Raw genomic sequence first — 72089 nt, 5'->3', positions numbered from 1 at the left:
GTTGCGGCTGGTGGAATTAGGGTTTTGGCTCCGTATCTGATCGTTTGGGGGTACGTAGGTATATATAGGAGGAAGGAGTACGTCGGCGGAGCAACAGGGGGCCCACGAGGGTGGAGGGCGCGCCGGGGGGGGGGGGGGGGGTAGGCGCGCCCCCTACCTCGTGGCCTCCTGTTTTGTTTCTTGACGTAGGGTCCAAGTCTCCCGGGTCTTGTTCGTTGAGAAAATCACGTTCCCGAAGGTTTCATTCCGTTTGGACTCCGTTTGATATTCCTTTTCTTCGAAACCCTAAAATAGGCAAAAAAACAACAATTCTGGGTTGGGCCTCCAGTTAGTAGCTTAGTCCCAAAAATAATATAAAAGTGGATAATAAAGCCCAATAATGTCCAAAACAGTACATGATATAGCATGGAGCAATCAAAAATTATAGATATGTTGGAGACGTAGCAAGCATCCCCAAGCTTAATTCCTGCTCGTCCTCGAGTAGGTAAATGATAAAAACAGAATTTTTGATGTGGAGTGCTACTTGGCATAATTTTAATGTAATTCTTCTTAATTGTGGTATGAATATTCAGATCTGAAAGATTCAAGACAAAAGTTCATATTGACATAAAAATAATAATACTTCGAGCATACTAACTAAGCAATTATGTCTTCTCAAAATAACATGGCCAAAGAAAGTTCATCCCTACAAAATCATATAGTTTATTCATGCTGCATTTTCGTCACACAAGAATGCTCTCATTATGCACAACCCCGATGACAAGCCAAGCAATTATTTCATACCTTAGCAATCTCAAACCTATAAACTTTCACGCAATATATGAGCGTGATCCATGGACATTGCACTATGGGTGGAATAGAATATGATGATGGGGGTTATGTGGAGAAGACAAAAAGGGAGAAAGTCTCACATCAACGAGGCTAATCAATGGGCTATGGAGATGCCCACCGATTGATGTTAATGCAAGGAGTAGGGATTGCCATGCAACGGATGCACTAGAGCTATAAATGTATGAAAGCTCAACAAAAGAAACTAAGTGGGTGTGCATCCAACTTGCTTGCTCACGAAGACCTAGGGCACTTGAGGAGGCCCATTGTTGGAATATACAAGCCAAGTTCTATAATGAAAATTCCCCGCTAGTATATAAAAGTGACAAAACAAAAGACTCTCTATCATGAAGGTTATGGTGCTACTTTGAAGCACAAGTGTGGCAAAGGATAGTAACATTGTCCCTTCTCTCTTTTTCTCTCATTTTTTTATTTGGGCCTTTCTCTTTTTTTATATGGCCTTTCTCTCTTTTTTCCTCACTTGGAACAATGCTCTAGAAAATGATGATCATCACACTTCTATTTATTTAAAACTCAATGATTACAACTCGATGCTAGAACAAAAGATGACTCTATATGAATGCCTCCAGCGGTGTACCGGGATATGCAATGAACCAAGAGTGACATGTATGAAAGAATTATGAACGGTGGCATTGCCACAAATACTATGTGAACTACATGATCATGCTAAGCAATATGACAATGATGAATGTGTCATGATAAACGGAATGGTGGAAAGTTGCATGGCAATATCTCGGAATGGCTATGGAAATGCCATAATAGGTAGGCATGGTGGCTGTTTTGAGGAAGATATAAGGAGGTTTATGTGTGAAAGAGCGTATCATATCACGGGGTTTGGATGCACCGGCGAAGTTTGCACCAACTCTCAATGTGAGAAAGGGCAATGCACGGTACCGAAGAGGCTAGCAATGATGGAAAGGTGAGAGTGCGTATAATCCATGGACTCAACTTTAGTCATAAAGAACTCACATACTTATTGCAAAAATCTACAAGTCATCAAAAACCTCGGCACTACGCGCATGCTCCTAGGGGGATAGATTGGTAGGAAAAGACCATCGCTCGTCCCCGACCGCCACTCATAAGGAAGACAATAAAAAAACCCCTCATGTTTCAAATTTGTTACATAACATTTACCATACGTGCATGCTACGGGACTAGCACGACTTTGATATTATTACCTCCATATCTCAAAACAATCATCAAGCATCAAACGTCTCTTAGTATTCAAAACACTCCTAGGAATTTTTTTACTAATCTTGAATACCTAGCATATTAGGATTATTTACGCAAATTACCATGCTATTTAAGACTCTCAAAATAATCTAAGTGAAGCATGAGAGATCAATAGTTTATATAAAACAAATCCACCACCGTGCTCTAAAAGATATAAGTGAAGTACTAGAGCAAAACTATATAACTCAAAAGATATAAGTGAAGCACATAGAGTATTCTAACAAATTCCAAATCATGTATGGCTCTCTAAAAAAGGTGTGTACAGCAAGGATAATTGTGGTAAACTAAAAAATAAAGACTCAAATAATACAAGACGCTCCAAGCAAAACACATATCATGTGGTGAATAAAAATATAGCTCCAAGTAAAGTTACCGATAGAAGTAGACAAAAAGAGGGGATGCCTTCCGGGGCATCCCCAAGCTTTGGCTTTTAGGTGTCCTTAGATTATCTTGGGGGTGCCATGGGCATCCCCAAGCTTAGGCTCTTTCCACTCCTTATTCCATAATCCATCAAATCTTTACCCAAAACTTGAAAACTTCACAACACAAAACTTAAAGTAGAAAATCTCGTGAGCTCCGTTAGCGAAAGAAACAGAAGACCACTTCAAGGTACTGTAATTAACTCATTCTTTATTTATATTGGTGTTAAAACTACTGTATTCCAACTTATCTATGGTTTATAAACTATTTTATTAGCCATAGATTCATCAAAATAAGCAAACAACACACGAAAAACAGAATCTGTCAAAAACAGAACAGTCTGTAGTAATCTGTAGCTAGCGCAAGATCTGGAACCCCAAAAATTCTAAAATAAATTTCTGGACGTGAGTAATTTATCTATTAATCATCTTTAGAAAGAATTAACTAAATATCACTTTCCAAATAAAAATGGCAGTAGTTCTCGTGAGCGCTAAAGTTTCTGTTTTTTACAGCAAGATTAACAAGACTTTCCCCAAGTCTTCCCAACGGTTCTGCTTGGCACAAACACTAATTAAACACAAAAAACACAACCTAAACAGATTCTAAATAAATTATTTATTACTAAGCAGGAGCAAAAATCAAGGAATAAAAATAAAATTGGGTTGCCTCCCAACAAGCGCTATCGTTCAACGCCCCTAGCTAGGCATAAAAAGCAAGGATAGATCTAGGTATTGCCATCTTTGGTAGGCAATCCATAAGTGGCTCTCATAATAGATTCATAAGGTAATTTAATTTTATTTCTAGGAAAGTGTTCCATGCCTTTCCTTAACCGAAATTGGAATCTAATATTTCCTTCCTTCATATCAATAATTGCGCCAATCGTTCTAAGGAAAGGTCTACCAAGAATAATAGGACATGAAGGATTACAATCTATGTCAAGAACAATAAAATCTACGGGCACATAATTCCTATTTGCAACAATAAGAACATCATTAATTCTTCCCATAGGTTTCTTAATAGTGGAATCCGCGAGGTGCAAGTTTAGAGAGCAATCATCAAAATCATGGAAACCTAACAAATCACACAAAGTCTTTGGAATCGTGGAAACACTAGCACCCAAATCACATAAAGAATATCATTCATGATCTTTAATTTTAATTTTAATAGTTGGTTCCCACTCATCATAAAGTTTTCTAGGAATAGAAACTTCTAACTCAAGTTTTTCTTCATAAGATTGCATCAAGGCATCAACGATATGTTTAGTGAACACTTTATTTTGACTATAAGCGTGAGGAGAATTTAGCACGGATTGCAACAAGGAAATACAATCAATCCAAAATAGTGGGTTTAGCAACATCTAGGGTTTTAATTTCTTCGATCCCACTTTCATCAATTTTAGCATCAAGATCTAAAAACTCCGAATTCTTGGAACGTCTTCTAGGTAAAGGTGGATCATATTCAGTCCCATCAATAACTTTTAGATCTTCATCTTTATTTTCATAGGAACTAGAGGAACATGCTCTTATAAAGGCATCTTTTTTTAGCACGCATCCTAGCGGTTCTTTCTTTGCACTCATCAGTGGAAATTCTCATGGCTTTGAGAGACTCATTGATATGATTCTTAGGTGGAATATATCTAAGTTTCAAAGAATCAACATCAAGAGAAATTCTATCAACGTTCCTAGCCAACTCATCAATCTTAAGCAATTTTTCTTCAATCAAAGCATTAAAATTCTTTTGCAACGTAATAAATTCTTTAATATTAGATTCAAAATCAGAGGGCATCTTATTATAATTTCCATAAGAATTGTTGTCGGAATTACCATAATTATTAGAGGGATTACTAGGATAAGGCCTAGGATTAAAATTTCCTTTCTACGCGTTGTTACCAAAATTGTTCCTACCAACAAAATTTACATCCATAGGTTCATTATTATTCTCAATCAAAGTAGACAAGGGCATATCATTAGGATCAGAAGAAACACTTTTACTAGCAAATAATTTCATAAGTTCATCCATCTTTCCACTCAAGACATTAATTTCTTCTATCGCATGCACCTTTTTATTAGTGGATCTTTCAGTATGCCTGTCGGTGTCAAAACCGGCGAATCTCAGGTAGGGGGTCCCGAACTGTGCGTCTAGGCCGGATGGTAACAGGAGGCAGGGGACACAATGTTTTACCCAGGTTCGGGCCCTCTTGATGGAGGTAAAACCCTACGTCCTGCTTGATTAAAATTGATGATATGGGTAGTACAAGAGTAGATCTACCACGAGATCAGAGAGGCTAAACCCTAGAAGCTTGCCTATGGTATGATTGTCTATTGTGGTTGTTGTGTCCTACAGACTAAAACCCTTCGGTTTATATAGACACCGGAGAGGGCTAGGGTTACACAAGGTCGGTTTCAAAGGAGGAGATATCCATATCCGTATTGCCTAGCTTGCCTTCCACGCCAAGTAGAGTCCCATCCGGGCACGAGACGAAGTCTTCAATCTTGTATCTTCATAGTCTAACAGTACGGCCAAAGGATATAGTCCGGCTGTCCGGAGACCCCGTAATCCAGGACTCCCTTAGTAGCCCCTGAACCAGGCTTCAATGACGATGAGTTCGGCGCGCAGTATTTTCTTCGGCATTGCCAGGCGGGTTCCTCCTCCGAATACACCACGGAAGAATTTGAATACAAGGATAGTGTCCGAACCTGCAAAATAAGTTCCACATACCACCATAGAGAGAATAATATTTTCGCAAATCTAATTTGCTAACTTGTTTTGGCAGCATGACATTATGTCATGGCCCGGTGATTTTTTGAACCGTTTTTCTTCAACCAGCTCCACACATAACGCGAGGCGGTTTCTTGACACGTCTTGTCAAAGCATAGATCGTGTTCCCCCAATTACGGGATTCTCATTAATACGGTCGTGGGTAACCCAACCGTGTCTAGGACTCCTAGATTATAGGCATGTCTCAAACGGCTACGGAGAGGACGCTTGATATTCACCCTCTTTATAAAGGGACAAGGTTTTCGCTTTTTCCCTCGTGCTCAATTGAACCCCTCCCCCACCTCGAGTTCTAACACCCAAAGCCCAGGTCAGGTGCTCCGGATCTTCAATCATGTCCGGATCCAGCCTTCAAGGCCGGTGGATGCCCTCCTCCGTCACGGAAGAGGATATCAAGAAGTTGAGGGAGGCCAGATACCTGACCGCCGAGGTTTCGCATCGGCTGCCTGCTCGAGGGCAGGTCGTCCCCACTCCTGAACCCAACGAGAACGTCGTGTTCGTCTCCCACTTCCTCCGAGGCCTAGGCCTCACTCTGGATCCCTTCGTCAGGGGTTTGATGTTCTATTACGGGCTAGATTTCCACGATCTAGCTCCGGACTCCTTTCTCCACATCTCGACATTCATTGTCGTGTGTGAGGCCTTCCTCCAAATTACCCCTCACTTCGGCCTGTGGCTCAAGACCTTTGAAGTGAAGCCGAAGATGATCGAGGGGCAACATGCAGCGTGCGGAGGCGCATCAATAGGCAAGATGGCAGGAGCTCCGTGGCCGAAAGGTTCCTTTCCAGAGGTGTCCGAATTATGGCAACGAGAGTGGTTTTACGTCACGGCTCCCAGAAGTGCCAAGTGGGCGGCTGCCCCCGCTTTCCGCTCGGGCCCCCACCACAACTGATGTCATGGATTAGCAGAGGTCTGAGCTGGGGTCTAGCCAAGGACGTGCCTATACTGCAAAGCCACATTCAAGATCTCTTCGAGGGAGATTTTAATTTGGTTGTGGTAATGCAAGTTATGCTGGTTCATCGAGTCCAGCCTTGCAAACACCGGCCCCTTCGCTTGTGGGAGTTCAACCCAGAAGGACCGCGTGCCATTCAAAGTTTCCTCGGCCTGACGCACGAGGAGATGTACAAGTCATTCTTCGGACCTCAAATAGAGTGTCCGGATACTACCGAGGACATGGGCCTGAGCAGTAACCGCGCCGCCGAACAAGTAAGAAATCCTCTAGCCGAACACACCGTCTTTTATTCATCATGAAGTTATTTCTGAGAGATCGCTCTTTGACCAGGACTGGCTAACAAAGGCGAAGATGATTCGGTGTTCGGCCCACCTCCCCGAGGGTTTGGAAAATCCGGTATTGGAAAAGATGCTCGAGCTCGCACCTTGCCCGGAGCCCTTGAAGGAAGATACAGGGGGGAATAATATGGGCGGAAGCGGGCCCCCATCGCTGCCAGTTCCAACCGAGGGAATGAGCGCCTCCATAAAGGAGGATAACCGGGGGAGGAAGAGGACTGCTTCCGAGGATCCGGAAGCCGAGGCCTCCAAACGGGAGAAGAAGTCTCCAACAGAGGGTCCTGCCTCGGGGGGTGCTCTTGCCGCACAAAGTCCGCAGGGGGATCAGCCCTCCAACGAGTCGTAAGTGATCCAAAAAATACTTTAATAGTGAAGGTATACTATCTTTCTTCTGAGAAAATAACCGCCGCATATATCTTGCAGTTCGGGTCTTAGCCCTTCTCAGCTGAGCTCGTCTTCGGGGGATCTTCTTTCGGAGATGATGGAGAGCGAAATGCCTCCCCCGGACTCCTCTGCTCAAGAAGCGGGCGACCCCGAAGTGTCGTCACGGAGGGCCTCTCCGGATCCGGTGAGGCCAGAAGATAATCCCATAGACCCCCGAAGTCCCCAGCGTCCGGCTCTCGAAGAGAGCAAACAAAAGAGTCCGACACCGTCTGGTATGCGGTCGGACGTTCTGAGGGAGCTGTTGGGGCGAGCGGCCATCTCAGAAGAACACCATACGCTGATGGGTACGGTGATGGAAAGAATTTCGTCCTCCGAAAGCGGATTACATGAAGCCTTTATAAGTCTACTAACATGCTTTGAGGTACGTGAGATAATATGTGATAGTACCGCACATGTTAGGTGTGCCCTGTGTAGATAGTAGCCCCTGAGACTCTGGTTGTCATCAAGAACGGCGGCGAACATAGGATCATAGTCCCAGGTAATAACCAGACTGCCTTTATGTGCAGGTGGTGGAAGCTCCGGTAGCTAGCCGGACTAGTGAGTTTGCCGAATTAAAACGGCAACTGAATGCGGCAGACGCCGACATCGAGCTTGTTAACAAGCGGCTTGACGAATCACAGGGTAAGTAATGTTTTCTGGTGAATGTCACACAATAAGAGCAGCATGATGCCAGTATCTTTAATATGTTGTGACTGCAGACGGAGCTGCCACCATGGAGACCCTTCGGGCGGAGCTCGCCCGAGCCAAGGAACAAGCGAGGGTTAGTATTGCGGCTGCTTTGAAGGCGGCCGAGGAGTTAAGAGCCAAGAAGGCCGCCCATTGCGAAAGCAAAGAAAAGATGGCCAAGATGGCCGTAGAATTAAAAGGCACTGCCGACCATTGCCAGTTCCTTGAAGAGGAGAATCGAGTGAAGGCAGCGGACCTTGAGAAGGCCACTATGGCGACCAAAGACAGTCGCTCTGCTATGAGGGCGAAGAAGGAGGAGCTGCGCGAAGCCGGGGATATTGCGGCTGGGAAGCCCTTTCTGCTGCGGAGGAAGTTCTGAGATCCGCGATATGCCCCTCTGGATCGGGTGTGGAGTTCGGCAGACACATATCTGGACTTGGCGGCGAGCGCTGTCGATGCGGTCGAATACTTCCAAGATCAATCAGGTCGTGAAGTGGACAAGCTATTCTGGTCGCAATTCAACATTCCAGAGCGTCCGCTTCCCTTGATTGATCAGCTAGCCGAATGGGCCAAACTTAATAGGTTGTCCGGACTCGCCATGAGGTCTGTTGTAGATCAGTTGTGGCCGGAGAAGCCGAAGCCGAACAGCTATTTCAGCTTAGTGCAACAGTTCCTTGGCGCGGTGCCGCGCATCAACGCAATGAAGAGGTCGGCATGCATAGAAGGCTCGCGGATGGCCTTTGCCCGTGTCAAGGCATACTGGGCGGAGATGGATGCTACCACTATTGCGGCGCAAGGTTCGGCCATAGGCCGAGTAGCTGTCGAGCACTATTTTGAAGAGGTTCTTGAGGGTGCTCGTTTGATAGAGTCCCAGTGCTCGAAGAATATTATGTTTGAATGACATGTATTCCCATTGTAAACACAATGTTTTTATGAAATATAGTAAGGCTGTATTTATACTTTTGCCGGAAAGTAATGTGATGCCTCCTGTGCAGCCGTTTATGTATATATGTATATAACCTGAAAGATTGCAGTCGTTGGCTTCAACCCCCACGCATATAATGCGGAGGTGCTCGCAAAAAATGCGTGTTCACACTTAACCCAACGTCTTGGTCCTATTAAGGAGGTGATAGCGCAACGAACGAGGCAACCAGACTGTAATGCTTTAACACTTTCACTTAGCCATAGGAGCTTGACAGTGGGGCTACTAGATAGCCCCTGGTGGCTTCACACTCTCTCGATCTCGGGGTGCGTACATGCCTGGCCGGAAAATGACCCTTCGTTAAGGCGGAGGAATTCTAACATTCCGATAGGTCATCGAGTGGTTGACCAGTCTCACGCTATATCATGACAGTCAGTTTTCGGCTTTCTCTACTGAGGTGCTCGTCCGGATGAACCAGGGCACAATCACAATAGTTCTCCTGGTGCTGCCTTAGCCGATAAAGCGAAACGTAAGGCACCAAAACACAGGAGCCGGGCAAACCCAACATTTGACCAAAGATAATGATTCGGAGCTGATGCATATAAGGCCAAACTCGCGACGCCGAACACTCCCTAAGGTATTCGGTCTTTATGGTATAAACCGGGCCTAAATAGTGCCCTTTGTAAGAAGCCCCTTGTGTCTAGGTACGTGCATTATTCTGACGTGGCAACATGCCAAGACGTCAGCATCCTTCTCAATTGTACTGAGAATTCGAGGGATGTGTATCAACAAGAGATAGTAAAAAAGGTTTACGCAGGGTCTTAATCTAAAAAGAATCCTTGGAGCGGGTCCCTGCTGCACGTCTGCGCCTGTGTCTCCGTTGTGCCGTATCCTGGACGGGTGTAGCACGATGATCATCTGTAAAAGAGAGGAACTTAGGTGAAAAAGTTGTCGTGCAAAAAGATAGTTTTTAAAGAAACCATGTATAACTAAAAATGAGTAGAAATTGCCACTTGTCTGCGCGCGTTGAGCCCCTTGTATTTGTAATAGGGGTGTGGCCATCAATCCGGTACAAATTACATATAGCAGCGTCGGACTCGTCTAACCGCGTCCATGGTCTTGACGACCTATCAAATTCTTTAGTTAGTGAGGCCGTTTTTAGTGTGCGGCTACCAAGGCAGTCGCATTCTCTTCGGTGCGCAAAGATCGCTTAATACTTCCGTTCACTGTAATGATGCCACGTGGACTGGGCATCTTGAGCGTGAGGGAAGCGTAATGCGGTATTGCATTAAAGCGAGCAAAAGCTTGGCGTCCAAGTAGTGCTTGATAACCGCATTGGAACGGAGCAATGTGGAAGGTTAAATGTTCGCTACGGGAGTTATCGGGGAAGCCGAATATAACCTTTAGTAGCAGGGAGTCCGTGCAGTGAGCCCCTGGGCCTGGCGTTACTCCTTTAAAGGTAGTGTTGCTATGGCAAATTTTCGTTCGGTCTATCCCCATTTCGAGGATTGTATCCTGGTATATCAGGTTTAAACTACTGCCACCGTCCATCAGGACTCGTGCAAAGTGGTATCCGTCAATTATTGGGTCTAATACCAGGGGAGCCCATCCTGCCCGCCGGATACTTGCTGAGTAATCACGATGTTGAAAGTGACCGGTTGAGACGACCAGTGGCAGGGTTTCGCGGTGATAGGCCCTTGGGCATATTTATCTGGGAGGGCCGCTTTGCTTCCCTTGATCACATGTAATACGTTGACTATTTTGACTTCTTATGGAAACTTCTTTTGTTCCCCAGTGTCTTGCTTGAGAGGCTCATCCTCATCTTCGCTTGGTGTATCCTCCCCCTTGTGTACGGCGTTGAGCTTGCCGGACTGCTTGAAGACTCAACATTCTCTATGGGTATGATTAGCGGGTTTACCAGGGGTGCTATGGATCTGACATACTTGGTCCAGAATTTTGTTCAGGCTGGACAGTTCATCTCTGGCGCCTTTAGAGGGCGTCTTTTGCTGACCTGGCCGAGAGCTTCGGAATCCGACATTTACCGCCGTGCTCTTCGGGCTGTCTTCTTTATTCCGACGCTTATTATTTTTCATGATTTCCCGTTTTCATCTCTAACTTCGGATGTGCTTGGGTCGCTGGTGCTACATCTGGCTAGCCAGCTGTCCTCACCCGCGCAAAAGCGGGTCATGAGGCTTGTTAATGCTGCCATTATTCTCGGCTTTTCTTGGCCGAGGTGTCTGGCAAGCCATTCGTCACGGACGCTATGCTTAAAAGCTGCCAAGGCTTCGGCGTCCGGACAGTCAACTATTTGGTTCTTCTTAGTAAGAAACCTGTTCCAAAGCTTTCGGGCTGACTCTCCGGGCTATTGAGTTATATGACTCAAATCGTCCGCATCCGGGGGTCGGACATAAGTCCCTTGAAAATTTGCCCGAAAAGCGTCTTCGAGCTCTTCCCAGCTTCCAATGGAGTTTTTGGGGAGGCTTTTAAGCCAGTGCCGAGCTGGCCCTTTGAGCTTGAAGGGTAAGTACTTGATGGCGTGGAGATCACCTCCTCGAGCCATATGGATATGGAGGATATAGTCCTCAATCCAGACCCCAGGGTCTGTTGTTCCGTCGTATGCCTATATGTTTACGGGTTTGAATCCCTCTGGAAATTCATGGTCCAGCACCTCATCGATGAAACATAGGGGGTGTGCGGCACCCCTGTATCTGGGTGTACCGCATTGTTCTGATGTTTGTTGTGTTACATCATATGCTGGGGAACGCTTGCGTGGTCCATAGATGGATCTGGTTGCACCGTCCTTTTGGTGCGAGCCCTCGTGTGGATCGCGTATTGGCTTGTGAGTGGCGTTGTTTGCCGCTCCATGTTGGCTGTGAGGTCGTCTATCCGGCCAGGTGGCCGTTTTGATTTTTGGTTGTGGGGGATCTAGGGCCTCCTCATCGAATTCGGGTAGCAACTTCCGCTTCGGGTAGCTCTTGGTGGGGCGATTACCACCATACTCCGCTGCTGTGTTGAGTACTTTACTCCATATGATTTGGAGTGTGTCCTGCACAGCCTTGAGCCTTTGCTTCTGCTTTTTCAGACTCCTCGCGGTGGCAACAAGCCTTTGACAGGCATTCTGCTGCTCCGGGTGCCTATCCGGCATTATGTCATCCAGACTATTATCTTTGACAGAATCGGTTTGTTCGGTTTGATTCTCTGTATTGCCGTGGTACAGCAGTGGTTCGCCCTGCTCCAACGCTGGGTCTGTATGATCGTTATTTCTGCCGAGGCGGGATTTGGGGCGGCGCTTACGCCGCCGCTTTGACTGCTTCTCGAGGGGACAAGCCTTCGTTGCGTCCTTCCGTTCCTCGTCGTCGTCTTCTTTTGGTGTGTCCACCATGTTGTTGGAAATATGCCCTAGAGGCAATAATAAATTAGTTATTATTACATTATATTTCATTGTTCATGATAATCGTTTATTATCCATGCTAGATAGGAAACTCAGATACATGTGTGGATACATAGACAACACCATGTCCCTAGTAAGCCTCTAGTTGACTAGCTCGTTGATCAATAGATGGTTACGGTTTCCTCACCATGGACATTGGATGTCGTTGATAACGGGATCACATCATTAGGAGAATGATGTGATGGACAAGACCCAATCCTAAGCCTAGCACAAGATCGTGTAGTTCGTATGCTAAAGCTTTTCTAATGTCAAGTATCATTTCCTTAGACTATGAGATTGTGCAACTCCCGGATACCGTAGGAGTGCTTTGGGTGTGCCAAACGTCACAACATAACTGGGTGGCTATAAAGGTGCACTACGGGTATCTCCGAAAGTGTCTGTTGGGTTGGCACAAATCGAGACTGGAATTTGTCACTCCGTGTAACAGAGAGGTATCTCTGGGCCCACTCGGTAGGACATCATCATAATGTGCACAATGTGACCAAGGAGTTGATCACGGGATGATGTGTTACGGAACGAGTAAAGAGACTTGCCGGTAACGAGATTGAACAAGGTATCGGGATACCGACGATCGAATCTCGGGCAAGTATCGTACCGATAGACAAAGGGAATTGTATATGGGATTGATTGAATCCTTGACATCGTGGTTCATCCGATGAGATCATCGTGGAGCATGTGGGAACCAACATGGGTATCCAGATCCCGCTGTTGGTTATTGACCGAAGAGTTGTCTCGGCCATGTCTGCATGACTCCCGAGCCCATAGGGTCTACACACTTAAGGTTCGATGACGCTAGGGTTATAGGGAAAGTATGTACGCGGTTAACGTATGTTGTTTGGAGTCCCGGATGAGATCCCGGACGTCACGAGGAGTTCTGGAATGGTCCAGAGGTAAAGATTTATATATGGGAAGTCCCATTTTAGGTTTCGGGTGCTATCGGTAACGTACCGGGACCACCGGGAGGGTCCCGGGGGTCCACCAGGTGGGGCCACCAGCCCTAGAAGGCTGCGTGGGCCAAGTGTGGGAGGGGACCAGCCCCAGGTGGGCTGGTGCGCTCCGCACCAAGGCCCAAGGCGCAAGGGAGAGTGGGAGGGGGCAAACCCTAGGTCCAGATGGGCCTTAAGGCCAACCCTAGGTGCGCCCCCCTCTCTTCCCCCTTGGCCGCCACCTTAGATGGGTTTTGGGGCTGCCGCCACCCCTAGGGAGGGAACCCTAGATGGGGGCGCAGCCCCTCCCCTTCCCCTATATATACTTGAGGTATTGGGGGCTGCAAGACACACGAGATCATCTCCCTCTTGGCGCAGCCCTACCTCTCTCCCTCCTCGTCTCTCGTAGTGCTTGGCAAAGCCCTGCTGGAGTTCCGCGCTCCTCCACCACCACCACGCCGTTGTGCTGCTGCTGGACGGAGTCTTCCCCAACCTCTCCTTCTCCCCTTGCTGGATCAAGGCATGGGAGACGTCACCGGGCTGCACGTGTGTTGAACGCAGAGGCGTCGTGGTTCGGCGCTTAGATCAGAATCAACCGCGATCTGAATCGCTACGAGGATGACTCCTTCATCCATGTTCTTGCAACACTTCCGCTTAGCGATCTACAAGGGTATGTAGATGCACTCCCCTTCCCCTCGTTGCTAGATTACTCCATAGATTGATCTTGGTGATGCGTAGAAAATTTTAAATTTTTGTTACGGTCCCCAACAGTGGCATCATGAGCTAGGTCTATGCGTAGTTTCTATGCATGAGTAGAACACAAGTTGTTGTGGGCATCGATTTTGTCAATTTACTTGTCGTTACTATTCTTATCTTGATTCGGCGGCATCGTGGGATGAAGCGGCCCGGACCGACCTTACACGTACTCTTACGTGAGACAGGTTCCACCGACTGACATGCACTAGTTGCATAAGGTGGCTAGCGGGTGTCTGTCTCTCCCACTTTAGTCGGATCAGATTCGATGAAAAGGGTCCTTATGAAGGGTAAATAGAAATTGGCATATCACGTTGTGGTTTTGGCGTAGGTAAGAAACGTTCTTGCTAGAAACCTATAGCAGCCACGTAAAAACTTGCAACAACAATTAGAGGACGTCTAACTTGTTTTTGCAGCATGTGTCGTGTGATGTGATATGGCCAAAAGGATGTGATGAATGATATATGTGATGTATGAGATTGATCATGTTCTTGTAATAGGAATCACGACTTGCATGTCGATGAGTATGACAACCGGCAGGAGCCATAGGAGTTGTCTTAATTTATGTATGACCTGCGTGTCAACATAAACGTCATGTAATTACTTTACTTCATTGCTAAAGCGTTAGCCATAGTAGTAGAAGTAATAGATGACGAGACCACTTCAAGAAGACACGATGATGGAGATCATGATGATGGAGATCATGGTGTCATGCCGGTGACAACGATGATCATGGAGCCCCGAAGATGGAGATCAAAAGGAGAAAATGATATTGGCCATATCATGTCACTGTTTGATTGCATGTGATGTTTATCATGTTTTACATCTTATTTTCTTAGAATGACGGTAGCTTAAATAAGATGATCCCTCGTAATAATTTCAAGAAAGTGTTCCCCCTAACTGTGCACCGTTGCGAAGGTTCGTTGTTTCGAAGCACCACATGATGATCAGGTGTGATAGATTCTAACGTTCGAATACAACAGGTGTAAGCCAGATTTACACACGCAATACACTTAGGTTGACTTGACGAGCCTAGCATGTACAGACATGGCCTCGGAACACGGAATACCGAAAGGTCGAGCATGAGTCGTATAGAAGATACGATCAACGTGAAGATGTTCACCGATGTTGACTAGTCCATCTCACGTGATGATCGGACACGGCCTAGTTGACTCGGATCATGTTTCACTTAGATGTCTAGCGGGATGTCTATCTGAGTGGGAGTTCATTAAATAATTTGATTAGATGAACTTAATTATCATGAACATAGTCTAAATTGTCTTTGCAAATATGTTGTAGATAAATAGCTCACGTTGTAGCTCCCTGTTTCAATATGTTCCTAGAGAAAGACTAAGTTGAAAGATATGGTAAGCAATGATGCGGACTGGGTCCGTAGTCCGAGGAGTGTCCTCACTGCCACACAGAAGGCTTACGTCTTTGATGCACCGCTCGATGTGCAAACCCCTAAAACATCGTCTATGGATGTTGAGAACACCTGACAGACACATCCTGATGACTACTTGATAGTTTAGTGCACCATACTTCATGGCTTAGAATCGGGATTCCAATGACGTTTTGAACGCCATAAGACATATGAGATGTTCCAAGAGCTGAAATGGGGACTTCAGGATCATGCCCGTGTTGAGAGGTATGAGACCTCTGACAAGTTCTTTTGCCAACAAGATGGAGGAGAATAGCTCAGCTAGTGAGCATGTGCTCAGAATGTCTGGGTGCTACAATCACTTAAATCAAGTGGGAGTTAAACTTCCAGATAAGATAGTGATTGATAGAGTTCTCTACTCACTATCACTAAGCTACTAGATCTTCGTGATGAACTATGACATGCAAGGTATGGAGTTGATCCCGGAGCTGTTCGCGGTGCTTAAGACCGCAAAAGGTAGAAATCAAGAAGGAGCATCAAGTGTTGATGGTTTAACAAGACCACTGGTTTCAAGAAGGGCAAGGGCTAGAAGGGAAACTTCATGGATGGCAAACCAGTTGCCGCTCCAGTGAAGGAACCCAAGGTTGAACCCAAACCCGAGACTAAGTGCTTCTATTGTAAGGGGAACGGTCACTGGTAGCGGAATTACCCCAAATGCATGGTAGATAAGAAGGCTGGCAACTTCAACAAAGTATATACGTGTTATTAATGTGTACCTCACTAGTACTCTTGGTAGCACCTGGGTATTGGATACCGGTTCAGTTGCTATTATTGGTGACTTGAAGCAAAAGCTACGGACTAAACGGAGACTGGCTAAGGGCGAGGTGACGATGTGTGTTGGAAGTGTTTCCAAAGTTGATGAGATCACCATCGCACGCTCCATCTACCTTCAGGATTAGTATTGAACCTAGATAAATGTTATCAGGTGTCTACGTTGAGCATGAATATGATTAGATCATGCTCATTGCAATACGGTTATTCATTTAAGTTAGAGAATAATGGTTATTCTGTTTACATGAATAATACCTTTCATGGTCATGCACCCTATGTGAATGGTTCAGTGAATCTCGGTCGTGGTAATACACATGTTCACGCCAAAAGATGTAGAGTTAATAATGATAGTACCACTTTCTTGTGGCACTGCCGCTTAGGTCATATTGGCGTAAGATGCATGAAGAAACTCCATATCGATGGATGTTTGGAGTCACTTGATTTTGAATCGCTTGACACATGCGAGCCATGCCTCATGGGCAGGATGACTAAGACCCCGTTTTTAGGTACAATGAAACAGGCAAGTGACTTGTTGGAAATCATACATGCTGATGCGTGTGATCCAATGAGAATTGAAGCGTGCGGTGGATATCGCTATTTTCTCATCTTCACTAAAGATTTGGGTAGATATAGGTATATTTACTTAATGAAGCACAAGTCTGAAACATTCGAAAAGTTCAAGCGATTTCAGAGTGAAGTTAAGAATCGTCATAACAAGAAGATCATGTTCCTACGATCTGATCAAAGGGGGATTTTCTGAGTTATGAGTTTGGCAATCACTTAAGACATTATGGAATTGTTTCATAGTTGAAGCCACCTGGAACACCACAGGGTAATGGTGTGTCCGGACATCGTAATCGAACCTTATGAGATATGGTGCGATCTATGATGTCTCTTACCGATCTACCGTTTTCATTTTGAGGATATGCGTTAGAGATAGCTGCATTCACTTTAGATAGGACACCATATAAGTCCGTTGAGATGACGTCATATGAATATGGTTTGGCAAGAAACCAAAATTGTCGTTTCTTAATGTTTGGGGCTGCGATGCTTAAGGCTTCAGCCGGAGAAGCTTGAACCCAAAGCGGACAAACACATCTTCATAGGATACCCAAAGGTGACAGTTGGGTATACCTTCTATCTCAGATCCGAGGGCAAATTGTTTGTCGCTAAGAACGGGTCCTTTCTCGAGAAGGAGTTTCTCTCGAAAGAATTGAGTGGGAGGAAGATAGAACTTGATGAGGTTGTCGAACCTTTACTTCAACCAGAGAGTGATGCAACACAGAAAGATGTTTTCTGTGGCGCCTACGTCTATTGAGTAGGAAGTTAATGATAGTGATCATGAAGCTTCGGATCAAGTTGCTATCGAACCTCGTAGGTCGATAAGGATATGTACTACTCCTGAGTGGTACGGTAATCCTGTCTTAGATATCATGTTGTTAGACAACAATGAACCTACGAGCTATGGAGAAGCGATGGTGGGCCCGTATTCCAACAAATGGTTAGAAGCCATGAAATCCGAGATAGGATCCATGTATCAGAACAAAGTATGGACTTTGGTGGACTTGCCCGATGATCGGCGAGCCATTAAGATAAATGGATCATTAAGAAGAAGACGGACGTGGGCGGTAATGTTACCATCTATGAAGCTCGACTTGTGGGAAAAAGTCTTTTCACAAGTTCAAGGAGTTGACTAAGATGAGAATTTCTCACCCGTAGCGAAGCTTAAGTCCGTCGGAATCATGTTAGCATTAGCTGTATTTTTCGATTATGAAATCTGACAGGTGGATGTCAAAACAAGTTTTCTTACCAGTTTTCGTAAGAAAAAGTTGTATGTGATACAATAAAAGGTTTTGTCGATCCTAAGGATGCTAAAAGGTATGCTGGCTCCAGCAATCCTTCTATGGACTAGAGCAAGCATCTCGGAGTCGGAATATATGCTTTGATGGAGTGATCAAAGCTTTTAGGTTTATACAATGTTTGCTAGAAACTTGTATTTACAAGAAAGTGAGTGGGAGCATTACAACATTTCTCATAAGTATATGTGGATGACATATTGTTGATTCAAAATAATGTAGAATTTTTGGAAAGCATAAACGGTTGTTTGAAGAGTGATTTTCAAAGGAAGACCTGGATAAAACTGCTTACATATTGGGCATCAAGATCTATAGAGATAGATCAAGATGCCTGATGATACTTTCAAAGAACACACACCTTGACATGTTTTTGAAGGAGTTCAAAATAGATCAGTCAAAGAAGGGGTTCTTACCTGAGTTGTAAGGTGTGAAGTTGAGTAAGACTCAAAGATTGACCACGGCAGAAGAAAGAGGAAGGACGAAGTCGTCCCCTATGTTTTTGTCATAGGCTCTATACGGTATGCCATGCTGAGTACCGCACCTGATGTGTGCCTTGCCGCATGTCTGGCAAGAGGGTACAAAGGTGATCTAGGAGTAGATCACCAGATAGCGGTCAAAATTATCCTTAGAGGAATAAGGAAATGTTTCTCGGTTATGGAGGTGATAAAGAGTTCGACGTAAAGAGTTACGTCGATGCAAGCTTAACACCTATCCGGATAGCTCTGAGTAGAGATACCGGATACGTATAATGGAGTAACAATTTGGAATAGCTCCAAGTGGAACGTGGTAGCAGCATCTACGATATGACATAAAGTTTTGCGAAATACATAGGGATCTGAATATTGCAGACCCGTTGACTACAACCTCTCTCACAAGCATAACATGATCAAACCTAGAACTCATTGAGTGTTAATCACATAGTGATGTGAACTAGATTATTGATTCTAGTAAACTCTTTGGATGTTGGTCACATGGGGATGTGACCTGTGAGTGTTAATCACATGGCGATGTGAACTAGATTATTGACTCTAGTGCAAGTGGGAGACTGTTGGAAATATGCCCTAGAGGCAATAATAAATTAGTTATTATTATATTATATTTCATTGTTCATGATAATCGTTTATTATCCATGCTAGAATTGTATTGATAGGAAACTCAGGTACATGTGTGGATACATAGACAACACCATGTCCCTAGTAAGCCTCTAGTTGACTAGCTCGTTGATCAATAGATGGTTACGGTTTCATCACCATGGACATTGGATGTCATTGATAACAGGATCACATCATTAGGAGAATGATGTGATGGACAAGACCCAATCCTAGGCCTAGCACAAGATCGTGTAGTTCGTATGCTAAAGCTTTTCTAATGTCAAGTATCATTTCCTTAGACCATGAGATTGTGCAACTCCCGGATACCGTAGGAGTGCTTTGGGTGTGCCAAACGTCACAACGTAACTGGGTGGCTATAAAGGTGCACTACGGGTATCTCCGAAAGTGTCTGTTGGGTTGGCACGAATCGAGACTGGGATTTGTCACTCCGTGTAACGGAGAGGTATATCTGGGCCCACTCGGTAGGACATCATCATAATGTGCACAATGTGACCAAGGAGTTGATCACGGGATGATGTGTTACAAAATGAGTAAAGAGACTTGCCGGTAACGAGATTGAACAAGGTGTCGGGATACCGATGATCGAATCTCGGGCAAGTATCGTACCGATAGACAAAGGGAATTGTATACGGGATTGATTGAATCCTTGACATCGTGGTTCATCCGATGAGATCATCGTGGAGCATGTGGGAACCAACATGGGTATCCAGATCCCGCTGTTGGTTATTGACCGGAGAGTTGTCTCGGCCATGTCTGCATGACTCCCAAGCCCGTAGGGTCTACACACTTAAGGTTCGATGACGCTAGGGTTATAGGGAAAGTATGTACGTGGTTACCTAATGTTGTTTGGAGTCCCGGATGAGATCCCGGACGTCACGAGGAGTTCCGGAATGGTCCGGAGGTAAAGATTTATATATAGGAAGTCCCGTTTTAGGTTTCGGGTGCTATCGGTAACGTACCGGGACCACCGGGAGGGTCCTGGGGGTCCACCAAGTGGGGCCACCAGCCCTAGAAGGCTGCGTGGGCCAAGTGTGGGAGGGGACCAGCCCCAGGTGGGCTGGTGCGCCCCCACCAAGGCCCAAGGTGCAAGGGAGAGTGGGAGGGGGCAAACCCTAGGTCTAGATGGGCCTTAAGGCCCACCCTAGGTGCGCCCCCCTCTCTCCCCCCTTGGCCGCCACCCTAGATGGGTTTTGGGGCTGCTGCCACCCCTAGGGAGGGAACCCTAGATGGGGGCGCAGCCCCTCCCCTTCCCCTATATATACTTGAGGTATTGGGGGCTGCAAGATACACGAGATCATCTCCCTCTTGCGCAGCCCTACCTCTCTCCCTCCTCGTCTCTCGTAGTGCTTGGCGAAGCCCTGCTGGAGTTCCGCGCTCCTCCACCACCACCACGCCGTTGTGCTGCTGCTAGACGGAGTCTTCCCCAACCTCTCCTTCTCCCCTTGCTGGATCAAGGCGTGGGAGACGTCACCGGGCTGCACGTGTGTTGAACGCGGAGGTGCCGTGGTTCGGCGCTTAGATCGGAATCAACCGCAATCTGAATCGCTACGAGTATGACTCCTTCATCCGCGTTCTTGCAACGCTTCCGCTTAGCGATCTACAAGGGTATGTAGATGCACTCCCCTTCCCCTCGTTGCTAGATTACTCCATAGATTGATCTTGGTGATGCGTAGAAAATTTAAATTTCGGCTATGATCCCCAACACATGTATACGTCATATGATGAGGTGGACGTCTAGTGCCCTGTGGGCGGTGGTTCCTCTTCGCCTCCCGCATCGTCGTCCATACCGTCGATGTCTTTGGAGTCGAAGTTGAGCATGTCAGTTGAGTCATCGACAGTGGCTACTAAGTGGGTGGTGGGTGGGCCTCGAATTTCTTCGTCGTCCGCATCCTAGCCCTGCCGGACATAGTTCGGCCAGGATCCTCCTGACAAGGAGAGAGACCTTAATGAGTTCAGTATGTCGCCAAAGGGCGAGTGCTGAAAAATATCCGCGGAGGTAAACTCTATGATCGGCGCCCAATCGGATTCGATAGGAACGGGCGCAGGCGGTTCGGAGTCCGTGGCCGGAGAATGATCCAGCAGTTTAACAACACGACTCTCGTGCAAGGCAAGGTCGATGTTCGGCTCGATCGTCGCTGAGGGTAAGGCCTCCGTGGCGGGGTCCATCCACCCGTCTGCGGAAGGCGCAACTGGCTCCGAATTGAGGGTCGGAGCGGCTGCCGGTGTGATCTCCTTAACACTGTCCGATGGGAGAGCTAAGTCATGCTCATCGTGACCGCGTGGCGCACAAGGCAGAGGCTCGAATCCGTCGAAGATCAAATCTCCACGGATATCGGCCGTGTAGTTTAAGCTTCCAAACCTGACCTGTTGTGCCTGGGGCGTAACTTTCAATCTGCTCCAGATGGCCAAGCGAATTGGCCCGCAGTGCAAAGCCGCCGAACACGAAGATCTGTCCGGGGAGAAAAGTCTCACCCTGGACCGCATCGCTATCGATGATAGTAGGAGCCATCAAGCCTAACGGCGACGACACAGAGGAACTCTCAATGAAAGCACCAATGTCGGTGTCAAAACCGGCGGATCTCGGGTAGGGGTCCCGAACTATGCGTCTAGGCCGGATGGTAACAGGAGGCAGGGGACACAATGTTTTACCTAGGTTCGGGCCCTCTTGATGGAGGTAAAACCCTACGTCCTACTTGATTAATATTGATGATATGGGTAGTACAAGAGTAGATCTACCACGAGATCAGAGAGGCTAAACCCTAGAAGCTAGCCTATGGTATGATTGTCTGTTGTGTCCTACGGACTAAAACCCTCCGGTTTATATAGACACCGGAGAGGGCTAGCGTTACACAAGGTCGGTTTCAAAGGAGGAGATATCCATATCCGTATTGCCTAGCTTGCCTTCCACGCCAAGTAGAGTCCCATCCGGACACGAGACGAAGTCTTCAATCTTGTATCTTCATAGTCTAACAGTCCGGCCAAAGGATATAGTCCGGCTGTCCGGAGACCCCCTAATCCAGGACTCCCTCAATGCCATTGAGAATAATTAACCATAATATTATCTAAGAGTTTAGTAGCTTCTCCTAAAGTGATTTCCATAAAAGTGCCTCCCGCGGCCGAATCTAAAAGATTTCTAGAAGCAAAATTCAATCCGGCATAAAATTTTTGTATAATCATCCACAAATTCAAACCATGAGTAGGGCAATTATGTATCATTAATTTCATCCTCTCCCAAGCTTGTGCAACATGTTCATGATCAAGTTGCTTAAAATTCATAATATCATTTCTAAGGGAGATGATCTTAGCGAGAGGAAAATACTTAGAGATAAAAGCATCTTTGCACTTATTCCATGAATCAATACTATTTTTAGGCAAAGACGAAAACCAAGCTTTAGCACGATCTCTAAGTGAAAAAGGAAATAGCTTCAATTTAACAATATCATTATCCACATCTTTCTTCTTTTGCATATCACACAAATCAACGAAGCTATTCAGATGGGTAGCGGCATCTTCACTAGGAAGGCCGGAAAACGGATCTTTCATGACAAGATCCAACAAAGCAGTTTTAATCTCACAAGATTCAACATTGGTAAGAGGAGAAATCAAAGTGCTAATAAAATTATTGTTGTTGGTATTGGTAAAGTCACACAATTTAGTTTTATCTTGAGCCATCGAGACAAGCAAGCAAACTAACACACAAGCAAACAAAAAGCAAGCGGGCAAAAAGAAGTAAATAGAGAATGAGAGGGAGGATAGAGAGAGAGGGCGAATAAAACGGCAAGGGTGAAGTGGGGGAGAGGAAAACGAGAGGCAAATGGCAAATAATGTAATGCAGGAGATAGGGATTGTGATGGGTACTTGGTATATTGACTTTTGCATAGACTCCCCGGCAACGGCGCCAACAATCCTTCTTGCTACCTCTTGAGCACTGCGTTAGTTTTCCCTGAAGAGGAAGGGATGATGCAGCAAAGTAGTGTAAGTATTTCCCTCAGTTTTGGAGAACCAAGGTATCAATCCAGTAGGAGGCTACGCGCGAGTCCCTCGTACCTGCACAAAACAAATAAATCCTCGCAACCAACGCGATAAGGGGTTGTCAATCCCTACACGGCCACTTACGAGAGTGAGATCTGATAGATATGATAAGATAATATTTTTGGTATTTTTATGATAAAGATGCAAAGTAAAATAAAAGCAAAGTAGAAAGCAAAGGAAATAACTAAGTATTGGAAGATTAATATGATGAAGATAGACCTGGGGGCCATAGGTTTCACTAGTGGCTTCTCTCAAGAGCATAAGTATTCTATGGTGGGTGAACGAATTACTGTTGAGCAATTGACAGAATTGAGCATAGTTATGAGAATATCTAGGTATGATCATGTATATAGGCATCACATCCGAGACAAGTAGACCGACTCCTGCCTGCATCTACTACTATTACTCCACTCATCGACCGCTATCCAGCATGCATCTACAGTATTAAGTTAATGAAAACAGAGTAACGCCTTAAGCAAGATGACATGATGTAGAGGGATAAACTCATGCAATATGATGAAAACCCCATCTTGTTATCCTCGATGGCAACAATACAATACGTGCCTTGCTGCCCCTACTGTCACTGGGAAAGGACACCACAAGATTGAACCCAAAGCTAAGCACTTCTCCCATTGCAAGAAAGATCAATCTAGTAGGACAAACCAAACTGATAATTCGAAGAGACTTGCAAAGATAACCAATCAAACATAAAAGAATTCAGAGAAGATTCAAATATTGTTCATAGATAGACTTGATCATAAACCCACAATTCATCGGTCTCAACAAACACACCGCAAAAAGAAGATTACATCGAATAGATCTCCACAAGAGAGGGGGAGAACATTGTATTGAGATTCAAAAAGAGAGAAGAAGCCATCTAGCTAATAACTATGGACCCGTAGGTCTGAGGTGAACTACTCACACTTCATCGAAGGGGCTATGGTGATGGTGTAGAAGCCCTCCGTGATCGATGCCCCCTCCGGCGGAGCTCCGGAACAGGCCCCAATATGGGATCTCGTGGATACAGAAAGTTACGGCGGTGGAATTAGGGTTTTGGCTATGTATCTGATCGTTTGGGGGTACGTAGGTATATATAGGAGGAAGGAGTACGTCGGTGGAGCAACAGGGGGCCCACGAGGGTGGAGGGCGCGCCTGGGGGGGGGGTAGGCGCACACCCCTACCTCGTGGCCTCCTCTTTTGTTTCTTGACGTAGGGTCCAAGTCTCCCGGGTCTTGTTCGTTGAGAAAATCACGTTTCCAAAGGTTTCATTCCGTTTGGACTCCGTTTGATATTCCTTTTCTTCGAAACCCTAAAATAGGCAAAAAATAGCAATTCTGGGCTGGGCCTCCAGTTAGTAGGTTAGTCCAAAAATAATATAAAAGTGGATAGTAAAGCCCAATAATGTCCAAAACAGTAGATAATATAGCATGGAGCAATCAAAAATTATAGATACGTTGGAGACGTATCAAGCACATCATTGGAATATACAAGCCAAGTTCTATATTGTAAAATTCCCACTAGTATATGAAAGTGACAACATAAGAGACTCTCTATCATGAAGATCATGGTGCTACTTTGAAGCACAAGTGTGGTAAAAGGATAGTAACATTGTCCCTTCTCTCTTTTTCTCTCATTTTTTGGGCCTTCTCTCTTTTTTATGGCCTTACTTTTTTTTCGTCCGGAGTCTCATCCCGACTTGTGGGGGAATCGTAGTCTCCATCATCCTTTCCTCACATGGGACAATGCTGTAATAATGATGATCATCACAATTTTATTTACTTACAACTCGAAAAATTATAACTCGATACTTAGAACAAAATATGACTCTATGTGAATGCCTCCGGCGGTGTACCGGGATGTGCAATGACTCATGAGTGACATGTATGAACGAATTATAAAAGGTGGCTTTGCCACAAATACGATATCAACTACATGATCATGCAAAGCAACATGACAATGATGAAGCGTGTCATAATAAACAGAATGGTGGTAAGTTGCATGGCAATATATCTCGGAATGGCTATGGAAATGCCATAATAGGTAGGTATGGTGGCTGTTTTGAGGAAGGTATATTGTGGGTTTATGGTACCGGCGAAAGTTGCGCGGTACTAGAGAGGCTAGCAATGGTGGAAGGGTGAGAGTGCGTATAATCCATGGACTCAACATTAGTCATAAAGAACTCACATACTTATTGCAAAAATCTATTAGTTATTGAAACAAAGTACTACGTGCATGCTTCTAGGGGGGTAGATTGGTAGGAAAATACCATCGCTCATCCCCGACCGCCATTCATAAGGAAGACAATCAATAAATAAATCATGCTCCGACTTCATCACATAACGGTTCACCATACGTGCATGCTATGGGAATCACAAACTTTAACACAAGTATTTATCAAATTCACAACTACTCAACTAGCATGACTCTAATATTACCATCTTCATATCTCAAAACAATCATCAAGTATCAAACTTCTCATAGTATTCAATGCACTTTTTATGATAGTTTTTATTATACCCATCTTGGATGCCTATCATATTAGGACTAATTTTATAGCCAAAGAAAATTACCATGATGTTCTAGAGGACTCTCAAAATGATATAAGTGAAGCATGAGAGATCAATAATTTCTATAAAATAAAACCACCACCGTTCTCTAAAAAGATATAAGTGAAGCATTAGAGCAAAATTATCTAGCTCAAAAGATATAAGTGAAGCACATAGAGTATTCTAATAAATTCCGATTCATGTGCGTCTCTAAAAAAAGTGTGTACAACAAGGATGATTGTGGTAAACTAAAAAGCAAATACTCAAATCATACAAGACACTCCAAGCAAAACACGTATCACGTGGTGAATAAAAATATAGCATCAAGTAAAGTTACCGATGGACGAAGACTAAAGAGGGGATGCCTTTCGGGGCATCCCCAAGCTTAGGATTTTGTTGTGCTTGAATTTTACCTTGGGGTGCCTTGGGAATCTCCAAGCTTAGGATCTTTCCACTCCTTGTTCCGCAATCCATCAAATCTTTACCCAAAACTTGAAAACTTCACAACACAAAACTTCAACAGAAAATCTCATGAGCTCCGTTAGTATAAGAAAACAAACCACCACTTAAGGTACTGTAATGAACTCATTATTTATTTATATTGGTGTTAAACCTACTTTATTCCAACTTCTCTATGGTTCATACCCCCCGATACTAGCCATAGATTCATCAAAATAAGCAAACAACACACGAAAAACAGAATCTATCAAAAACAGAATAGTCTGTAGTAATCTGTAGGCTTCAAATACTTCTGTGACCCCACAAATTCTGAAATAAATTGGTGGACGTGAGGAATTTGTCTATTAATCATATTGAAAAAGAATCAACCTAATCTCACTCTCCAGTAAAAAATGGCAGCAAATCTCGTGAGCGCTAAAGTTTCTGTTTTTTACAGCAAGATCGCAAAAACTTCCCCCAAGTCTTCCCAAAGGTTCTACATGGCACAAACACTAGCTAAAAGCATAAAACCACATCTAAACAAAATCTAGATGAATTATTTATTACTAAACAGAACCAAAAAGCAAGAAACAAAAATAAAATTGGGTTGCCTCCCAACAAGCGCTATCGTTTAACGCCCCTAGCTAGGCATAAAAACAAGAATAGATCTAGGTATTATCATCTTTGGTATGCAATCCATAAGTGGCTCTCATAATAGATTCATAAGGTAATTTAATTTTATTTCTAGGGAAGTGTTCCATGCCCTTCCTTAACGGAAATTGGAATCTAATATTCCCTTCTTTCATATCAATAATTGCACCAATCGTTCTAAGGAAAGGTCTACCAAGAATAATGGGACATGTAGGATTGCAATCAATGTCAAGAACAATGAAATCTACGGGCACATAATTCCTATTTTCAACAATAAGAACATCATTAATCCTTCCCATAGGTTTCTTAATAGTGGAATCCGCAAGATGCAAATTTAAAGAACAATCATCAAATTTACGGAAACCTAACACATCACACAAAGTTTTTGGAATCGTGGAAACGCTAGCACCCAAATCACATAAAACATATCATTAATGATCTTTAATTTTAATTTTAATAGTAGGTTCCCACTCATCATGAAGTTTTCTAGGGATAGAAACTTCTAATTCAAGCTTTTCTTCATAAGATTGCATTCAAGCATCAACGATATGTTTGGTAAAAACTTTATTTTGACTATAAGCATGCGGAGAATTTAGCACGGATTGCAACAAGGAAATACAATCTATCAAAGAGAAATTATCATAATTAAATCCCTTGAAATACAAAATAGTGGGTTCATTGCTATGTAAAGTTTTGACCTCTTCAATCCCGCTTTTATTAATTTTTGCATCAAGATGTAAAAATTCCGAATCATTGGGACGCCTTTTAACTAAAGTTGACTCATCTCCAGTCCCATCATTATCAAGATTCATATTGCAAAACAAAGATTTAATAGGAGACACATCAATCACTTTTAGATCTTCATCCTTATTATCATCAAAACTAGAAGAACACGCTTTTATAAAGCAATCTTTTTTAGCACGCATCCTAGCGGTTCTTTCTTTGCACTTATAAATGGAAATTGTCATGGATTTGAGAGACTCATTTATATCATGCTTAGGTGGAATAGATCTAAGTTTCAAAGAATCAACATCAAGAGAAATTCTATCCACGTTCCTAGCCAACTCATCAATCTTAGACATTTTTTCTCCAATCAAAGCATTGAAACTCTTTTGCAAACTAATAAATTCTTTAATACTAGATTCAAAATCAGAGGGCATCTTATTATAATTCCCATAATAATTGTTGTATTAATTACCATAATTGTCAGGGGAATTACTAGGATACAGCCTAAGATTAAAGTTTCCTCTATATGCGCTGTTACCAAAATTGTTCCTACCAACAAAATTCACATCCATAGATTCATTATTATTCTCAATCAAAGTAGACAAAGGCATATCATTAGGATCAGAAGAAACACTCTTATTAGCAAACAATTCCATAAGTTCATCTTCCCACTCAAAACATTAATTTCTTCTATAGCATGAACCTTTTTACTAGTAGATCTTTCGGTGTGACATTGAGAATAAGCAACCATAATATTATCTAGGAGTTTGGTAGATTCTCCTAAAGTGATTTACATAAAAGTGCCTCCCGCGGCCAAATCTAAAAGATTTCTAGAAGCAAAATTCAATCCGGCATAAAAATTTTGTATGATCATCCAAAAATTCAAACCATGAGTAGGGCAATTGTGAATCATTAATTTCATCCTCTCCCATGCTTGTGCAACATGCTCATGATCAAGTTGCTTAAAATTCATAATATCATTTCTAAGAGAGATGATCTTAACGGGAGGAAAATACTTAGAGATAAAAGCATCTTTGCACTTATTCCATGAATCAATACTATTTTTAGGCAAAAAAGAAAATCAAGTTTTAGCACGATCTCTAAGCGAAAACGGAAATAGCTTCAGTTTAACAATATCATTATCCACATCTTTCTTCTTTTGCATATCACATAAATCAACAAAGCTGTTTAGATGGGTAGCGACATCTTCACTAGGAAGGCCAGAAAACGGATCTTTCATGACAAGATTCAGCAAAGCAGTATTAATTTCACAAGATTCAGCATCGGTAAGAGGAGCAATCGAAGTTCTAATAAAATCATTATTGTTGGTATTGAAAAAATCACACAATTTAGTATTATCTTGAGCCATCGTGACAAACAATCAAACACACAAGCACACAAGAAGAGAGCGAAAAAGAGGCGAATGAAAAAGAGGCGAGCGGAAAAGAGGGCGAATAAAATGGCAAGGGTGAAGTGGGGGAGTGGAAAATGGGAAATAATGTAATGCGAGGGATAAGAGTTTGTGATGGGTACTTGGTATGTCTTGACTTGTGCGTAGATCTCCCCAGCAACGGCGCCAGAAATCCTTCTTGCTACCTCTTGAGCACTGTGTTTGTTTTTCCTTAAAGAGGAAAGGGTGACGCAGTAAAGTAGCATAAGTATTTCCCTCAGTTTTTGAGAACCAAGGTATCAATCCAGTAGGATACTACATGCAAGTCACCTCGCACCTACACAAACAAATAAGAACCTCACAACCAACGCGATAAAGGGGTTGTCAATCTCTTCACGGTCACTTACGAGAGTGAGATCTGATAGAGATAATAAAATAAATATTTTTGGTAATTTTATGATATAGATAGGAAAATAAAGATTGCAAAATAAAATAGATTGGAAACTTATATAATGGAAAATAGACCCGGGGCCCATAGGTTTCACTAGTGGCTTCTCTCAAGATAGCATAAGTATTACAGTGGGTAAACAAATTACTGTCGAGCAATTTATAAAAAAGTGCATAATTATGAGACTATCTAGGCATGATCATGTATATAGGCATCACGTCCACGACAAGTAGACCGAAACGATTCTGCATCTACTATTATTACTCCACATATCGACCGCTATCCAGTATGCATCTAGAGTATTAAGTTCATAAGAACAGAGTAATGCATTAGGCAAGATGACATGATGTAAAGGGATAAACTCAAGCAATATAATATAAACCCCATCTTTTTATCCTTGATGGCGACAATACAATACGTGCGTTGCTACCCCTGCTGTCACTGGGAAAGGACACCGCAAGATTGAATCCAAAGCTAAGCACTTCTCCTATTGCAAGAAAGATCAATCTAATAGGCCAAACCAAACTGATAATTCTAAGAGACTTGCAAAGATAAAAAATTATACATAAAAGATTTCAGAGAAGAATCAAATATTATTCATAGATAATCTTGATCATAAGCCCACAATTCATCAGATCTCGACAAACACACCGCAAAAAGAATTACATCGAATAGATCTCCAAAAAGATCGAGGAGAACTTTGTATTGAGATCCAAAGAGAGAGAAGAAGCCATCTAGCTAATAACTATGGACCCGAAGGTCTGTGGTAAACTACTCACACATCATCGGAGAGGTTATGGTGTTGATGTAGAAGCCCTTCGTGATTGATTCCCCCTCCGGTGGAGATCCGGAAAAGGCCCCAAGATGGGATCTCTTGGGTACAGAAGGTTGCGACGGTGGAAATATGGTTTCGTGGTGCTCCTGGATGTTTTCGGGGTATATGGGTATATATAGGAGGAAGAAGTACATCGATGGAGCTGCGAGGGGCCCACGAGGGTGGGGGGCGCGCCCCCTGCCTCGTGGCCTCCTCGCTTCTTTCTTGACGACCACTCCAAGTCTCCTGGATCACGTTTGTTCCAAAAATAACTCTCCAAAGGTTTCATTCCATTTGGATTTCGTTTGATATTCCTTTTCTACGAAACACCGAAATAGGCAAAAAACAGCAATTTGCACTGGGCCTTTGGTATTCCATTTGGATCCCGTTTGATATTCCTTTTCTGCGAAACACTGAAATAGGAAAAAAACAGCAATTTGCACTGAGCCTTTGGTTAGTAGGTTAGTCCCAAAAAATCTCTCCGTAATAGTAAACCAGCGAGTACGTCGTCAGCAATTTTGTAAAAAACACCCTCTCTTTCTAAGAATTCGACCCGCAATCCCTGTCTAAGCAGATATGAGAAAACGATTCAAATTTTACAAAAGTAAACCCTGTACTCGTATGTATTCCACCCGCGGTACTTTATTTACAGAAAAGAATGCCTTCCTCTTATCCATAGCACCCATTCTGTCGTGCGCTAGCGGCCGCCGTGGATTGCGCGAGGGATGGAGGATGCTCGCCGGGGCGTGTGTGGCGGAGATGGCTTCTGCCACGCGGCGAGGTGGAGCAGGAGCGGTGGTTGTCGGGCTACATGAGGAGGCAGAGGCGTCCAAGGCAAGGATGCACCGGCGTCGGCTAGCCAAGGGGCGGCCGGAGAAGAGGACAAAGGGAAGGCAAGGAGGCACGGGCGTCGGCTAGTCAAGAGGCGGCCGGAGCAGAGGACGACGGGAGGTTCCTTCCGCCGCCGCCACCCGCCTAATTCACCTCGCCCTGTTCTTTCTCGATTTACCTGATGGACAACATGGGCGTCCATGAGCGGCGGCTGCAGGCGACGACCCGCTCTCTTCTCTTCCAATTCACCTATAGGGGCCGATCCTTGCTTCCACCGGATCCGACGGCCGGGCACACGCGTGGGGATGTGGAATCTAGGATGGCCGGGCCGAGCCACTATTACTGAGAGGTCGAGGAGGGAGGGTGGGTGGAGCCGAATGATGTAGATCGAGGATGCGCCGCACCGGGCCTCCTTTGAAGGAAGCGGAGGGGCAAGGCGCCGCGCGGGAGTCACGGGTTTGGCCATGGGAGCACAGCCTCCCCGGATCTGCCACCGAGAGACGCACCAACGCGCGTACGGAGTGCCGAGCTGACCGCCACGAGGGGGGCGCATGCAACAGGCCAGCTGGGAGGCGAAGAGAAGCCCCGCCCGGTGCCACCGCCACGACGGAGGCTTTGCATGGTGGTGGCCTCCGGGCTCCGGTGACGGCGAGGGGGAGGAGCTGGAGATGGGGTTGCTGGTAGCGGCGCACTACCGGGGGAAGCTACCTGTGGGGTAGTCGTCGGGGTTTCCAGTGGTAGCTCGTCAATAGTCGCCACTTGTCAGGCCGACTGGAAGCAACGGGTGCTCGGGAGGGATGCGAGAGCAGAGAGATGGAGAGATAGAATAGAACGAGAGCGGTGGAGGTGGAGACGAATGGATAAGCTTTGAAGCGCGGCCTCTCTAGAGCGAGGTACACGTGACGTGATGGATGGTGTACGTGTTGGCTCGAACTAACCAGCGCTATTTCTATTAGCTGATTGATTTTTTAATCCCCCACAAAAAGGAGGACATGCACAATGCATTTTTTTACTGAGCAAATGCACGTATTTGTACTAAAACGGGAGTATGTGAGAGACGCATCATGAGAGAATATCATTTTTTCTTGCGTTTGGACCAAGCCCAAATAGTGAAAAGAACCATTAAGATTGAAATATAATCTTACAAATCAAAAAATCTACAGAATCAAAATCATTGGATTCAAATCTTCCAATGATTCTCTAAAAATCATTTAAATGAATTACACTATATGTTTCTTCCTAAAAGACTATTTCATGCATCACTATTCTTTCATCTGATGATAGTGTAGGCCTTAAATATGCGTCAATAGAGGACGTTGGGTTGGCCTCTTCGTATCAACACTCCATGATCCAAAAAAGATAATGCAACCCGTGACAACACACGCGCATATGCACCTCACAGAGACGAGGGTAACCCAATCTCAGCGTTTATCACAGTTGGATATGAATGGCGCGTAATGGCACACGAAGCAGGTTTTTGTTAGAATAAACCTTGCGAGTTCAGTAGGTTTAGAAAAGTTCGGTTAGATTTCACTACCATGGCAGTTGTTTCAGTATTGTTATGTTTTCTCTATCAGTTTTGTCAGTTAGCAAGTTAGCGAGATTAGCTCGAGTGTTTAACCAACAGGACTGACTCATGTGCCCTACCCCTACTGATCTGTTTGTCGGATGGCGCGAGCGTTGTGGATCGTAGTGGCGCAAAGTCAGGGGCAATGAGCCCGTTTCCTTCGTTGTAGCTCCGAATATTTTAGTGAAAGAAAGAAGAAAAATTGTAGGATTTTAAGTAGGCTAAACTTTATCTTCCACCTTTGTCCGCTAGCGTTTGATACATGATTGCATAAGTTTTTTTTGCCCGTTGCAACGCACGTGCATTTGTACTATAATATAAAAAGGTAAATTAAAGCCCATTAAACATCCAAAACAGATAATATAATAGCATGAAACAATAAAAAATTATCCAACGTATCACATACTTGTGGCAACTTTTTATATGATTTATTGGACTAACCTATTGATCCAGTGCCCAGTGCCAGTTCCTGTTTTCTGCACGTTTTTTTGTATCACGAAGTATCCATACCAAACGAAGTCCAAACGCGATGAAAATTTACAGAGAATTATTTTGGAATATATGTGATTTTTGGGAGTTGGAATCACCGCAAACGGAGGCCCACGCAGGGCACAATACACTAGCGCACGGGTCAGGAGCCTGGCGCGCGGTGGTGGGTTGTACCCACCTCGTACGTCGGATGGAGCTGTACTTTGGGTGCAAGGAAGATTATATACTTAAAAAAATCATGTTAAAAACTCAGCACAATCCGAGTTAAGGATCTCCGGGAATGTAAGAAACGCTTTTCGGCCAAGTCTGGGAACAGTGAAATAGAAGAGAACAGAGAGGGGGATCCAATCTCGGAGGGGCTCCCGCCCCTCCGCGGCCATGGAGACCAAGGACCGGAGGGGGAACCCTCCTCCCATCTAAGGGGGAGGCCAAGGAATAATAAGAAGGATGGGGATCTCTCCCCTCGCTTTCGGTGGCGCCGGAGTGCCGCCGGGGCAACGATCGGGACGACGATCTACATCAACAATCTTGCTACCGTCATCACCAACTCTCCCCCCTCTTTGCAGCAGTGTAACACCTCTTCTCCCCACTGTAATCTCTACTTAAACAGGGTGATCAACTCCATATATTATTTCCAATGATCTATGGTTATCCTATGATGTTTGAGTAGATCTGTTTTGTCCCGTGGGTTAATCGTGATCTTGGTTGGTATGATTGTATATTTTATTTATGGTGCTGTCCTATGGCGCCCCCCGTTCTCACGCAAATGTGAGGGGCCCTCGCTGTAGGGTGTTGCAATATGTTCATGGTTTGCTTATTGTCAGTGTTGCGAGAGTGACATAAGCTTAAACATGGATAGGTGGGTTATGGCGTATGGGAGTAAATAGGACTTGATACTTAATGCTATGGTTGGGTTTCATGACCTTAATGATCTTTAGTAGTTGCGGATGCTTGCTAGAGTTCCAATCATAAGTGCATATGATCCAAGTAGAGAAAGTATGTTAGCTCATGCCTCTCCCTCATATAAAATTACAAGAATGATTACCGGTACTTGTTATCGATTGCCTAGGGACAAATGTCTTTCTTATCGACAAAAGCTTTCCACTTTTATTAGCTTGCAATTTTTCCATATTTTTATTCTTGCATAGTACTCGTAGTTTTATCCTTGCAAAATAGTTTCATACTTGTTTCCGGCAAAGCAAACGTTAAAGTGTGCGTAGAGTTGTATTGGTGGTCGATAGAACTTGAGGGAATATTTGTTCTATCTTTAGCTCCTCATTGGGTTCGATACTCTTATTTATCGAAAAAGGCTACGAACAATCCCCTATACTTGTGGGTTATTAGGCACTTTCACCTATTATTTTGGGCACTTTCCCTCTTTTTTGCATCTCACCGGTAGAGGCACACTCTAATAGACATTACACTTTTATTTACTTACGACTCTGAAATGAAAATAATGACTCCAAATTAATGCCTATGGCAGTGTACCAGGATGTGCAATGATCTAGCATAACATGTAAAACAATGATGAATGGTGGCTTTGCCACAAATATCATGTTGTTGGGAATCGTTGCATGGAAAACAAAAAAAATTCTACGCACACGCAATGATCTATCCATGGAGATGCATAGCAACGGGAGGGGAAGAGTGTGTCTACGTACCCTCGTAGACAGTAAGCAAAAGCATTTGACAACACGGTTGATGTAGTCAAACTTTCTTCGCGATCCAACCGATCTAGTACCGAACGCACGTCACCTCCGCGTTCTGCACACGTTCAGCTCGGTGACGTCCTCCGCCTTCTTGATCCAGGAAGACGGCGAGGTATTAGATGAGTTCCGACAGCACGACGGTGTGGTGATGGTGAAGTGATCTCCGCAGGGCTTCACCTAAGCACTAGGAAAATATGACCGGGGTGTAAACGGTCGACAGGGGCACCGCACACGGCAAAGACAATGTTGTCTCCTTGTGTGGCGCCCCCTCGCCACATATATAGATGGGAGGGAGGGAGGAGTAGCCAAAGGAGGCGCCCAAGTATGGGGAATCCTACTTGGGGTCCCTCCCAAGCCACGCCCCTTTCCTTATTTGGAGTGCGGGGAAAGGCAGGGGAGGGTGGCACCCCCCATTTTCTTTCTCCCATGAGAAGGAAAGGCAGGAGGGGCTAGCCCTCCCCTTTTCCTTCTATAGGGCTGGCCAAACAAGGGAGGGGGCACACCAGTCCCCTTGTGGGCTGGTCTGTCCCCTCCTTTGGCCCATAAGGCCCATATCTTGCTAGGGGGAGGGGGTGCCCAAAACACCTTCCAATGACCCGATTCTTTCCCAGTACGTCCCGAAACACTTTCGGTGTCAAAGTACCATCATCAAATATATCAATCTTTACCTCTCGACCATTTCGAGACTCCTCGTCATGTCCGTGATCTTATCCGGGACTCCGAACAACATTCCATCACCAAAACATATAACTCATATAACACTATATCATCAACGAACGTTAAGCATGCGGACCCCACGGGTTCGAGAACTATGTATACATGACCGAGACACCTCTCCAGTCAATAACCAATAGCGGAACCTGGATGCCCATAATGGCTCCTACATATTCTACGAAGATCTTTATCGCTCAAACCGTTATGACAACATACGTAGTTCCCTTTGTCTATCGGTATGTTACTTGCCCGAGATTCGATCGTCGGTATCTCTATACCTAGTTCAATCTTGTTAGCGTGAAGTCTCTTTACACATTTCACAATACAACACCTCCTGGCTAACTCCTTAGTCATTTTCTTGCAAGCTTATGATGTGTATTCCCAAGAGGGCCCAGAGATACCTCTCCGATACTCGGAGTGACAAATCCTAATCTCGATCTATGCCAACTCAACAAACACCTTCAGAGACACATGTAGAGCATCTTTATGATCACCCAGTTACGTTGTGACGTTTGATAGCACAAAAGGTATTCCTCCGGTATCCAGGAGTTGCATAATCTCATAGTCGAAGGAATATGTATTCGACATGAAGAAAGCAATAGCAATAAACTGAACGATCATAATGCTAAGCTAACGGATGTGTCTTGTCCATCACATCATTCTCCTAATAATGTGATCCCGTTATCAAATGACAACACATGTCTATGGTTAGGAAACCTTAACCATCTTTTATCAACGAGCTAGTCTACTAGAGGCTTACTAGGGACATGGTATTTGTTTATATATTCACACATGTATTTAGGTTTCTGATCAATACAATTCTAGCATGAATAATAAACCTTTATCATGAATAAGGAAATATAAATAACAACTTTATTATTGCCTCTAGGGCATATTTCGTTCAGTCTCCGACTTGAACTAGAGTTAATAATCTAGTTCACATCTGCATGTGATTAACCCCCATAGTTGACATCACCATGTGACTAACACCCAAAGATTTTACTAGAGTCAATTATCTAGTTCACATTATCATGTGATTAACACCCAAAGAGTACTAAGGTATGATCATGTTTTGCTTGTGAGAGTGGTTTAGTCAACGGGTCTACCATATTCAGATTCGTATGTATTTTGCAAATTTCTATGTCTACAATGCTCTGCATGGAGCTACTCTAGCTAATTGCTCCCACTCTCAATACTTATCCAGATTGAGACTCGGAGTTATTTGAATCGGTGTCAAAGCTTGCATCGACGTAACTCTTTTCGACGAACTCTTTTTTTGAGGGGTAACGACAATACGAGGAACTCTTTATTACCTCCATAATTGAGAAAAATTTCCTTAGTCCTCTTAGGTCAGCCCGGGCGTTCGGTCTTTTCGGTTTGTTCGGTTTGGTCTTTTCGGTCTTTCATTATTGAAGACCGAATTAATTTCGGTCTTTTCGGTTATTCACTATTCGGTCTCCGGTCTTTATTATTCGGTCTTCGGTTCTGACCAAACAGACCAAAGAAATTGCTAGAACTTAGGTTTATGTTACTTCCAGTACCTGTTTAGGTACATGTGTGCACAAAGGGGGGTGTGTATAGGTACATGTGTGTACAGAGACCACAAATGTTTGTATAGAGGCACATGTGTACATAAGAAAAGTTCAAACAAGTAACACTTGTATGCAATCTACATGTAATACAGTACACCGCATGAAAATCTTAAAGCAGAAAAATGATAACTAAAACAGCATACATTCAACATGATTTTAGTTCAGCCATGTCACAAATCGCAAGCAAAAAATGATAACTAAAGTAGCATACATTGAACATGATTTTAGTTCAGCCATGAGTAGACGTGGACGTCACTTTGTTGGTTGACTTGCACACTTCTTTGACTTGGCCTTGGAAGAAGCAACAAGAACACCATTGACCTTGCGCTTCCACTTTACCTTGTCACCAAATTCTTCAATCAACTCTGCAACAAGTCAACTATTCAATCAAATTTCATAATCTGCTAGTTATGTTGATAGACTAATAGTATAGAAAGCATCTACAAAAAAAGTTACTCGCTATTGAACCATTCCTTCATCTAACCAGTACACACGAACATACAAACTAACAAAAAGATACTGATTATAGGCTAGTACATAAAGCAGCATGAGACAAGTCTGCTATGAATATACAAGCTGTGGTATTTCAGATAACATGGTAATTTTGAAGTATTAAAAAACAACCCTGGACCTCTTTATTTTTAACCAAGCATGAAGAACAGTAGCTGACATGTTCTGTTTCTTATAGAACAACAGCTACATCACAGCTAGTAACCTCAATGGATAGTGATGTTACCTCTAGCATACAAGCTGCAAATTTTGCACACTCTCATACAAATGTATTTGAATTATTCTTTTAGCGGCTAGTTACATCACATAACTCCATATATAAACATAATACTCTAGTAAATACCCGCAACGTCCAAACGCCTCTATGCTTTGCCGATACTGCAAAATACCAAAGTATTTGTATACTGTGGTATTTCGTGCTACAACTTCTAATGTTGTGGTTTCTGAATACTTTGGGTTTCCAAATATTCTGCCATCCAAATACATCCTAATTGATTCACATTAATGAATAAGAATCTAGACATCACATATGCACAGAAAGAGATCAAGTAGCTTGCTCACCTTCAGCTGCTAGGTAGAGCACCGGAAGAATAGTAGGCGGCGATCTGGCAACCAGCCTCGAAGATGATGAGATGCGGTGATGAACTGCAGCAACCAACAACTACACTTATCGTCAGGAGATGGAGCACTGCTGGCGGATGGCTGCGTCATGGGCAGTGGAGCGACGCAAGAGGGTCGGGCTTGGCGGCGCAACACACGGGACACGGCCATCGGGGATGGTGGTCGACTGGTCGTCACCGGTTAGGGCTGCAGCTCGGGGCACCAGTCTTCATCGGTCAGGGGTACGCGGCGTGCCTCAGTGCGGTGGTCATCACGGCTGACGGCTCACGGCATCACGCCACGGCGAGGGGCGGCGGCTAGGGTTCATTGTGGCCTAGTGGGAGAGAAGGGGACTGCGAGGGAAGCGGGGGGCGATGGCTAGGTTTCTGTGAATCAATTGAATCGTGAGGTGAGGACCCGAGGTCTGTTTGTGTGTATCTCGCTCGTGACCTTGGGCTGGCCAGATGGGACTTAGGTAAACATGGCCTCTACTCCTGTGTATGGGCTTTTTAAAATTCAGTCTATATGGGCTATTCCGTCCTCAACATACGATGACCGATCAGACCGCAATTAGTTCGGTCTTACAATTGTGCAGACCGTTTTTTATCCGGTCTATTTTAGTTCGGTCTTTTCGGGTTTGGTCTCGGTCTTTTCAGGTTTGGTTTTCGGTCTTCGGTTTTTATACCCGGGGTGACTCTTAGGGAACTAAGGATAATTTTGACCGTTGTACAGTGATCTATTTCTGGATCACCATTGTACCCCCTTGCCAAATGTCGTGGTTCTAACTCTGACAGTGATGTAGGGGGGTAAGTATGGACAGGCGAGGTCTTAGCTATGGAGAGGTTGTAAGGACGCAAGGTTTACGAGTTTAGCCCCTTCTCGGAAGAAGTAAAAGCCCTACGTCTCAGAGCCCGGAGGCGGTCGACTGGATTATGTGTGTATGAGTTACAGAGGTGCGAACCCTTGTCTCGGAGAAGGGGGGGTGGCTTATATAGAGTGCGCCAGGACCCCGGCCAGCCCACGTTACGAAGGGTTCAATGTACATTAAGGTAGGGCGTTACTGATAACGCTAGTAATAAAGTGCTATGATGACCATAAAAGCTACTTAATGACCGACCGTTAGCGTGCGGAGTGACTTTAGGTCTCCTGGCCGTCAAGTGGTTGGATCTTGGTCAAGTAATTGCTTCTTGGTCGAATGTCTTCGAGTCTGTCGAGTGGAACACCTCCAAGTCGATTGAAAGGTGATTTATTCTAGAGGTGTCCTTGGGTAGGGCAGTTAGGACAGGTCCGTGACCCTACCCTAGGTACATAGCTTCATCATTAGCCCCCGAATGGATCGAGGTTTGAGTGGGGAAGGAGTTGAGGACTTCTCCGACTCGTTTTCTATGTCGTGAGCATATCTTGTTTCGGATCAACGGACCTGAGTGATGACAGCAACTCCCTTTTCAGTCGCCTTGATCCATTCTTAATTCTTCGTCGAGTGAGTTTCTTTACTTGTAAGGCTCCGAGTGACGGTGCGGAGGAGATCTTTGGTCTGACAAGTTATTTGCTGCCCGCGGATTTAGTGGGATCCGAATTTTGGGAAGCGCGCGGGACGGGGGAGGCCGCAGTAATCGGATGAGATAGAGCGGAGCCGCCTCGATCCCCGCGCCACCTTTTTCGCCACGTATCGCTCGTGCGGTCGTTACGGGTTTTGACAGAGCCATCTGGGCCTACCTGTCAGCCACTCGGAAGCGGCCTCATATAAGGCGTTGGACCGGAGTCTCCCGAACAGTGCGCCCCATTATCTCTTCTCCTCCACACGCCTCTTCTCTGCGCTCGCTCTCGCTCCAGCGCCACCGCGCCACACGCGTCTCGTCGGCGACAATGGTGAAGGAGAAGACAGCGGCTCTGGAGCGGGCAAAGAAGGCGACGGCGAGGTCAAAGGGGAAGGCGACGAGCTGGGGCGGATCTTCCTCGTGGACTGGCCTGCCGAAGGGTTGGATCTAGGGCGACTGGATCCACTCGAGGATCTCCCAAGAAGACCTCGACGACCTGGCCGAGGGAGGGCTGATCCCCTACGACTCGGCGCGGCTTCCGGGGAAGGAATCCGAGCCGCAACCCCGGGAGGGTGAGCGCGTTCTTCTTGCCACCCACGTCGACTGTGAGTTTTCCTTGCCTCCTCATCCTTTCTTCCGAGGGTTTCTGAACTTCTTTTGGGCTCAACTCCACCATTTTACCCCCACCTCAATCGTTTATCTTGCCGCGTTCATTTCCTTGTGTGAGAACTTCTTGGGTTGTCGACCTCACTGGGGTCTTTTCAAGCATATTTTCACTTGTCGCTCCCAGACAGTGAAAAAGGCTAATCCGAGTGATGAGAGGACCCAAGTGATCCAGATGTGTGGGGATCTTGGCATCCAGACGAGGGGAAAAAGCTCCTTTCCGCCCATGATTCTTCCCGATTCAGTTCGCGGATGGCAGTCGACCTGGTTCTACTGCAAAGACCAGTCGACGCCAGGGCAATCGACTGGCCTCCCTCCCTTTACCATGGACCGAGTGGAAAAACCCTCCCCCTTGAAGGTGCTCCCGGAGGAGAAGGCGCACGTGAAGGTGTTGGTCAACCGAGTGGTCCAGCTCATTCGTGACGGGGTCACTGGTATGGATCTCTTGGAGGTCTTCCTTCAGCGGCGCATCCAGCCTCTCCAAGCCCGAGACCACCCGATGTGGATGTATTCGGGTCTAGAAGACTCCACTCGGATCTACCCGGAGGAGGTCGATGACGACACGCTGGAGAAGTGGCTGTCGAGCATTACCGGGAACAAGGACAATCCCAGAGGAGCCAGGAGAGTTCCCCCATTCGACCGATCGCGTGCACCAGAGCAGGTCTGATTCTAAGTTTTTGCTTGTAATCCGAATTCACTCGCGCAGCTGTCTGTATTGCGTCGACTGACTTTGTTCTCCCTGCTTTCTTTCAGGCCATTATTGAAATGTATTCGATGCCCAACGGGGAGCAAGAGCAAGCTCTGGAAGGCGAGGCGAGTGGTGGCGAAAGTGGCGAGTGGACTTCTGATGGTGAAGGGGATGGTGGAAGTGACGACTCAAGTGATGGGGAAGAAGTCGAGTCGCCTCCTCGCATAGAGAGACGATCCAAACTTGACCAAGAACGACCGAGTGCCCGCGACAAGGCAACTGCTCAGGCTGGCCAGTCTTCAAAGCGTCCTCGGGTCTCTTCACCAACCCCGACTGAGAAGGCGCCAAAGCACCCCAAAGTTGCAGAGCCGAAGACTCGGAAGGCGCTGCCAAAGATCAAGATCGATATCCCTGTCGCCTCCGCGTGAGTGTCTCTCCTTGTATTCACTCGACGCTCCGTGCTGTTTGTTTTTCTTGTTTTAACTGGACGAACTTTGGAATTGTTAGCGCTGCCACTTCTGGGACCTCAGCTTACAGGGATGATGATGAGGTGATGGAGGATGCGGTCACTTCTAATCCAGGTATGATTTCCGCCATACTATCTTTCTTTGGTCGATTCAACTACATCGTGCATCATTGGGTGACGTGATTTTGGCAATTTGAACTTTGTACAGCTCCCAACATTATTGACCTCCCTGATGATGATGAAGAGCCTGAGAAGTCTTTGACGAGGAAGAGTAGGCGAGCTCCTGCAAGTGAGGCGCTACAGTCGACGCCGAGGGCGGAACCAGTCGTTCAGGACACTGGTGACGTCAATCGGGGTTTTGTTACCTTCGCGGAGCCCCTGTCGAGTGCCTTGCCTTCTTCTTCGACCGCTCAGGCCCCTGTCGACCCGCCTTCAGTTTTTGCGACCCATCATGTCCCAGAGGACGAGGTGAATGCTGCTAGGGAAGCCATACGCCAGGCGGGCATTATGATGGAGAAGATGAAGATGGTGCGGGACGCCAGACAGGCCGCCTATGATGCCAGCTCAGCTCTCCAGAGCAACGTTCAGGTTAGTCGGCTATCTGAAGATTCTTTCCGAAAATCTTTGCGTCTGTACACCCACTGGGTGCGTCGATTGAAGTTTTGAACTAGTGGAGACTACGATGGACTGCTGGCAGTCGACTGTAGTCTTTGTATTTTGCCGAATGTATAAACCAAACTGGTAGTTTGTCTCTTCCACTCGACTTCAGCGGGCCGGTCGAGTGGGATCAGAACCGGTGGGGGCACGCTAAGTGCACCCACTGGGTGTAGTCCCCGAGACTATGGTGGACTGCTGGCAGTCGACTGTAGTCTGAGTTCTACTTTCTTTCTCTCTTTTTTTTGAACTCGACTTCGGCGGGCCGGTCGAGTGGGATCAGAACCGGTGGGGGCACGCTAAGTGCACCCACTGGGTGTAGTCCCCGAGACTATGGTGGGCCGCTGGCAGTCGACCGTAGTCTTAGTATTTATTGCCTTTGTTGTTTTTTTGCTGTAACGATAACTTCTCCCCTTTGATTTCAGAAATCTTGCGATCTTGGAGCTCGCTTTGCTGACTTGGAGAAGCAGCAGATTCAAATGAACCTTGATCTGGAGCTGGCCAGGACAAAGCTACAAAGGTCAGAGACGGCGCCACAGGTAAGACGATTTTGTCGACTGGTTAATTTTTAGGCTTGAGTACCCTTCTGCTATTTCCGAATCAATCATCATTTCTTTGCAGAAAAACTGAGAGAAGCTCTGGCAAAGAAGGATCAGGACTTGGCTGCTGCCCGTAAGGAGGCTGACGACAAGACCGCTCTGGCCGAACAGAAGCTGGCTTCGGTCGGCCAGTTAGAAGAAGAGAATACCAGGCTGAAGACCGCTCTGAATGAAGCCAACAGGGAGTGTACACGTTGGAAGAAGGATAACCTCAACCTGAACGAAAAGATGGAAGGCATCGCTCGCAGGAGGGACGATCTGGAGAGCTACTTGAGGAGCCTCGCCAAGAAGTTGTACATCAAGCTTGAAGGTGCACATTCAGTTTCGACTGGTGTTTTTTTTGTGTCGACTCAGTGTATGAAAATTGACTTATCCTTGGATCGTGAATGCAGAGTTTTGCCAGAACTTTGAAGAGGAGACTGGGCGGATCAAACGAGGTTTGGATCCAATCAACTCTCCCGTGAAAGATGAAACTGCCATGAATCTGCTCCGACTGGAATCTCGCATCGACAGTGCCGTGGACTACTTGGCTCGACTGAAGGTCGCCATGTCACGGATCGACCCGGCACTTTGGCCAGAGGCTACGCTCCAAAACGATCTCGAGTCTCTGATGACTCGACTTAACGGAATCCCTGACCGAGTGCAGGAGTGGAAGAAGTCTTCTGCTCGGTGTGGCGCTGATGTGTCTCTGTCCTTGGTTCGTGTCCACTGCAAGGAGGTGCGACAAGACAAGCTGGCAGCAATCAAGGTCGCAAACACCCAGAAGCATGACTTCCGAACCTTTATGGAGACTTTCATCACTGCAGCCACTCGGATAGCCGACGGCATCAACCTGGATGAGTTCGTCGAGCCTGCCAGCCCTCCTCCCGCGGAGTGAACAAACTCTTATGTCCCACCTTAAATTTGCCTCGGAATGCCGAGTGGTTTTTGTAACCGTTAAACTCTGTCGAGCTGGAGGCTCGAGTACTTTGATCTGCGGTCTAGGACCTTTGGATCTTATCTGAACCTGATTTATCGTTGAATATCTTCATGAATTATCTGCCGAGTGGAACTTGTTCTTCACTCGAAATAACTTTGTATTTGTGGTGCAGCTCCGAAGGAGAAGGTAGCAGTCGATTTGCACCTCGTCTTCCTTGCGGATTGGGATGTGTTCCGTACTTAGGCGAGCACTGGGCTGCAGCTAAGCCTCCGAGTGGAAGGTCTGCTCTCCACTCGGTAGGATTTTAAAAAACTTAGGCGAGTACTGGACTGCAGCTAAGCCCCCGAGTGGGAGGTCTGCTCTCCACTCGGTAGGATTTTTTCAAACTTAGGCGAGTACTGGACTGCAGCTAAGCCCCCAAGTGGGAGGTCTGCTCTCCACTCGGTAGGATTTTTTCAAACTTAGGCGAGTACTAGACTGCAGCTAAGCCCCCGAGTGGGAGGTCTGCTCTCCACTCAGTAGGATTTTTTCAAACTTAGGCGAGTACTGGACTGCAGCTAAGCCCCCGAGTGGGAGGTCTGCTCTCCACTCGGTAGGATTTTTTCAAACTTAGGCGAGTACTGGACTGCAGCTAAGCCCCCGAGTGGGAGGTCTGCTCACCACTCGGTAGGATTTTTAAAGACTTAGGCGAGCACTGGGCTGCAGCTAAGCCTCCGAGTGGGAGGTTTGCTCTCCACTCGGTAGGATTTTAAACACTTAGGCGAGAACTGGGCTGCAGCTAAGCCTCCGAGTGGGAGTCTGGCTCACCGCTCGGTAGGATTTTTAAACACTTAGGCGAGCACTGGGCTGCAGCTAAGCCTCCGAGTGGGAGTCTGGCTCACCACTCGGTAGGATTTTTAAACACTTAGGGGAGCACTGGGCTGCAGCTAAGCCTCCGAGTGGGAGGTTTTCTCTCCATTCGGTAGGATTTTTAAACACTTAGGCGAGCACTGGGCTGCAGCTAAGCCTCCGAGTGGGAGGTTTGCTCTCCACTCGGTAGGATTTTTAAACACTTAGGCGAGCACTGGGCTGCAGCTAAGCCTCCGAGTGGGAGTCTGGCTCACCACTCGGTAGGATTTTTAAACACTTAGGCGAGCACTGGGCTGCAGCTAAGCCTCCGAGTGGGAGTCTGGCTCGCCACTCGGTAGGATTTTTAAACACTTAGGCGAGCACTGAGCTGCAGCTAAGCCTCCGAGTGGGAGTCTGGCTCACCACTCGGTAGGATTTTTTTTACAAACTTAGGCGAAACGGATTCGCAGCTAAGCCACCCACTGGGGGATTTCACACGCAAACAAAAGCGACAACAATTATAGGAAAATTTGTAACACTCTTGTCTTTGATAAATAGACTACAGAAGTTTTTCTTATTACATCTCATCCGAGTGAGAATTCAAGTGTGAAAGGGGCGGAGCAGTTCTGCATTCCAAGCTCGTGGCTCATCGATCTGGCGATCGACATTGTAAAGGTGATACGCTCCATTGTGGAGGACTCTGGTGACGATGAAGGGACCTTCTCAAGTAGGAGCGAGCTTGTGTGGTTTCTGTTGATCCACTCGGAGGACCAAATCTCCTTCTTGGAAGGCTCGACTCTTCACATTTCTGGCATGGAATCGACACAAGTCTTGCTGATAAATGGTCGATCGGATCATAGCCATTTCTCTTTCTTCTTCCAGGAGGTCGACTACGTCTTGCCGGGCTTGTTCTGCTTCATCTTCGGTATAAAGCTCGACTCGGGGTGCATTGTGAAGTAGATCACTCGGCAGGACTGCTTCCGCTCCGTAAAACAGAAAGAACGGAGTTCTTCCAGTCGACCGATTCGGGGTGGTCCTCAATCCCCACAGAACCGACGGAAGCTCGTCGACCCAAGCGCCTGCTGCGTGCTTGAGATCACGCATCAGCCGAGGCTTTAGTCCTTTGAGAATCAGACCATTTGCCCTTTCTGCTTGTCCATTCGACTGGGGGTGGGCGACCGATGCGTAGTCGACTCGTGTGCCTTGAGAGGCGCCAAAAAGCTCTGAACTTGTTTGAATCAAAGTTTGACCCATTGTCGGTGATGATGCTATGCGGGACTCCATATCTGAATGTTAACTCTCTGACGAAACTGATAGCAGTGCAAGCATCAAGATTCTTGATAGGCTTAGCTTCAATCCATTTGGTAAACTTGTCGACTGCCACAAGCACATGTGTGAAACCGGTCCTGCATGTTCTCAATGGGCCAACCATGTCCAGTCCCCAAACAACGAAGGGCCAGACGAGTGGAATGGTCTTCAGGGCTGATGCAGGCTTGTGCGACATGTTGGAGTAGAACTGGCACCCTTCACACTTGTCGACTATCTCTTTTGCCATTTCATTCGCTCTTGGCCAGTAAAATCCCGCTCGGTATGCTTTAGCCACAATGGTCCGAGAGGACGCATGATGACCACAGGTCCCTGAGTGGATATCATCAAGGATTATCTGACCTTCTTCTGGTGTTATACACTTCTGACCGACTCCAGTCGCGCTTTCTCTATACAACTGTCCCTTTATGACTGTAAAGGCCTTGGATCGACGAACGATCTGTCGAGCCTCTTCTTCGTCCTCTGGGAGTTCCTTTCTCAGGATATACGCGATGTACGGTATTGTCCAGTCAGGGGTGATTGCCAAAACTTCCATGATTAGGTCGACCACTGCCGGAATTTCAACTTCAGTCGGATCTGTGGCACTCTTTGGCTGCGGGGCTTCATCTGTAAAAGGATCTTCTTGGACTGATGGCGAGCGGATGTGTTCCAAAAACACATTGCTGGGGATGGCTTCTCTCTTGGAGCCTATCTTTGCCAAATCATCAGCCGCTTGATTTTTCAGTTGGGGGATGTGATGAAGCTCTAACCCCTCGAATTTCTTCTCTAACTTTCTCACTGCATTGCAATAACTAGTCATAGCTGGACTTCTGACGTCCCATTCTTTCATCACCTGATTAACCACCAAATCTGAGTCGCCATAGACCATGAGGCGACGGACGCCGAGTGAAATGGCCATGCGCAACCCATACAAAAGTGCTTCATATTCTGCTTCGTTATTGGAGGAATCGAAGTGAATCTGGAGAACATATCTGAGCTTATCTCCTCGGGGGGAAACCAATACTACCCCAGCACCAGAACCATTCAGCATCTTAGATCCATCGAAGAACATGGTCCAGTGCTCCGAGTGAACTTGAGTCGGAAGTTGCTCTCGGCAACAAAATCTGCAATTGCTTGGGACTTGATAGCTTTCTTTGCCTCAAACTTGATATCTAGGGGAAGAAGTTCAATCGCCCATTTGGCCACTCGACTAGTTGCATCTCTGTTGTGCAAAATCTCTGATAGTGGAGCATCGCTGACGACTGTAATGGAATGATCAGAGAAGTAATGTGCAACCTTCTTCATGGTCATATAAATCCCATATACAAGCTTCTGGTAATGAGGATATCTTTGCTTTGAAGGAGTCAAAACTTCAGAAACATAATATACTAGGCGCTGAACTTTGAAGGCCTTTCCTTCTTCTTCCCGCTCGACCGTAAGTACTGTACTGACAACTTGTCCTGTGGCTGCAATGTAAATCAGCAAAGGCTCCTTGCTGATTGGGGCAGCAAGCACCGGCTGGGTGGAGAGCAGAGCTTTGAGCTCTGTAAATGCTGCATCAGCTTCTGGAGTCCACTCGAACTTGTCGGACTTCTTCATCAGTCGGTAAAGAGGCAATGCCTTTTCACCGAGGCGAGAGATGAATCGACTTAAAGCGGCCAAGCATCCTGTAAGCTTCTGGACGTCATGCACACGCACAGGACGTTTCATCCGGAGTATAGTACCAATTTTTTCAGGATTGGCGTCGATTCCCCGTTCGGAAACAAGAAAACCGAGTAACTTCCCACCTGGAACTCCGAACGTGCACTTTGACGGATTGAGTTTGATATCATACCTCCTGAGGTTGGCAAAGGTTTCAGCAAGGTCAGTCAGCAGGTCGGAACCCTTCCGTGACTTGACCACAATATCATCCATGTATGCCTCCACATTTTGACTGATTTGAGTGAGCAAACACTTCTGAATCATCCTCATGAACATGGCTCCGGCATTCTTGAGGCCGAATGGCATGGTGACATAACAGAAGCATCCGAATGGAGTGATGAAAGCTGTTTTGATCTCGTCGGGCCCGTACAGACGGATCTGATGGTACCCAGAATAGGCGTCTAGGAAAGACAAACGCTCACATCCCGCAGTCGAGTCGACTATCTGGTCGATGCGGGGGAGAGGAAAATGATCTTTCGGGCAGGCCCGATTGATATGCTTGAAATCAATGCACATGCGAAGTGACTTGTCCTTCTTGGGGACCATGACAACATTGGCGAGCCACTCGGAGTGGTAAATTTCTCGGATGAACTCCGCTGCTAAGAGCCGAGCCACCTCCTCGCCAATGGCCTTCCTCTTCTGGACGACGGACCGTTGAAGATTTTCTTTCACAAGTTTAAATTTTGGGTCGACTCGTAGACGGTGCTCAACCAGCCCCCTGGGAACTCCAGGCATGTCAGCAGGCTTCCATGCGAAGATGTCCCAGTTCTCATGGAGGAACTGGATGAGCGCTTCTTCCTATTTGGAGTCGACCGTTGTTGAGATGTGAGTCGTAGCAGCGTTTGGATCGGTCGGGTGAATGTGAACTGCCTTCGTTTCACCGGACGACTGAAAAGTTGATTCTAAAGCAGGCTTCTTAGCTCGTAGAAACTCACTCGGATCTGCAGTCTTCTGATACTCTTGCAGCTCGACCACTGCCATCTGAGCGTCAGCAATCTTTGAGCCTTTCTGAAAACACTCTTCAGCTTTCTTCCGATTGCCTGTAACAGTGATCACACCTTTGGGACCAGACATCTTCAATTTGAGATACACATAACATGGTCGAGCCATGAAGCGTGCATAAGCTGGCCTGCCCAAAATAGCATGATAAGCACTTTGGAAATCCACAACTTCGAATGTCAACTTTTCCTTGCGGTAATTCTTGGAATCACCGAAAACCACATCAAGAGCAATTTGCCCGAGTGACTCGGCTTTCTTCCCAGGAATGACTCCATGGAAACTCATGTTACTGGTGCTGAGCTTGGACATCGGAATGCCCATCCCTTTCAATGTTTCTGCATACAGTATGTTCAAACCGCTGCCTCCATCCATCAGGACTTTGGTCAGTCGAGTGCCTTCGACAACTGGGTCGACCACCAGAGCTTGCCTCCCAGGGGTGGCAATGTGCGTAGGGTGATCAGACTGGTCGAATGTGATGGTAGTCTGGGACCACTTCAGATAATTGGGTGTTGCCGGAGCAACCATATTTACCTCACGGTTAATAACCTTCAGTCGACTTTTGCTCTCAACATCAGCAAAAATCATCAGGGTGGAATTGACCTGGGGGTACCCATCGTCACTATCTTCCTTGTCCTCAACTTTGTCCGACTCCTTTTCCTTATCTTTGGACTGCTTGCCCTGAAACTGCTGGATCAGAAGCCGACACTGTCGAGTGGTATGCTTTGGGTAAATGAGTTTACCCTCTTAATCTTTCTTGGTGTGGATGTGACACGGTAGATCCAAAACATCATTTCCATCTTGGTCTTTAACTTTCTTGGGGTTCCAAGGCCCTTTGGGTTTTCCCTTAAATTTTCCCTGGGTTACGGCCAGGGCCTCCCCAGGAGCGGCTGGCTCAGCTTTCCGCTTCTGTTTCCGACTGGAATTTCCTCCGGTTTCCTGGGCGACTGCTTTATGCTTGCCACTCCGGAGTCGATCCTCATCTTCACCATTAGCGTATTTGGTGGCAATCTCCATCATCCGATTTAGAGACATCTCTCTGGTTCGACTGAACTTCAAATTCAATTCTCTGTACTTAACGCCTTCTTTAAAGGCACAAACTGCTTGATGATCTGGTACATTTTCAACTGTGTGATGCAATGTGATCCACCTCTGGATGTAATCCCTCAGAGTTTCATTCGGTTTCTGCACGCAAGACCGCAATTCCGTAAGGCCTGCAGGTTGCTTGCATGTTCCTTCAAATGTGGTGACAAACACTCGGGAGAGATCCTCCCAAGTGTAAATACTGCTGGGTGCTAACTGATTCAGCCACGCTCTGGCCGAGCCTTCTAACATGAGAGGCAGGTGCTTCATGGCTACCTCATCGTTCCCACCGCCAATCTGGACAGCCACTCGGTAATCTTCGAGCCAAGTATCGGGCTTGGACTCACCGGTGAACTTACTAACTCCAGTCGCCAACCTGAAGTTGGGAGGAATTACAGCGGCTCTGATGGCTCGACTGAAACACTCCGGCCCTGAAACATGTACTCTGCTACTGGTAGGCACATCTCTATCGTGGCCTTCTCGGTGAGCTCTATTCCTGTCGACCAAACCTTGAACGAGAATGGATCTCGCATCAAAGCCTGGTTCCCTGGGGTCGACTGGAATTCTCCGCCCAACACTATGAGGGCGTCTGTCCACCTGCTGTCGAGGCACATATGATCCACTCCTCGGGGGAGGGGTTGGCACTCGACGTCGATCATCACCATCGAATCGGTGATCATACTACTCATTCCTTCTGTACTGATCACGCCGGTCTCCACGTCCCTCACGCCTCGGAGGCGATCTTGGGCTGTGAGCCGACTGGACTATAACCGCTGCAATGGATCGACTATGGATCCTGTTCCGTGACTGAGAAATAGCAGAATTCTGGTCTCCCGCTGCCCGGAGCAACGCTCTGATTTGCAACAAGCCTCTGCCAGCCTCTGACTGGGAGGGCTGAATCGACTCTGCTATACGGGCCGCAGCCGCCAAATTCTGAATCGGAGTACGATATACCTGTGGGGGTGGAAAGAGTTGACGTCGACTGGATTCTGGAGCCCGTTGACGCGCTCGCCCATCGAGTATTTGCTGGAGATTCTCCAGTCGAGTGTGCTCGGCCAAGTTAGCCAAGCGCACGTCCTCCAAGGCTCGGGCCTCGGGGGTTTCTCCAACAATAGGAGTGTGGAGTGCATCCATGTTCCAGCGGCGAAGTTCCTCCCGCTGCAATGACATGAGAGGCTCGGGGAGATACTCCTGGTGAGGACGCGACGGGTCGCCCCCATCCGCGCCTCCGTCAGCGCGGGGGAAACCGGGAGGACTGTGTGGCCCATCGATCACCAGAACCTCTGCAGCTGGGTCACTACTGTCGCATTCGGATGCGGTCTCTGCGAAGCCAGTCGATAGGTCGAACAGGCCGTAGAGGGATTCGTCGGGCTCGATTGCCGCGACTTGTGGGGTGGCCGACTGGCGGGCCACCGCATGCCTCACCCACCTCTGAAGCCTCGACCGATCGGAGCGCTTGCGCCGGCGAGAAACAGGACGAGGAGATGCCACGGGAGCCGACCGATACTGGGTCGACAGCTGCCGCAGGAGGACACCACGGATGCATGCGCGAAAGTGCGTCGCCCCGCGGACGGGGAGCGCGTCGACGTCGAGTGGAGCCTCCTGAAGCCAAGCGGAGTCATCGGCGATGAACGTGAGCGCGCCGAGACGGATCTCGCGGCCCTCCACCAAAGCTCCGCCCGAAACCATGATCAAGGAGATCAGAAAAAATCGCAACTTCTCAAACTAGGCGCTAAGACTCCTATCCCCACGGTCGGCGCCAACTGTCGTGGTTCTAACTCTGACAGTGATGTAGGGGGGTAAGTATGGAGAGGCGAGGTCTTAGCTATGGAGAGGTTGTAAGGACGCAAGGTTTACGAGTTCAGGCCCTTCTCGGAAGAAGTAAAAGCCCTATGTCTCGAGCCCAGAGGCGGTCGACTGGATTATGTGTGTATGAGTTACAGAGGTGCGAACCCTTGTCTCGGAGGAGGGGGGTGGCTTATATAGAGTGCGCCAGGACCCCGGCCACCCCATGTTACGAAGGGTTCAATGTACATTAAGGTAGGGCGTTACTGATAACGCTAGTAATAAAGTGCTATGATGACCATAAAAGCTACTTAATGATCGACCATTAGCGTGCGAAGTGACTTTAGGTCTCCTGGCCGTCGAGTGGTTGGATCTTGGTCGAGTAATTGCTTCTTGGTCGAATGTCTTCGAGTCTGTCGAGTGGAACACCTCCAAGTCGATTGAAAGGTGATTTATTCTACAGGTGTCCTTGGGTAGGGAAGTTAGGACAGGTTCGTGACCCTACCCTAGGTACATAGCTTCATCACCAAACTCATTGGCAAGTACACAATAGGTCTGGTACACAACATGGCATCTATGTAGAACCAATGGCTGAGGCATAGGGAATGACTTTCATTCTCTATCTTCTATCGTGGTCGGGTTTCTAGTCTTACTCAACTTTACACCTAACAATACAGGCTAGAACTCCTTCTTTGACTGATCCATTTTGAACTCCTTCAAAATCTTGTCAAGGTATGTACTCATTGAAAATATTATCAAGCGTCTTGATCTATCTCGATAGATCTTGATGCCTAATCTGTAAGCAGCTTCACCGAGGTCTTTCATTTAAAAATTCTTATTCAAGTATCCTTTTATGCCATCCAGAAATTCTATATCATTTCCAATCAGTAATATGTCATCCACATATAATATCATAAATTCTACAGAGCTCCCACTCACTTTCTTGTAGATACAAACTTCACCATAAGTCCGTATAAAACCATATGCTTTGATCACCTCATCAAAGCGTATATTCCAACTCTGAGATGCTTTCACTAGTCCATAGATGGATCGCTGGAGCTTGCACACTTTATTAGTACCTTTAGGATCGACAAAACCTTCTGGTTGCATCATATACAACTCTTCTTTAGGAAATCCATTAAGGAATGCAATTTTGACGTCCATTTCCCAGATTTCATAATTATAAAATGTGGCAATTTCTAACATGATTCGGACTAACTTAAGCATCGCTACGGGTGAGAAAGTCTCATTGTAGTCAACCCCTTGAACTTGTCGAAAACCTTTCACAACAAGTCGAGCTTTGTAGATGGTGACATTATCATCAGCATTTGTCTTCTTCTTAAATATCCATTTATTTTCAATGGCTTGCCAATCATCGGGCAAGTACACCAAAGTCCACACCTTGTTCTCATACATGGATCCTATCTCAGATTTCATGGCCTCAAGCCATTTATCAGAATCTGAGTTCATCATAGCTTCTTCATAGTTCGTAGGTTCACCATTGTCTAATAACATGACTTCCAAGACAGGATTACCATACCACTCTGGTGCGAACGTGCTCTGTTCGGCCTGCGAGGTCTAGTAGTAACTTGATCCGAAGTTTCATGATCAACATCATTAGCTTCCTCTCTAGTTGGTGTAGGCATCACGGGAACGGATTTCTCTGATGTGCTACTTTCCAAATTGAGAGAAGGTACGATTACCTCATCAAGTTATACTTTCCTCCCACTCACTTCTTTCGAGAGAAACTCCTTCTCTAGAAAGGTTCCATTCTTGGCAATAAAGATCTTGCCTTCAGATCTGTGGTGGAAGGTGTCACTACAAGAAATATGTCAACTTGTGACCACCACTATTGGTCACTGAAAGGTCATGGTTTTTCATTTGCGACCTTTTTGTGACCAAAAACAGAAGGTCAAAAGCTGGCGGTCATAAACTGACTATAGCGACCTTTCTTTTGGAATGGTCGAAGACGTTTATGACCAAAATACGTCTACTGTGGCGTTTTGGTCACTAGCAACCTCCCCAGGCCACGTAGGCATCCAGCGTGGCAATCTGACGTGGCACAAGATTCAGCCCGGTCCAATTCGATTTTCTACATGGGCCTAGCCCAACAATTCATCCTATTTGTGTTTTTTCTGTCTGTCAATTTTTGGTTGGGTTCATGGGCCAAGCCCAATATTGCAGCCTTTTTATTGTTGGGTTGTGGCCTTTTTGTCTAAACGAATTTAGTTTTTTTCCAAAAGAAGGGTCCACTAGTCAGATGGGTCCCAGTTGCCAGGTTCTAGTAATAGGTTCCCATTTGTCATGTTGTGGTAAGTGGGTCCCATCAATTGAGACTCATATTCTTCATATTTCAAGCATTATTTAGATTTTCGGAGACAAAAACACACATGATACTTAAATAAGAGCAACCAGATCACATAATACAAGCTCTATCCATTCCAATACAGAAGACCATACTACTTTTCAAGCTCTACAATTGTAATATAGTACTGCTTTACAAGCTCCTTCCATGTGATCAAAAACTACCTGCTCCTGTCGTGAACATACTGGACTCGCTGGATGAACATAGTTGCCAACAAACAAAAGTAAGAAAAACAGGGTGAGTTCTTAGATTCAGACTCCTAACAAGCTCTACTAGATGAACAACATGCCAGACTCGCTCGACGACCATAGTCAGGGCTGGGAACAAACAAAACAACAACATGGCTTCCACTATCATCCTATTACATGAATCAGAGAAGAATTAGAATAACTGGGGAAAATATATGTCGTAGCTAACAAAGTAAGAAACAATAGTTAACAAGTCTAGGTCGTAGAAGCTAGAAGTGTCCCTTCAGAGAGACAAGAACTTAGAATTGATGCATGGATCTTATTCTAAACAGCATAAACACCATGGCAATAACAAATTAACAGTAACAAGATCAGTGTTAGCAGAATCAAGTACAAGGCAATCACGGGTACCAATCCAGTGCAAGTTAATAGAGAAAATATGTCAAAGTTACTCAGATTTACTAATGTGTTTTTCATACTACCAAATTGAAGGTAAAAGATGTGTACTGATTCAACACTGCAAACTGATTTTTGAAAGCTTTACCAAAACATTATTTAGTCGCTTGGTGCTAAAGCGATAGATGTTGAACACTAACTGCCAGCGATAGTAACAACCAGCAGGTACTAACCAGCAGGTACTGCACCTGCGACCGCCATCACTAGCTTGGAAGCAATAAGCACAGCATAGGTAGGATAGGAATCATCCTGGTTGTGTGTTCACGAATCACCTACATGTACTAGACCCCACCTACCTATCCAAATTGGTAAACAATTCAGATCTGCTCAATGATCTTGTAGGCTAAAGTTAGAGAATATGCCCAGAATGATCCTTGGAGCGGAAGCAGAGGAGACCGATGGAGCAGAGACCAGTAGCGGGGTCGGAGACGAGCACGAACGCGTTGCTGGAGTTGCAGACGGTGAAGACGGGTGTGCTGGTGAGTGAGTGCGCGACCTCGTTGGGCCCGAGCGTGAGGGACTGAGCGGCACTACAGGGCCCCGGCGAGCGCGGGACGGCGAAGCGAGAGGTGAGGTTGGAGAGTAGTGCTGGAGGAAGGAGGAACGAGAGTAGTCAGCGGCGGCTGCATCGCCGCAGAAGCTACAGAGGAGCACGGTGCGCGGCGGTGGGACGCGGGAGCTTCGAGAGGTGGGAGAGGGGAGGGGGAGCTCGATCTAAGGGAGGGAGACGGCGGTGGCAGGGATCGAGGGGAGCGCCATCGATGGCGGCGGCGAGGAGATGGGGGGAGGAGGGGTGCGATGGGAGGAGGGGATTGATGGGATCTGGGTAGGGTTTGGGTAGGTGGATGCGGCGCACGCACGCGCCTGCGAGCAAGCCAGCCACGGCGGCGCCCCTCTCTCCATTGCGGCGGTGCCTCTCTCTCAGTCTGGGGAGAGGGGAGAGGCGGCGAGAGTTGATCGGGGGAGAGGGGAGAGGCGGCGGGAGTGGATCAGGGGAGAGGGGAGAGGCGGCGGCGGGAGTGGATCGGGGGAGAGGGGAGAGGATCTGAGTTAGGGTTTGGGTAGTTGGGTTGTGGTTGGGTGAAGGGTGAGGGCTGCCGTTGGATGCGGAAGCATCCGACGGTGGTTGATGCGTGATCCGCGTGATATGCCCATGGACCAATTAGAACGCAACAAACCATTTGATGACCTTATGACCATATAAATTGGTCGTGATCAATTCAAGATAAAAATTTCATTCCACTTTTCAGTGCTCAAAATGATTTTCTTGTGAAAGTCCTATCAAATATGTGTTCAAATGATATCATATTTTGCACAAGTTTACATCGTGGATTTGCATACAATATTGACAAAGGGAGTTTTCATTTTCTTTGGACGGCAATTTTTTTTCCATTTCTCGAGTGCCCAAAATAAGTTTTTTTGTGAAGGACCTATAATATATTTGTTGCAAAATTGGACCAAATCAATTTTCTAAAATACTAGGACATATCTAATGCATAATTAACCAAATGGTTGGGTGTAAAAAGTTTTGATCCACCTCTCGTGAAAAAGACAAATTTCCACCGATTCAGTTGGAAGCGGGTCAAATTTGAACTGCAGATGCCTCATAGTTTGATATTTATTTTTTCCAAAAATCATTTCTAGGTACATAAGTATCTATTTAATCAGAGAAACACCAAAAAAATTCAAAGATTCAACCACTAGCTAGGAACGGTCATTCCCGCCGTTTTGACCGCATTTTGAAACGGGCATAAAAAATTCAAAAAAAAACAAAAAATTGGGAAACCTTCGCATGGTGTCATTATATGTGGCCAAGTTCCTTGGAAAAATAACAAACTTGTAATATGGCAATTATTTTAAAAAAGTGTTCTAAAAAACGAGCTATCACGTGTGGAGATCAATGGCTTTCAAGCCAAATGATCAATCTTATGGCCACATTCATGGCATAGTTTGTTCAAATGATCTCATATTGTGCACAAGGGTGCATATTGGAATGGCAAACAATGTTGCCTAAGGAAGTTTTCATTTTCTTTGGACGAAAAAACCATTTTCCATTTTTCGAGTGCCCAAAAGGAGGTTTTTTTTGTGAAGGACCTCCCAAATAATGGTTGCAAAATTGGACCAAATCAATTTTATAAAATACTGGGACATATTTAATGCACAATTGAGAAAATTGTTGGGTGTAAAAAGTTTTGATCCACCTCTCGTGAAAAAGACAAATTTCCGCCGATTCAGCTGGAAGCGGGTCAAATTTGAACTGCAGCTGCCTCATAGTTTGCTATTTATTTTTTCCAAAAATCATTTCTAGGTACATAAGTATCTTTTTAATCAGATAAACACCAACAAAATTCCAAGATTCAACCACTAGCTAGGAACGGTCATTCCCGCCGTTTTGACCGCATTTTGAAACGGGCATAAAAAATTCACAAAAAATCAAAAAATTGGGAAACCTTCGCATTGTGTCATCATATGTGGCCAAGTTCCTAGGAAAAATAACAAACTTGTAATACGGCAATTATTATAAAAAAGTGTTCTGTGGAGATCAATGGCTTTCAAGCCCAATGGTCAATCTTATGGCCACATTCATGGCATAGTTTGTTCAAATGATCTCATATTGTGCACAAGAGTGCATATTGGAATGGCAAACAATGTTGTCTAAGGAAGTTTTCATTTTCGTTGGACGAAAAAACCATTTTCCATTTTTCAAGTGCCCGAAAGGAGGTTTTTTTGTGAAGGAACTACCAAATAATTGTTGCAAAATTGGAACAAATCATTTTTATAAAATACTAGGCCATATTTAATGCACAATTGACAAAATGGTTGGGTGTAAATTTTTTTGATCCACCTCTCGTGAAAAAGACAAATTTTCACCGATTTAGTTGGAAGCGGGTCAAATTTGAACTGCAGCTGCCTCATAGTTTGCTATTTATTTTTTCCAAAAATCATTTCTAGGTACATAAGTATCTTTTTAATCAGATAAACACCAACAAAATTCCAAGATTCAACCACTAGCTAGGAATGGTCATTCCCGCCGTTTTGACCGCATTTTGAAACGGGCATAAAAAATTCAAAAAAAATCAAAAAATTGGGAAACCTTCGCATTGTGTCATCATATGTGGCCAAGTTCCTAGGAAAAATAACAAACTTGTAATACGGCAATTATTATAAAAAAGTGTTCTCAGAAATGAGCTATCATGTGTGGAGATCAATAGCTTTCAAGCCCAATGGTCAATCTTATGGCCACATTCATGGCATAGTTTGTTCAAATGATCTCATATTGTGCACAAGAGTGCATATTGGAATGGCAAACAATGTTGTCTAAGGAAGTTTTCATTTTCGTTGGACGAAAAAACCATTTTCCATTTTTCGAGTGCCCGAAAGGAGGTTTTTTTGTGAAGGAACTACCAAATAATTGTTGCAAAATTGGAACAAATCATTTTTATAAAATACTAGGCCATATTTAATGCACAATTGACAAAATGGTTGGGTGTAAATTTTTTTGATCCACCTCTCGTGAAAAAGACAAATTTTCACCGATTTAGTTGGAAGCGGGTCAAATTTGAACTGCAGCTGCCTCATAGTTTGCTATTTATTTTTTCCGAAAATAATTTCTAGTTACATAAGGACCTATTTAATCATAAATACATGGTTTGGTGGCGATACGTCGAGGTTTGGGCTGCGGCCGAGGGCCCCAACTCTAGAGCGCGTAAACTCGCATGCCCGCCGCGTGGTCACCGCGCGACCGTGATGTTGCCATGTGTTCTGCGCGGCCTAGGCATGTCTAGTGGGTTGGGCACTCCCCAGGTTGGTGCTAGGAAGAAAATTACAACATAATATTCTCACGAGGAGACCGATCGATGCTCAAACATGAATTAGCAGCCAAGTGTTTGATTAGCGGTACGGGAAATGTACATGGCTAATGGGCGTGAGTTTTGGTTGAGGATGATTAGTTACTAAGAAGACCGTGTTCACAAATTTTCAGCTCAAAAGGAGGAGCCTAGGTGGTACTTGCTTTGCAAACTACCACACTAGACATAACTACGAATGTTGAAGCTCGGCTCAAAATAATGAATGTATTGAGCTAGCATTTGGTGGAGGATGGTTATTTGGGCATAGGAAAGCACTATAGAAAATGGATACTATTTGGACATGCCAAAGTGGTACTTCCTTCACAAACTGTTGTTTTGAACAGAATAGGAAAATGAATATTTTTGAATTATTTTTGAACTAGGAAAGGAAGGTTTTTACATATTTGACGAAGATATGACCCAAAGAATTTATGAGATTTTTTTGGGAATTTTGGGAATGACAGAAATATAGGTTGCTTCACAACCTAGGGCAAAAACCGCCACATGGACATGACACATAGGCAAAACTGATGAGATGGCGCCTAGTCATCGCAACCCACCACAATTTACAAGGCTATGACCATCTATATTGGTCGTTAACAACTAGAAATAAGGCATCAGACTAGCGCTGTTTGCTTTATGACCATTTCGTGTAAGGAAATTATGACCTTTCTGACCAAAATGGTCGCAATGGTTTAGGGTTTGGAGCCCCCCAGACAGCTTTTGACCAATTGGTCTAAAATGGTCATAAATTTATGACCAATTCTTCGAGGGTCACTGATAGAAGGTCATAAGTTGACATATTCCTTGTAGTGTGTACCCAATTGATTCCTTAGGGTATCCTATGAAGACACACTTCTCCGGTTTGGGTTTGAGCTTATCAGGATAAAGCCTTTTGACATAAGTGTCGCAACCCCAAACTTTAAGAAACGACAGCTTAGGTTTCTTGCCAAACCACAGTTCATACAGTGTCGTCTCAACGGATTTAGACGGTGCCCTATTTAACGTGAATGAGGATGTCTCTAATGCATATCCCCAAAATGATAGTGGTAAATTGGTTAGAGACATCATAGATCGCACCATATCTAATAAAGTGTGGTTACGATGTTTGGACAGACCATTACGCTATGGTGTTCCAGGTGGTGTGAGTTTTGAAACAATTCCACATTGTTTAAATGAAGGCCAAACTTGTAACTCAAATATTCGCCTCGGCGATCATATCGTAGAAACTTTATTTTTCTTGTTATGATGATTCTTCACTTCACTCGAAAATTCTTTGAACTTTTCAAATGTTTCAGACTTGTGTTTCATTAAGTAGATATACCCATACCTACTCAAATCATCTGCGAAGGTTAGAAAATAACGATACCCGTCGCGTGGTTCAACACTCATCGGACCGCATACATCAGTATGTATTATTTCCAATAAATCATTAGCTCGCTTCATTGTTCCGAAGAACGGAGTTTTAGTCATCTTGCCCATGAGGCATGGTTCGCAAGTATCAAATGATTCATAATCAAGTGATTCCAAAAGTCTATCTACATGGAGTTTCTTCATGCGCTTTACACCAATATGACCTAAATGGCAGTGCCACAAGTATGATGCAATATCATTATCAACTTTGCATATTTTGGCATCAATATTATGAATATATGTATCACTACGATCGAGATGCAATAAACCACTCACATTGGGTGTATGACCATAGAAGGTTTTATTCATGTAAACAGAACAACAATTATTCTCTAACTTAAATGAATAAACATATTGCAGTAAACATGATCTAATCATATTCATGCTCAACGCAAACACCAAATAACATTTATTTAGGTTCAACACTAATCCCGAAGGTAGAGGGAGTGTGCGATGGTGATCATATCAACCTTGGAATCATTTCCAACACACATCGTCGCCTTGCTTTTAACTAGTCTCTGCAACTCCTATTTCGAGTTACTAATCTTAGCAACTGAACTAGTATCAAATACCTAGGGGTTACTACGAACACTATTAAAATACACACCAATAACATGTATATCAAATATACCTTTGTTCACTTTGCCGTCCTTCTTATCTGCCAAGTATTTGGGGCAGTTCCACTTCAAGTGACCATTTTCTTCGCAGTAGAAGCACTCAGTTTCAGGCTTGGGACCAGCTTTGGGCTTCTTCACGGGAGTGACAACTTGCTTGCCATTCTTCTTGAAGTTCCCTTTCTTTCCCCCGCCTTTTTTCTTGAAACTAGTGGTCTTGTTAACCATCAACACTTGATGCTCTTTCTTGATTTCTACCTTCGCCGATTTCAGCATCACGAAGAGCTTGGGAATTGTTTTTGTCATCCCTTGCATATTATAGTTCATCACGAAGTTCTTGTAGCTTGGTGATAGTGACTAGAGAACTCTGTCAATCACTATCTTATCTGGAAGATTAACTCCTAGTTGATTCAAGCGATTGTAGTACCCAGACATTTTGAGTACATGCTCACTGGCTGAGCTATTATCCTCCATCTTGTAGGCAAAGTACTTATCAGAGGTCTCATACCTCTTGACACGGGCATGAATCTGAAATACCAATTTTCAGCTCTTGGAACATCTCACATGCTCCGTGGCGTTCAAAGCGTTTTTGAAGTCCCGATTCTAAGCCGTAAATCATGGCGCACTAAACTATCAAGTAGGCATCATGTCGAGCTTTCAAAACATTCATAACCTCTGCATCTGCTCCTACAACAGGTTTGTCACCTAGCGGTGCATCAAGGACATAATTCTTCTGTGCAGCAATGAGGATAATCCTCAGATCACGGGCCTAGTCCGCATCATTGCTACTATCATCTTTCAACTTAGCTTTCTCTAGGAACGCATTAAAATTCTGGGGAATGGTAGCATGGGCCATTGATCTACAACATAGATATGCAAGACTATAAGACTAAGTTCATGATAAATTAAGTCCAATTAATCAAATTACTGAAGAACTCCCACTTAAATAGACATACCTCAAGTCATCTAAGTGATACGTGATCCAAATCAACTAACACATGTCCGATCATCATGTGAGATGGGGTAGTCAGCAATGGTGAACATCTCTATGTTGATCATATCTACTATATGATTCACGTTTGACCTTTTGGTCTCCAGTGTTCCGTGGCCATGTCTGTACATGCTAGGTTCGTCAAGTTTAACCCAAGTATTCTACATGTCAATAACTGTCTTACACCCGTTGTATGTGAATGTAGAGTCTATCACACCAGATCATCATGTGGTGTCTCGGAACGACGAATTGTAGCAACAGTGCATACTCAGGGAGAACACTCTTATCTTGAAATTAAGTGAAGGGATCATCTTATAGTGCTACCATCGTTCTAAGCAAAATAAGATGCATAAAAGATAAAAATCACATGCAATCAAAATATGTGACATGATATGCCATCATCATCTTGTGCTTTTGATCTCCATCTCCAAAGCAACGTCATGATCTCCATCGTCACTGGCTTGACACCTTGGTCTCCATCGTAGCGTCATTGCATCGAGGTCGTCACGCCAACTATTGCTTCTACAAGTATCTCTAACGCATAGTGATAAAGTAAAGCAATTACATGGCGCTTGCACTTCATACAATAAAGAGACAACCCTAAGGCTCCTGCCAGTTATCGATACTACAAAACATGATCATCTCATACATCAACATATATGACATCATATCTTGACCATATCACATCACAACATGCCCTGCAAAAGCAAGTTAGACGTCCTCTACTTGGTTGTTGCAAGTTTTACATGGCTACTACGGGCTTCTAGCAAGAACCATTCTTACCTACACAAAAAACCACAATGGTGTTTCATCAATTTTGTTGTTTTAACCTTCTTCAAGGACCGACTGTAGTCAAATTCGATTCAACTAAAGTAGGAGAAACAGACACCCGCCAACCACGTTTATGCAAAACTAGTTGCATGTCTGTCGGTGGAACCAGTCTCATGTGCGTGGACATGTAAGGTTGGTCCAGGCCGTTTCATCTCACAATATCGCCGAATCAAAGTAAGACGTTGCTAGTAAGCAGTATGACTATCACCGCCCACAACTCTTTGTGTTCTACTCGTGCATATCATCTACGCATAGACCTGGTTCATGATGCCACTGTTGGGAATCGTTGCATGGAAAACAAAAAAATTCTATGCACACGCAATGATCTATCCATGGAGATGCATATCAACGAGAGGGGGAGAGTGTGTCTACGTACCCTCTTAGACCGTAAGCAGAAGCATTTCACAACGCGGTTGATGTAGTCGAACTTTCTTCACGCTCCAACCGATCTAGTACTAAACGCACGACACCTCCGCGTTCTGCACACGTTCAGCTCGGTGACGTCCTCCGCCTTCTTGATCCAGCAAGACGACGAGGTAGTAGATGAGTTCCGACAGCACGACGACATGGTGATGGTGATGGTGAAGTGATCTCCGCAGGGCTTCGCCTAAGCACTATGAAAATATGACCGGGGTGTAAACGGTAGACAGGGGCGCCACACACGGGTAAGACAAATGTTGTCTCCTTGTGTGGAGCCCCTCCCCACATATATATAGGTGGGAGGGAAGGAGGAGAAGCCAAAGGAGGCACCCAAATAGGAGGAATCCTACTTGGGATCCCTCCCAAGCCGCGCCCCCTTTCCTTATTTGGAGTGCGGGGAAAGGCAGGGGAGGGTGGTGGCCCCCCTTTCCTTTCTCCCATGAGAGGGAATGGTAGGAGGGGCTAGCCCTCCCCTTTTTTCCTTCCCTAGGGCTTGAAAAACAAGGGAGGAGGTGCACCAGCCCCTTGTGGGCTGGTCTGTCCCCTCCTTTGGCCCATAAGGCCCATATCTTGCCGGGAGGGGCACCCGGAATCCCTTCCGGTGACCCGATTCCTTCCCGGTATGTCCCGAAACACTTCCGGTGTCCAAATACCATCGTCCAATATATCAATCTTTACCTCTCGACCATTTCAAGACTCCTCGTCATGTTTGTGATCTCATACGGGACTCCAAACAACAGTCGGTCACCAAAACATATAACTCATATAACACTATATCGTCAACGAACGTTAAGCGTGCGGACCCTGCGGGTTTGAGAACTATGTAGACATGGCCGAGACACCTCTCCGATCAATAACCAATAGCAGAACGTGGATGCCCATATTGGTTCCTACATATTCTACGGAGATCTTTATCGGTCAAATCGTTATGACAACATACGCAATTCCCTTTGTCTATCGATATGTTACTTGCCCGAGATTCGATCGTTGGTATCTCTATACCTAGTTCAATATCGTTACCGGCAAGTCCCTTTACTTGTTCAGTAATACATCACCTCATGACTAACTCTTTAGTCATTTTCTTGCAAGCTTATGATGTGTATTACTGAGAGGGCCCAGAGATACCTCTCCGATACTCGAAGTGAAAAATCCTAATCTCGATCTATGCCAACTCAGCAAACACCTTCGAAGATACCTGTAGAGCATCTTTATGATCACCCAGTTATGTTGTGATGTTTGATAGTACACAAGGTATTCCTCCGGTATCCGGGAGTTGCATAATCTCATAGTCGAAGGAATATGTATTTGACATGAAGAAAGCAATAGCAATAAACTGAACGATCATAATGCTAAGCTAACAGATGGGTCTTGTCCATCACATCATTCTCCTAATGATGTGATCCCATTATCAAATGACAACACATGTCTATCGTTAGGAAACCTTAACCATCTTTGATAAATGAGCTAGTCTTTTAGAGGCTTACTACAGACAAGGTATTTGTTTATGTATTCACACATGTATTTAGGATTCCGATCAATACAATTCTAGCATGAATAATAAACCTTTATCATGAATAAGGAAATATAAAATAACAACTTTATTATTGCCTCTTGGGCATATTTCCTTCACATGTTAGCTCTATATGATCATGCAAAGCATAAATGAAAATGAATGGTCAAGTCATGTAATGAATAGTAACAAAATACCAAATTGCATACCAAGAAAACAAGCATAGAAGGAGGCCTAAAGAGTAAAGACCATCACTCGACTAACCAGATTTATGAGGCATGTAAACATCATACGCAATGTATGAACAAGCATAAACATTGCATATTTGAGATTCTATAATGAAATGCACATCTATTAGGTTATGCCATGTATGACGTCTAAATCTACACTATAGCAGGTTGGAGTGATTCATCATTGCACGCATAAGTGAATTGCAGGTTAAGGGCCAGTTCTTTTCCACCTTTTGATAGCTTATTGTCAAAAAATCCATAAAAACTCTAAAGAACTCGTTTTTGAGTTATGCGTTTGGGCTTAACTTATTTCCACCACCCATTCCTTCACAATGAGAAAAATCTTGGGGGGGGGGGCGGGGTTGTGAAATGACTGTGTTGTTTTCCCATATTACATCGAAAATTACATTGCTCAGGCCCACATCACACCCGACCCCCATGCAAAAAAACATGCAAGTGTTCATTCCCATGCCTGTTCGCATCTCCTCTCCCTTTCCCTCTGCCTCGATCCCCTGCCTACAGCACTAGGGTACCTCCAGCGAGCCGCCGCAGCCGGTCACATCGGCCCTGGTCCACAATGATGCTCTCTCCAGCGAGGCTACATGGCTGGCGGGTAGGGGACATCTCCCTGGCTACTCCTCCCTCTAGGACCACCCCTCCCTCTCCCAGTCTCCTACAGCTGCTCCGCTATGGTCCGGCCAACGCTCCACTCTGGTAGTCGCTGCCCAACTCCGGTAGACGCCCCACTCCAGCAGAAGGCCCCTTGTTCCCCCTCCCCTCCTCCCAGATCGTGGCCATGAGGTGCTATTACGGGATGAGCTCATCCAACAAGGTGAGGATCTCCTCTGATTGTTGCCACATTTTCATTCGGATCAGCTATATGATGAATTGCTATGAGTTGTTGCTGCTATATGATGAATTGCAATGAGCTGCTGCTGCTATATGATGAATTGCTATGAGATAATGCTGTTGCTATATGACGCTTTTAGGTGTTGCTGCTATATGATGAAAACCAGCCACTTGGACCATGGAATTTTGATTAAAAAATGGTTCTTTTGTTTCAATTTAGGCAATTATCCTCTGTTTGGAAGACATTGACCAAAGTAGATGGTATCTTTGTATTTGCATTTTGAACAAATAATGATGGTATGTTTTCCTATCATATTAATTACTGTGATGGGTTCAATTCATATTGTTTGTAAGTCAAATTTATTTTCATATGGGCAGGAAAATGAAAAAATATAATGCAATATAAACTTTTCACTAACCATACCACAGATAAGCTGAAAAAATAGGCAATGAAAAGAACTGGTTGGCTTATTATCTTGAGCTTATATTCACAGGACCTTGTTTTCATAGGATAACTCAAAAGAACTGGCCCTAAGAACCCTAGCTAACAACAATGTGCTACTTGTGGGTTGCGTTGGTATTTTCCCTGAAGAGGAAGGGTGAATCAATATAGTAGTTGATAAGTATTTTCCTAGGTGCGAATCAAGGTTTATCAAACCAAAAGGAGAACCACGCAAATCCTAGTGAGCAACACCTGCACATACAAAAGCAAATACTTGCACCCAACGCGGGCAAGAGGGTTGTCAATCCCCTTGAACTCGTTACTTGCAAGGATCAAATCTTGTATAGGTAGATAAATAAATTGCAAAACAAAATAAAAGTAAATAAATTGTAGCAAGGTATTTTGGTTTTAGTAATATGATTAAAGTAGACCCGGGGGGCATAGTTTTCACTAGAAGCTTCTCTTCTCGAAACAATAGCATATGGTGGGGGTAGACAAATTACTATTGGGCAATTGATAGAAATGCACATAGTTATGATGTTATTCATGGCAATAATCATGTATATAGGCATCACGTCCGGGACAAGTAGACCGAAATGATTCTGCATCTACTATTATTTCTCCACCAATCGACCGATATCCAGCATGCATCTGTGGTATTAAGTTTATGAACAGAGTAACGCTTTAGGCAAGATGACATGATGTAGACAAAGTAAACTCAAGCAATATGAATGAACCCATTAGTTTACCCTTAATGGAAACAATAGAAAATACGTGCCTCACTACCCTTTCTATCACTGGCTGAGGACACCGCAAGATTGTACCCATCACAAGGCACCTCTCCCACTGAAGATAAATCAATCTAGTTTGCCAAACCAAATAGATAGATCCAAGAGAAATAAAAAGCTATAACAATCATGCATAATAAATTTTAGAAAAGACTCAATTACTTTCAATGAATAATCTGATCATAAACCCACAATTTATCAGATCTCAACAAACACACCGCAAAATATGATTACATCGCATAGAGCTCCAATAAGATCGAGGAGAACATTGTATTGAAGATCAAAGAGAGAGAATAAGCCATCTAGCTACTAGCTATGGACCCGTAAGTCTATGGTGAACTACTCACGCATCATCAGAAAGGCAACAAGGTTGATGTAGAAGCCCTCCATGATCGATTCCCCCTCCGACAGATTACCAGAAAAGGCCTCCAGATGGGATCGCGGAAGAACAGAAGCTTGCAGTGGCGAAAAAAGTGTTTCGGGTGGCTCGCTATTGGTTTGGGAATATTTGGGAATTTATAGAGGTGGAATTAGGTAAAACAGAGTTGCATGGGAGTCACGAGCTCAGGGGCGCACCCTACCCCCAAGGTGTGCCTTATGAGCTCGTGGCTCTCCCGTAAGTCTTCTAGCCTCCTCCTGAACCTTCTAGGGTGCCTTCTGGCCCAGAAAAAATCACCATAAAGTTTCATCGTGTTTGGACTTCATTTGGTACCAATTTTCTGAGAAGCCAAAAACAAGCAAAAAACAGAAACTAACACTGGACACTGAATTAATAGGTTAGTCCCAAAAATGATATAAAATACCATATAAAGTCATATAAAGCATCCAAGATTGATAATATTATAGCATGAAACAATAAAAAACTAGGGATTTCTATTTCTGTGCTCCTCCTTCCTTAGTTGTGCTCAGTTTTCCCCCGCCCCTCTAAGTGTGCTCACTTTTGCCCTCCTCCACTCGCCCATGCCTCACAAAAGGACAAAATAGTGCCTTGCCATTTGATCAAAGCTGTTGACCATTACATAACCGATGCTGATGCGTGGGGCCGACCTGAGATGCTGACATGTGGGAACAGTTGGTGCTGACACGTGTGGCCAACCGAAGATGCTGACATGTGGGACTAGTTGGTTGACGACTGGTGCTGAGGCATTTGTCTAAAAAAAGGGGGACAAAATATCTCTCTCATTTCACATCCCCCATGGCCCGAGCAACCCACCTCCCCCATCCCGACCCCCAATCCAGCGGCCGGCGACGGCGATGACGACCGCTATGTAAGTGTTCTACGCCTGTGACACTGTCTTGCTAGAGAAGTGCAAGGAGATATCCTCTTGGTTTCCTAGCCTGCAAGCTCTGGCGAAGCATGCCTTGCAATTGATGAGAGATGCGACGCCGGATGAGATCCGGCGGATGATTCCAAATCCAGTCAATGGGGTCACTTGTATGGGCATTTTCGTTTGGGCGACGCGTGAGGCAATGGAGTCACCGGATCCTCGTCAGCAAGCTCGCTGGTACTCATACGGTTCTCGCCATGACCCGCTGGATCTAAAGGTCAAGCGAGAGCTCACAGCTATTCCGAGGGTGAGATACATGCAACCTCCTCCCGGTATGTGTCTACACATAATTATGCCTGATGATGTGGAGGAGTTTATGAGGGCCATCGAAAGACCTGTGCCCGGAGACAAGAAAATGGTAGTTGGGGAGGAGTGATACGTCTCCAACGTATCTATAATTTATGAAGTATTCATGCCATGTTTACAATAGTTTTATATGATTTTGGTATGATTTGATTAGAACTAACCCGGACTGACGCTGTTTTCACCAGAACTACCGTGGTGTTGTTTTTGTGCAGAAATAAAATTTCACAGAATGCGATGAAAATCAACGGGGAATTTTTCTGGAAAATATAAAAAATACTGGAACAAAGAGTTACCGGAGGGGAGGCCCGTGGGCCCCACGAGGGTGGAGGGCGCGCCCACCCCCCTAGGGCACGCCCCTGTGCCTCGTGGACTTCCTGTGGGGCACCCTGACTTGTTCTCCATGCCAACCTCTCCTATAAATACCCAAACCTCCAGAAAATAACCTAGATCAGAAGTTCCGCCACCACAAGCCTCTGTAGCCATGAGAAATCAATCTAGGCCCTCTCTGGCACCATGCCGGAGGGGGCCATCATCACCGGAGGCTATGGAGAAGGATCCCAGAGGGGCCATCATCGCCATGAAGGCCAAAATCCAGAGGGAGAACGTCTCCCCATCAAGGGGGGAGGCCATGGAGGAGGAAGCACAAGGGGGAGAACCTCTCCTCCTCTCTCTCGGTGGTGCCAAAGTGCCATCGGGAGGGGAATCATCGCCGCGGTGATCGTCTTCATCAACATCACCATCACCATCCTTATCTATTTTACGCGGTCCACTCTCCCACACCCCGCTGTAATCCCTACTTGAACATGGTGCTTTATCCCACATATTATGATCCAATGATGTGTTGCCTTCCTATGATGTTTTGAGTTGATATCCTTTGTCTTTGGGTTGATTGATGATCTAGATTGGTATGAGTTGTATGTTTTATTTTGGTGCTGTCCTATTGTGCCCTCCGTGTCGTGCAAGCTGAGGGATCCCCGCTGTAGGGTGTTGCAATACGTTCATGATTCGCTTATAGTGGGTTGCTTGAGTGATAGAAGCATAAACCCGAGTAAGGGGGTTGTTGCGTATGGGATAAAGGGGACTTGATGCTTTAATGTTATGGTTGGGTTTTACCTTAATGATCTTCAGTAGTTGTGTATGCTTGCTAGAGTTCCAATCATAAGTGCATATGATCCAAGAAGAGAAAGTATGTTAGCTTATGCCTCTCCCTCATATGAAATTGCAATGACGACTACCGGTCTTGTTAACGATTGCCTAGGATAATTCCACACACTGACCCATCATTATTCCACACTCGCTATTTATAATATTTATTAATATATTCTAACTTTATGATAACAGCCCCTACTTTTATATTTTATCTCTCCGATACCATGCAAAGTTATCCTCTTCATACCCACAACGTAGTTTTATTTCTCGTTTCTAGTTGGAAGCAAACGTTCGGTGTACGTAGAGTCGTATCAGTGGCAAACAGGACTTGAGAGAATATTGATCTTACCTTTAGCTCCTTCGACACTCCATACTTATCACTTCCACCATTGGGAATTGCTACGATGATTCCCTGCACTTGGGGATTATCAAGCTCTTTTCTGGCGCCGTTGCCGGGGAGCAATAGCGTGGGGTTGATATTCTCGTGTGTGCTTGTTTTCTTTCTTCACTAAGTAGATTTTTTTTTACTTTTTGTTTCTATTTAGTTGTGGGTGAAAAATACAATTTTTTTAAAAGGATGAAAATACAAAAAAATTACTTGCCTCTCATACCTAAAAGGTTTTTCAATAAGAGAAGTGATTGGAAGGTTATGCATTGGAGAAGTGAGGGTCGACCTTGAACACCTGTGTTCATGCTCATGGAAATAATGTATAAATTTTCATGTAAGCTTCTCTGAAAATAATTATCCCCTTGTATATATCCATTGTATTATAAAAATAATGTGCCAAGCTTCGGTTTTAGGATGATTAGATTGCTTGTTTACTATGTGCAGTACAAAAATAGAAACTTTGGCTATAGCGCGTGAATTTACATTTTTTACTGGAAAGTCAAATGGGTCTGAAACTTTTTGCACATTACTTCTATACAAAATTTTTAAATTTTAATATTTTTTAGAAGTTTTTGGAGTCACAGAAGTTTACTAAACTTCCAGATTACTTCAGACTGTCCTGTTTTTGACAGATTCTGTTTTCTATGTGTTGATAGCTTATTTTGATGAATCTATGGGTAGTATCGGGGGGTATGAACCATGGTGAAGTTGGAATACAGTATATAAAATGCTAATATGAAATTGGAATGAATTTGCAATAGTACCTAAAGGTAGTGATTTGCTTTAGTATACTAACGGATCTCACAAAGTTTTTGTTAAGTTTTTGTGGATGAAGTGTTCGAAGAAATAGGAGTTACCGATGTGAGAAGAATAATGAGAGGAAAGAGCTCAAGATTGGGGATGCCCAAGGCACCCCAAGTAAATATTCCAAGGATACTCAAGCATCTAATCTTGGGGATGCCCCGGTTGGCATCCCATCTTTCTTCTTCAACAATTATCGGCATACCTCGGTTTTTGTTTTGTTCACATGATTTGTGTCCTTTGTGTTTTTCTTTTTCTTTAAGAACCATGCTAGTATGAGATATCCCTTCATCGATTTATAGAATGATTCATGTGCTTCACTTATATCTTTTGAGTATGACCTTATAGAATGCTCTGTGCGCTTCACTTAAATCTTTTGAGTATGGTTTTATAGAATGCTTCGTGTGCTTCACTCATATATTTTGAGCTTGGATATTGGTTAGTCTATATTAATTGTAGAATGCTCCATGAACTTCACTTATATCTTTTGGAGTATGAATAATACTATCATCTAAAGTGGACTTGAAGAGTGTCGACTTTAGTTAGTAATGATTCCACTATTTTGGAAGAGGTTCCAATTGATTGTGAGAACAAAGCTGATATCTATGATGATTATTGTGATGACATGTATGCTATAAATAATAATGTTAACCATGAAACTTTCCATCATGATTATGATTTTCAATTGGATTATGCCTCACATGACCGTTATTCTGTTGAGTTTGCTCCCATTATTCCGAATGAGAAGAATTTTGCTTATGTGGAGAGTAGAAAAATTTCTATGCTTGTAGATAATGAAAAGAATGCTTTATGTGATGGTTATATTGTTGAATTCATTCATTATGCTACTGAAAATTATTATGAGGGAGGAATATATGCTTGTAGGAGTTGCAATAATATCAAGTTTCCTCTCTATGTGCTTAAAGTTTTGAAGTTATCCTTGTTTTGTCTTCCTATGCTAGTTGATCCTTGTTGTGCTTAAAAAATCCCTAGGCATAGGAAGTGGGTTAGGTTTAAATGTGCTAGTCATATTCTTCATGATGCTCTCTTTATGTTTCAATTCTTATCTTTTATGTGAGCATCATTGAAATCATCATGCCTAGCTAAAAGGCATTAAAGAAAAGCGCTTGTTGGGAGACAACCCAATATTTACCCTTACTGTTTTTGTGTGTTCACATGATTAAGCTACTGTAGTAATCATTTATTATAGCTTTTGTTTCAATAAAGTTCCAAGTAAGACCTTTGGGAAGACTTGGGTGAAAGTTAATGTGATCTTGCTGTAAAAAACAGAAACTTTGCGCTCATGAGATTAGCTGTCATTTTTTATAGAAGAGTGCGTTTGAGTTGTTTATTTTTTCATAAGATTAATAGAAAAATTCCTAACATCCACCAATTTATTTCATAATTTTTGGAGTAGCAGAAGTATGTTTGCTGTTCAGATCATTACAGACTGTTCTGTTTCTGACAGATTCTGTTTTCATTGTATAGTTTGCTTGTTTTCTAGTTTCTATGGCTTATATTTCTCAATATAAATTTTTGAAATGATATGGTACAGTAGGCATTGTGTGAGAACAATTATGAAATTGTCTTTGACAGTACCAAAGTGAATGGATTACTCTTTATCATACTAACCTATCTCACGAAGTTCCGTTAAGTTTTGTGTGATTGAAGTTTTCAAGCTTTGGGTGAGATATCGATATCAGGAGAATAAGGAGTGGAAAGAACCGAAGCTTGGGTATTCCCAAGGCACCAAAAGGTAATATTCATGGAAGACTCAAGCTCCTAAGCTCGGGGATGCCCCGGAAGGCATCCCCTCTTTCATCTTCAAAACTATCGGTATACCTTACTCGGAGCTATATTTTTATTTGTCATGTGATATGTGTTTTGCTTGGAGCGTTTTTTAAATTTTAATTGCTGTTGGAATAAAATCATTGGATCTGAAATCTTGAATGAAAAATAATCCTCCCATGGATAGTTAATTATTTGA

The sequence above is a fragment of the Triticum urartu genome, chromosome 7A (assembly GCF_056163025.1).
Source record: "Triticum urartu cultivar PI428250 chromosome 7A, HENAU_Tu73, whole genome shotgun sequence".
NCBI classification, from domain to species: domain Eukaryota; kingdom Viridiplantae; phylum Streptophyta; class Magnoliopsida; order Poales; family Poaceae; genus Triticum; species Triticum urartu.
The sequence above is the reverse complement of the archived record's forward strand: the minus strand, read 5'-3'. Positions refer to the sequence as shown.